The sequence below is a fragment of the Corvus moneduloides genome, chromosome Z (assembly GCF_009650955.1).
Source record: "Corvus moneduloides isolate bCorMon1 chromosome Z, bCorMon1.pri, whole genome shotgun sequence".
In the NCBI taxonomy this organism is placed as follows: Eukaryota; Metazoa; Chordata; class Aves; order Passeriformes; family Corvidae; genus Corvus; species Corvus moneduloides.
In genome coordinates, this window is record NC_045511.1 from 24,755,862 (window position 1) to 24,827,950 (window position 72,089).

Consider the following 72,089-nt stretch of genomic DNA (forward strand, 5'->3'; position numbering starts at 1 on the left):
CAGTAATACCAACAAAACAAAATTGAAGCTGGAGACATAGAGGAAATGAACCTGTAACAATGACAAGCGGTATTGTATGCTCAGGCAGCAAGAGACAGCTGTGACCAAATCTGAAATATGAGTGTGGGGAGCAGCATCTAAAAAATGTTTTAGAATAAGCAGAGCTGAGCTAAAAAGAATCGGCTGGTTTTGAGCTGCAAAATGAGATCATTATAAAATGACTGAAAAATAAATTGCAAGTTTTACGTCTCATTCCAAATTTTTTCCATTCAGGAAGTATATAAGTAACATTCCCATGCCTTTTGCTTTCCACTGACATTTAAGAAATAGAAGTCTCAACTCCTGCCAAATGATCTGTAACCCCAAGCCCTTGACCTGGGCAACTGATAAAGGCATGTTACAGATGCAGGGAGTGCAAAGACTGGAAATATCAAAAGCCAGACCTCAAGTAATGTAAGCTGGCTATGGTCCAGCTTACACCAGCTGCTGATCAGCTCCATAAATGTCTTACAGCAGTAACAGCTGGAGGAATGATGGTTTGCATTCACTAAACACCAGTGAGGGCTACCTAACTAGGCATGCTTTGCTTGTGTTTGTGGCCAGGAGATTGATTACATCGAGGATTTTTAAAATCCCTCTTTCTTTAGCTGTTCTTCAAAGAAACTATTACATGCCACAGTCAAAGTAGCAGCCAGAATTACAAATTCATTAAAATCCACTTCATTGTCCTTATTGGAATCCTGGTCATTCATAATTTTATCAACCAGGAGGGGGTCCTTTTGGCCCTAGAGAGAAAGAAAAGTGACTTAGCTGTACAGATCTTGAATGTGCAATTCTGACACACCTGGCAACACTGCTATGTTATGAGACTGGTGTTACTAAATAAAAGGCTGCATCAAATATGCACCTGAACAGTAATTATATCTCTAGTCACTACAGCATCAGAAACTAAAGGCAGTGCAACCCTTAGAAGGAATACAGGTACTAAATAGGCACTGAAATAAATCAAACAGATTTTAGGAGATGCTGAGCACAGATCCCTTTTGACAAGATGGATCTGTGAAGTGCATTTCTCTGTATCATTCCTCAACAAAAAATACTTAGATTTCCAACAGGCTACTCATAAATGATCATATTATATATCCATTCATCACATTCAAAGATCTCTGGTTGGCAAACAACACATCCTATTCAGTGGCTGCAAGAGTATTGAATCTCATAATAATAAATCAATAGCCAAGATTAAAAGAAAATCCAATTCAAGGAAATGGATACAATGTAAAAAAAAATCCGGTGGTCATAGGGTCCACAATAATTTTTACGACTAAGAGGATGCATAAAAACATTATTATTAATGCTTATGATTCCATAAAAGCATCCATTCTGTGCAATGCAGAACATAACAAACATGCAAAGAGATATTCAGATGAGCAGCTTATCATTGAAAGGATTTTCTTAGCACCTCTCTGCAGGGCACACAAGCAGCAGTACTGTGTGGCCCGTGTGCACAAGCTACTTTCCTGTCTCATGAGAACTGGTTGCTGCATTTAATTCTTTGATGGGCTTATCTATGCCCTACTATGAAAAACACACAAACAAAAAACTAACTGGACTGTATTTGGTATTGATTTTGCTACTGCTTCTAGGCTGGCCTAGCCCTCCTGCTCAAAAGCACCATGGAGTATACAGAGCTCCAGTACCCATCTCAGCTGCCAGTAGTACATGGGAGGGCACTGGGGCTCAACCACCCTCTGAAAACACATTTCTGAAATGGGACATTTGACATCACGTTCTTCTGTACAGCTCCACGAAGAACTGTCAGCTGAGAGACTGTGACAGGACGGGCCTTGCACAAGGAGATGCTATTCCTATCCAAGCACTTGGATAGCTGCTTAACCCACCCATGAAACAGTCACTCAGGAGTTTCAGAAGCTGCATCTTACTGAAAGGAAGTCAGTGAGCTCACTGGTGAGAAACTCCTTGAGTTCTCCTTTACTGAGCTTATATCTGTCTCCTTCTTGCCAGAGTAGTGATGGCAAATCTTGATCAAGGTGTCCATTGCATCCTCCAGTTGTGTGGTCATAGTAGTGCTGTGGGGCAAAGATACCGTCACTGACATTGCACAGGAGTCAAACCAAAAGCCAGTCTCTGGGAAGGAAAGGAGGGCCAGATGGAGACAGAAATTGTTACCAGTACTGAAAAGTTGGGCTTTCAGCTGATCCATCTTGTTGGCTGTGTGTGAGCAAGGATGCACTATATAAAAAACCCATTGTCCTGAACTCACACGCAATTGCTTCAAAAAGGTAAATGGAAAGGAAGGATTTTTATTTAAGAAAATGATCTACTGTGTATCCATTTTATAAAGCTACTTCAAAAGGAAATCTTTTATACCCATAGCAGAAAATACAGGAAAAATGAAGCCATACCTTCTTACCTGCTAATTTAAAAATTTTCCCAAGAAAATGAGTTTGACAAATTCCATCTGCAAAAGAGAATGTGCTTTTATACAGAAAGATCCACACCGGTTTAAAGATGATCAGAGGAGGATCACCAGTAATAAGGACAAGTATCATCTTTCAATTTATTTGGTCTTGTTTGCTTGGGCTGAGCCTTTTTCCTATAAATTGTCTGCAGTAAATGGATGTGAGCTGGACACCCCCAAGGTTTGCCTCACTTGAGCGTACAATAAGAAGGTACACAGGGAAGCAACACCAAGAAAACGGATGGAAATACAATTATATGCAAAGTAGTGGACCCAAAAAGTAACTTAAAGGAGAAATCAGGTGTAAGTGAAAAATTATGATGAATAAGCTGTGGAGAAAGATTAAAAAGCCAGAAGGCACTTGAGGGTAGGACTGGAGTCCTTAGCAATATCATCATGCAAAGGTTAAGACTTACCTGTTTTACAGGCTAGCGGAGGTGCACACAAGAAAATACCCAGATCTCAGAAGGTGATGGTCACCCTCCTTTCAAACCCCTGCACAGGCTCTTGTTTATCAGGTTGAGAGGGTGGATTACACACATAGAGACAGACGTATAACCGTCACAGGGATGACAGGTCTTCTGTTTCCCTCTGCATTTGCCTATTCTGTTCAATAAAAGCCTCTTGCTGTAACTGGGTCACTAAAATATTCACCAGGCAGAGTAAAGGGCTGCATTTGGAACACGTGGGATACTTTTTATCATTTGACCTTTTACAAATATGCCCATTCAGGGTCTTGAAGGTCAAAATTAGAAAATGCTAGCAATCACCAAATCGATATGAAACAACTTTCCACCTTTTTCAAAAGAACACTTTCTAATCTGTCTTTCAGCATTTCTAGAATCTAAGTGCCTCAGTGCTGGCAGCCAGAGTTCAAAGGTACCTGGGTACCTGGGGGTAGGCATGTAGGTGAGTTTGCCACATGTCCCTTGGGACATCTACTTGAATTGTCAGGTATCTCCATACACCTAAAACACTGTCTCTTGCCAAATGAAATTCTTACTGTAGTACTTGTGTCCTCACGAGGAAATCAGGGAACAATTTTCAGTGGAAGGTGTGCCTGGAATTACAGTGTACACTGAACAACAGACTTGGCTTCATTTTTATAGCCCTGCACAACAACTGTAGCCCAGCATCTCTCTCTGAATAAATGACCTTGCCCCAGAAAGGCAATAAATGACCTCTGCCCCAACCCCAGCAACTCACTGATGCTGGAAGTGATTGCTGAGGGATGCAGGAAACAGCAGCTTCATTGTGGTAGGGCCTACTTACCACCCAAAATAACAAATGACAGACACATGAAATGAAAAACTGCTTGTGAGTTTGCTTGAGGGTTTGCTTTCCCTCAAGAAAGCTGCACACACATGTCCAGTGAGCACAACTGTGCAGATGAACAGGGGACAGAGCTGCAGCTTCTTGTTTCATTCCAGCCAGAGGGAAAGAGAATGAGGTGGGCATTGTTTTTAGCTCTGAAATTCTCCAAGCACTCCTAATTTTGAGTACCAACATATATCTCGGCCCACACCCCTCCCTGCCTCCTGTGCCTTCAGACAAGTTTCTTCTGCCTGTGCTGTTGTGACAAGTCTGCACAACCTGAGGGGTCTTGTGTGGGCCTCTGGGACAAAAAGGAGGGAAGGAGGGGGTGGAACACTAAAAATACTGGATCCCAGTGGTAAGAGAAGTGACCATGTGTAAAGTGTCATTTCCAAAATAGGCAGGCTGTTCTGGCTAGAGGTCCCTAGGGGCATACATAGTGCTGTGTGCAGGACATCACCTCCAATAGCCATCCCTGTGGCCAGGAGTCCTCACCAGGGAAGGGGCAAGCCAGTGCTCAGGGACTTTTTATAAAAAGTTAAGGTGGAAACCAGAGGAACAAGAGGAGCATAATCTCACCTGGAGTCAGAGGAGAGCTGGGGAGGAGAGCTGCCCTCTGTACCTCTTCTGTGTTTCGGAAAGCTCATGGGTGCCTGATTTTGTACAGGAGTTGTCCCTGTGCTCCTGTAAGCACTGGGATCTAGCTGGATCATATAGAGCATATGAGAGAAGAACATGAGTGAAATCAGGCATAGCACGTCTCTCCCACTCAGTTCTGGGAATCCTCTGTGTCTGCAGAGGAGAAGAGAAAGCATGGAGCCCCTTACGTAGCTACAGCCACAGGGTTCTGTCTTGCCTGTGATTCACTAATAATTGTAACTATTGCTCAGAAATATTATCCAGATAAACATCAAAATACTTGGTTGTTTTTCGTTGTTGGGTTTATGTGGGTTTTTGCCATTTATTCAACAGCAGCTTCACCCACAACCAGAAAAAACCCACAGCTGAGTCGTAACGTAAGCATGAAATCCTTCTGTTTGTCTATATATTATTACACTGATCCTCTGGCTAATGAATATTGCAAAATAATTATCTAAGCAGAGTCTACAGGAGGTACAACTTCCAGGAAGCAGGTGTAAACTTTCAGAGCTGCCATCCTCAGGACAGAATAAAGCAGGGTTTCCTCTATTATCTCCAGAACATCAGCTCAATAACTTATACAGCGATATAATATGTGCAGACTCTCTCTATAGCTACTTTCAGGCCAGCTAATTGTGTAAGAAACCTTCTTTTCTACACTAGTGTGTGACGTACACAGGGAGCAGCTGCACTGAGCTTGTTTGCCAAGGGGTCCATGCAATTTGCTGTGTCCAGTTCTTTCCCCCCTGGCTAGCGAAATCCTGCCAGTGGCTCCAGTGACAGCAGCTGTCTCATAACTTCTGTGAAGGCAGGTGCCAGGAGTGTCTACTCAAAATTAATGATTATCAATCAACTGTTACATGCTTCCTCATCCAACACTCCAGCACAATCTGATTTAGTATAGTATCTAGTTGGCACTGAAGGTAACTAAAATCAGCACAGAATGCAAAGCAGTTCAGTATCAGGCCAAGACCCGACTCTGTGTTAGCAACCACCATTCTCCCATTGATCCTCACCCTGCACTCTGGTTTCCAGTAGGTTAAGCACAGGAGCAGCACCAGACGTGGTTGACAGAGGATGCAGGACTGCAGCATGCCTATAGACATGGTGAAGGATGGTGCCTTCCTCGTTCGTTACCAAACTTTGTCCATCACAGCCTGCCAAATCACAGCAGTGTTGGTGGGAAAGAACCTCTGGAAATGCCTAGTCCCACTGCGTGCTCAAAGCTGCATAATCTCCAGCATCAGACTAGACAGACACAGTTTTGTTTAGGTAAATACTAACTACCTCCAAGGACAGAGATTTCACAAGTTCTTGGGTAATCTGCTCAAGTGTTGCACTACCTCTCTGGGGAAGGTGGCTGCCCTAATATTCAATCTGAGCATCCCAAGATACAGTTGAGAGCATTGGCCCTTTTTGCACCACCTACCACTACCACAAATACTTTGACTTTACAAATTTCCTTCAAATAGTCTTGACTCCTCACTCAAACTCAAAACTAAACCTGAAAGCACTATAACCCTTGACTCATCCAATCCATTTCCATGTTTTACTGTCCCCTTCATGTTATGTCCTTGACCCTTATACACTGTCCCAACTACACCTTTCCGATGAGTATTTCAACATTAAAATGTGCACTGTGGAAGCAATGGCTGTCAGAAGGGGAAGGGCAGAGTTTTCACGGGGCCCGGCACAAAATCTCTCTAAGGCTGAATTCTGTCATCTTTTCTCAAGCAAGTTATAGGCTAGCTAGGCTTATGCAATGACTCAGTCACCGTGACTTCCAGAAGATGGTCAGAGGGCTGGAGCACCTCTCTCAGAAGATGATCAGAGGGCTGGAGCACCTCTCCTGTGAGGACAAGCTGAGAGACTTGGGGTTGCTCAGCCTGGAGAAGAGAAACTCCAAGGTGATTTAATTGTGGCCTTCCACAGCTGATAAGAAGGCTGGAGATGGACTTGTACAAGAGAATGTAGTGACAGGACAGTAATGGCTGCAAACTGACAGAGGGTTGGTTTATAGTCAATATAAGGAAGGAATTCTTTTCTGAGAGGGTGATGAGGCACTGGCACAGGTTGCCCAGAGAAGGTGTGAATGCCCCATCCCTGGCAGTGTTCAAGGCCAGGTTGGATGGAGCTCTGGGCAACATGGTCCAGTGAAAGGTGTTCCTGGCCATAGCAGATGAGTTGGAACTAGGTGATCTTTAAGACCCCTTCCAAATCAAACTGGTCTGTGATTCTGTGATTTCACTGGAGGTTGTTGAGAGAAGTGGAGGTTGTTCCTTGCCCTGTAAATCTGAGAAAGGACCCAACAAGCAGCACTGTTTCCTTTTATTTTAGTTAGGGTAGTGTAAACATGCAGCCAGCTGGGAGGCTCTATGGCACTGCTCCTCCCCTCCTACTTGGACATGGGGCAGTCAGACCATAGGCAGAAAACCTTATCACCGGTCTCGGCTCCTCAAACAAATGAGCAGAGGTCTTGAACTCAGACTTGTTTGAAAGCAGTCAGTCTTTGACGTAGGTCAGCAGTCTTCTTCCACAGCTAGGAAGGAGCTTCGACTTATTCACCAGGATTTTTCCTTGATCTCTTCTTGAGACAACATGACACAAGCTGCCTTTAAGCCAGAGCATTTTATAAAGTGCCATTCTAAGCCACAGTAAAATACTACTCAGCTTAAGTGTGAGAATCTTGTACTTTGGGCATCTGGCTTTCAACATTTGCCAGAATGCATGTGGGGAACATTTTCTCAAAAGTAATTATTGTGCTGGGAAAGCAAGTCAGCCTCCCACCCACATCCTGTCATTATTTATTTTTCCCAAACTCTTACAGCTCTTGGTATGCACATATTTTGAATCAGTGTTGTAACCCCAAAGTGGGAAAAGGTGAGATGGGAAGCAACACTGCAAGGCTCATAAGGACATTTATACTACACTATAAAAATCCTATATTGGATTAGAGCCTGGATTATACTGGAGAGTGTATTAAATAGATCAAGGAATTTATGAGACTTACATTTGAATCAGAAGTTCTTGTTAAATTGTAATGAGCATTTTCTCATTTTAGGATTGTTAGCATTTTCATAGGTGGTTTGTTTCCATATCTGGGTGGCTGATTGATATATTTATTTACATCAGGAATGTCTTCCTCCCCTACAGGCTCCAGATCACACCTTCAAAACTGTTTTAACTGCTGTGATCCCAGGGGCAGCAGAATAGCAAAGAACAGTTAAATAAATGTCTTGCTAGGTGCTTTTAGCAGCAATTTTTTGTGGTTTACTCTCTAGGTATCTTTTTTAGTGGGTTACACTTCAAGGGCTGCTCAACTGAAGTGTGTACTTATATTCTCTGTTGAGTCCTGTTTTGAACAAGTCACACACCTCTTTTCCAAATACATAAATGACTTTTTCACTGAAGTGTCCAGATCATTGAACCCTGCTTGTTCAGATAGTGGTCATTTCTCTTGTGATATACACTTAGGACACAAATTGGAGCATTGTCTGTAATTGAGGTACTGACTTCAGTTACCACCTATTGCTTTCTTCTCCTCCTCATAGAAAATTGCTCACCATTTCCTACCTCTGTGAGTAACCATTCACTACTAGCCTGTGAAGGCAACATCAAGTTGTATATGAATGTACTGTTATCTGTAAAATAGTGTAGAAAACTTTCATTAACTCTAAACTGGAGTTTAGGAGTATTTCTGACTACAGTTCTTTCTTCCTCTTATAGCTCTGAAGTAGACGCATCTATCCATCTGTGTATCAGCCCAGAAATGTATGACTTGAATGTTGTCTATCTATGCCCAGGAAGGAGGCCAATACTGTGTAATATATCCCAGAGTAGATGGAGAGTCTGAGCCAGCTGTGGCCCAGGTAGTGGCAGAGGGTCCCGTTATAGAGCAGCCTGGTAACAAGAGACCAGGCACCCAGCCCCAGCTGGCAGTGGCAGCTCACATTACTGCTGGTACTTGGCAATACATCACCATCTGAAGAAAGCCAGGACACTCATTCCCCTTGCATCAGATCCACTGATCAGTAGGGAAAACCCACCCCTTGGGCATACGCTGGTTCTGACTGGCTCATGTTTTTTCTAATTCCAACTCATATCAACATGCAGCAGCCGTCATCCTAATTCTCTCTGATGACCAGTTCCTTCCACAAGGTTTTTGCAGCTAGGTTCAGCTTACGTTTCATAATTACTGGACCTCTCTTTGCAGGGGGTGGTCGTGTGTCCCAGGATGGTGAGCAAGTCACCTACCAAGTTGTAGTGGTTAGAAAATTGTACACAGATTTTCCATGACCCTAGGTGGGTTGTTGAGTTATTCCTGCCTCAGTTCCTCTTTCCTGGTTTCCAACTACTCATACAGCAGCTGTTACTTTGGGAATGGGACTCCAGGGCCTTGTGTGACTCTGCTGCCAAGGAGCATCTCTGAGCAGTGAGGGCCCCTGGCATTAGTGCCTGTGCTTGGCTATGCCATGGTGTGTGGGGTGCCCACCACAGCTCCAGATGCAGAGCTCACCACATTGTTTCCATCTTCTCTACCCTTCCTGTGAGATCATTTGCAGATGACCCACCTCCAGGTGGGCTCCTTTGCAGATGACTGGCAAATAAACTCACACCTTCTTCATCACCAGTGCCAAAATAAATATTAAAAGATGCAACAAAATTAAAAAAAACATTACAGATGAACTTGATTCAGTATTTCTGGGCACTACTGATGTTAAATCAATATAGAAAAATGAAGCAAATATAGTGTTCTCTTAGTCTGCGCGTACGTAAGAAAGGAGGAATAGTCTTTTGGTCTGGGGCTGCCCCTTAGTGTCCTGCTGAAGAACTGCTGTCTCCAGATCTCAAGCTAGCAACAACTGCCAAAGCTGCGGGAACCAAGGGAGATAAATTCCCACCTGTCTGCTCCAAGGCACACGTGGATGTTTCACTACTGCATTACTACATTAAGCTCTGTGCAGTGGCCAGCATTGTTAACAGCACACCAAACAAGAACCATTATCATTAAAAATTACAGAGGAAAGAAATAACCATTGCACACAGCCTTGTTAGCTAGAGGTAAAAACTGCAGAGAATTTAAGTACTTAATACAGGTCAGAGTTAAAATAATGGGGTTTAGGCACATGATTTGCTGAAGTCAGGCTTTATATTCCACTAATGGCCCTTAACAACTCATCCCAAACTTATCACTCACAGAGGGGAAAAAGAAAGTTCAGAAGCACTTAAGGTCAATGCTGCTGTTTGGAGAGTAAATGTAAGAAAAGACTAGAGTAATGTAATGTTCTCCAGAACTGTTACGGGAGCATTGTGCGAATAACCATGAATTCTTGTCCAAGTGCAATGGGATCAAGAAACCTCAAGAGGGCATCGAGAGCCAGTAGATGGTGAAGGTATAGCAGGAAGGCTTAAAAAAAGGGTAAGGCCATAGCAGGAAGCCTAAGTATTTTGCATGAGTTTTTACTATAGTGGAGCTTCGAGAGGTTCCCAGAGGACGGAAAAAGAGATATGTTGAAGGCTCTGTCTCAGTCTGAAGTGAAGGTAGAAGATGTTGTAGGACAGATCCTCAAAACAATATGTAACAAGCCAGGATGGGATGGAATCCATCTGTGAGCTCTAGGGCAACTTGAAGTGGATGAAAAATCAGAGCCTCTGGCTCAGGACCACAGCAAAGAAAACTGGCTGGTACAATGCTAAGTGCTATCTAGAGAGCTGATGAACATTAGGTCTGCTGCCATGTTGGATAAAGAGATAGAGACCCACCTGAAAACCAGAAGGATGGGAGCATGACTAAACACAGTACACTGGGGAAAAGTAAAGAAGAGTCATAATGCTAATCTGCTGGCACTCCCTGAAGGAGTACATGATGAGTGACCTCCCTGGTTACTGCCTACCTTGTTCCCAGAAGGCAATCCTCACTCTTAAGGAAATTAGGCTGCCATGGGATACAATGAAAAGAAAATGTCTAACTGAAAGAAAGGTAATAAAGAATAAATTATTGGGTTTTACAAGTGAACAGAACATTCAGTGGGGTCTCACAGGCATATGTTTGAGCCAGTGCTACTCATCATAGTCATTGGTGATTTTGGAAAGGAAAGGGGAATAGATGGGTACTTTTTTTGTTGTTGATGCAAGTTATACAGAGACAGAAGTTAAAGTTCCGCAGTGAAGGATGCAGAAGGACCTCATGAAATTAAGAGATACTGTGTCAGATAAATTCAACATAGAATAAACACAAAGTGTCATGGGCACATTATAAGCTCTGAGTTTTCTATGAGAATTCATGAGAGAGATCTTGGAGCTACTGCAAGTGAAATTGGTGGTCCAGTAGGAATCTGAGAACAAATAGGACTAGGAAAGAAATGGAAAACAACAAACCAGGGTTGTTTTTATGCCACTAAGTTAAAGGGAAGCCCATTTATTCAACCCTTCCTTCCCTCTGTAGGAAGACCTGGTGGTCTTCCTGCCTTCATCTTACACTCAGCACAGCAGAATTAAAAGAGCAGCAAAGAAACAACTTCTTTGTTAGAAACAGCTAAATACTCAAGACATTTCAGCCTGCAGAAGTATGTAACCAGGAATGTTGAAGAATTATGTATACTCAACAGTGGCACAGAGAAGGTAAGAAGTAATTATTCTTGGTGCTTACAGTACTCCCTGTATGTTCTTACAGCTATTAAAACTGCAGTTGCTCTGAGGGATCTGCTTTAGAAAAGTGAATTTCTGATGGTACTAGGAAAGAAACTGGGCCGACCCTACAGGAGCAATGCACGTCTCAGCGGGAACCAGCTTCAGCGTTAGAGGCTGATGTGAATTAAGAGTCAGAGACAGATGTTGTTAAGGTCCAATTGATGTAATTGTCTTTAAAAGAAAAGGAAATTTGTTGGTTGTTCCTGGTTTAATGAACACCATAAATGGCCAGAAATACAGTGCATGCATGTGCAAATCAAGAACAGCTGAGATGGTGGAAGTAACAGAGAAAGTCAACAGGCATCATTTCCTCTTTGCTCCTTAGAATGTAGGGCTGCATGTTTTCTCTCCATTTGGAGGAAAAATTGATAATGCACTGTTCTGTGTAGATATACTCAAGTGTATCAGCAAGATGCACCACCCGTTCTGTTGTGCCTCCATCCCTCCCTTTGCAGGGCAGTAGCAGGAGCTCCGGCTCACAAAGCCCTGGCAGGTACCTCATGCAAGCCGTACCTCATGCAAGCCGTACCTGGCCAGTCAGGGAGTTCCTTCATGTCAAACAATGTGATGGCCCCTGGGCTTCCTGTTGGTCTCCTGGCTCACACCCTGGTCACACACTGCAAATCTCATACCACAGTCCTGTGTCAGCTGGCATGTCTGGTGCTGAGAGGTTGGTAGAAGCCCAGCATGGTGACAGAGAATGCACTTGCAGTTGTGTGTCCCTGCAAATAGCACAAACACATTCTCCAGCCTTTGCCAGCACTTGCTGGGTACTGCTGTTCTGATCCCTGTGTTTCACTTCTCCTTGCTGCTTTTATCCTTGCTTCTGCATCTCCCATGAATAACACTTGAAGCCTTTCAGCCCCTGCATTTGTAACGGTTCTCCCCCGGGTCTAGCAGCCCTCATCACATCTCACTCTGCAGCATGAGTTTCCCTTACAAGGCTGTGTATCGTTTCCCATCATCCTGCTACAGGAAACCTGCTTTTTGTGGGTGATCAGTTAGCACATTTTCAAATCTACTACATTAAATACACAAAATTAGTGTAAACGGAACTGGTTTCAGCAAACACCTTCAGTGCATAAAACCAAAGACACAGATGTTGGAAGAGACGAAACAAACACAGGTGATTGCAGAACTATTACTCAACCAATACACATCATGGTTAAAATATGTCATCAAAATTTGGAAATAAACTGAAATAAAATCACCAAAGTGAGTTAAAATGGGTGAGTAAAAGTTTTGAAGGATAGAAAGCCTAAAAGCAATTACACTGAAATGTACACTATGTCCCACTATAAATAGCCATCATGTCTGCTGTAGAAAACAGAACAATCATCCACAAATCCACTGCTCTGTTGCCATCTGAAAGGATGTTTTATTGGTCTTGCTCCACTTCCCAAGTACCTCTATAACAAAGCCTTGAAAAACCTTGAGTTACATTCACAGCCTCCTCCTCATCTCCTTCCTGCCATGCTGAAAAGTATTGCACCTTTTATCAATGTGTCTTCTCTTTACTTCAAAGAGTGACGTAACAGTGTTTAAATTCTTTCTTAACCACAGGACATCGTACAGGTTGCATTCAAACTCTGTGATTGCAGTAAGCTCTCCACATCTGTTATCCCTGAGAGTTTAATAACATTATATTGTACCTTCTAAGAGGCATACATCACTGTGAAAAGAAATTCCTTCATAACCAGAATCATATGAATTTCTGTTAGTTTTTCAGATATTTGAAAATACCAAAGTCCCTGATCTGTGAAAAGGAGAATGTCTGTGACTGATATAATGTGCAACATTTTTAATTTTTGCTTTTACTTCCCTTGCAAGTATTTTTTTTTGCCTTTTTTGCAGTGATTTTAGAGTGATGTTAGATTTTACCTGTATGGAAAGTCTTTTCCAAACTAACTCTTTTGCCATAGTTTAAAGGTTGTTTTGAAGTTCATTGTCACTCTGTTATTTCCAGTGAAAGCAAGACAATGCTCTGACACATACGCAGAGACTGGTGTTAAATGAGGTTTTAGATATACTTTTGATGATACAAAGCACTACCATCCCTGAATTAAAAAGCTTGATGATATCACCATCCCTACTTGTTCTCTTTTTCTAGAATAGTCTGGTTTCTTGGGGTAATTGGCAGATATAAGAGGCTGGTGAGTTTGCAGGAGCAAGTTCATGCTACTATCTTCTTTCCATTGTGTTGAGTTGGATATTTAAATACGTTCATTTTGGAACGAAAGTGAAAGTATCCTTATTTTCAGAAAGAAAGAAGCAATCTCAAATACTTGAGGCTGTTAAGACTCCTTGGAGTCATACTCTGGCAGAAGTGAGGCAGAAACTAGTAGTATATCAGTACTGACTTCTGCCTTAACTGTACAGCCCTCTAATTATGGTACCTTTATTAATTACACACATTATATCTTCCAGTGGTCATTGAAGAAAGAGTAACAGTCTTTTATTCTACGGGTTATCTATGTAAAATTATGCCACTCACAGAATTTTCCAACAACCAAAATTACAGATGTTGCTGATCTGTGGAAAGTTCCTAAATGACATAAAGAAGTATGTAGATTTTTTTTTTTCAGGTAACTGAGTCCAGGCATTCCCCACTCTTCATGCATCAGGTCATGGTCAAGAGAAGTCTGAAGTAAAATGAAAGACAGATGCTCTCATTTCATCTAATGATGCAATCCCACTAATGGGACAGGTCCAACACTCTCAGTTGTTCCTGACTCACCTGACATCATGGGTTGCAGCTCAAGAAAAGCATCCCAGCCTAAGTTCTGCCTATGGTATCAGAGAGAAGAGGACTTGCAGCATCTTGCAAGAGTATTGCAATTCCTCACTGAGGAAGATGAAAGGCTGGTAAAAACCAGTACATATAAGGCTCTGCTTTTGCTCAAAGATTGACTCCTTACTAAAGAAGTACATTTTTTTCTGGAGTTCACTTTTGTGAAGCAGCCTCAGCCACCACCCTCAGCAGCACACAGTTATTTGTAACTACAGTGGCCATGGTAAATATGCATTAAGTTACAGGTAGAAGTTGCAGGTGAAACAACATTTCCACAATAGAAAGCTTCACATGGGCTCAGATGCTCTGGAAATAAAGACAAAAATCAGCTATCACTGACAAATTTCTGCATGTCATAAAATTCCAGAAATCTAGGGATTACAAGACCTAGACAGCACAACCTCTTCTTGCTCAGATATGCTTATGCTTTGAAGATTTGCTTTCAGCAGTGGTTTAAATCCAAGAAAAAACCAAAGGAGACTGAAAGGTATTGTGAGAATATTCTGCTTCAAAAGTTACACTCCAGGAGCCCCATATCTCCCCAGAAATCTTCTCCCCTCATCCCAAACCTAGCAAGGATATTAAATATCACCTGTTAAGTCCTTCTTCTTCTCTTACAACAGATATGTATGTGTGTTTTGAAATGGGGAATTACAAAATAAAGTGCAACACAAAGAAACAGGATTCTTTCACGCTTGAGTGTTTGTTAAAGAGAATGTGCAGTAGCAGTTAGAAGCAGAAGAGGGAGCCTTTAATCGCAGAATCAGCTCTTTTTGCAGATATTCAGAATGATTCAGATGATGCTGTATGTAAAATTCTTTCCCCAGCTGATGATCAGAGCTCTCATCTAGTTCTTGAATACCACCGACCTCCCTGGGCTTGGGTTGACAGCTTGGTTGGCTTGTGACATGTACCTCTCCCCCTTCGCTGAGAAGCCATGGTCCTGCACCATGCCGTGTGCCTTGTCCGGGCACCGTTTCCCAACCCTGCAAGTCTCCTGAAGCTAGGAGGCTGATATGCAATGGTGTGGGCGTGATTTCAAGGTGGGCCCTCTACTCCATGGAAACACCGAGAACCAAGGAGCTTGCATCTCTGACTTCAAGTGCAGCAGCTTCAGCTCCTCATGGTGAAGTGGGTGCTCTGGGAGGAAGGAAGAAGGCTGCTAGGCATGATGAACTGCCTTCTGCATGTGTCTGCATACTCATGTAGGATGCTTAGATAGTGAAACAGAGTTGTGTGTCTTGAGTCCACTCTCAATTACAAACTGTGAGGAGCTCTCACTTTGAAGAAGAAATGAATGTCCCAGCAAAAAGGTACCATGAGCTCATGCTGAGAGAAACTGTGCATCAGCTGGCATAGGATGTGTGCCACATGCACACTAGAGTGACACCGTTACCTGAACAAGAACGCAGATGGTCTCCAAGCCACAATGCCCTGCAGAGCCCGGCTCTTCCCCATCACATCTGACAGGTTTGGTTCAGTGTCTTTGGGTGCTACAACCAGCAGTGACTCTAGGGTTGGTGTTCATACTATTGTTTAAACTTAAACCACACACAAAAGATAAAAGGCTCTTGAAACAACAGGGCTGCTGACATCTCTCCTTTCTAAAGACCTGCTATCTTGATTTGAGGTGTAAGCAGTGGAAGCCACGACCTTAGCAGCAAAGTCAGGCACTGCCATTTCCCCATGCCTGGAAGAGTTATCTCCACTCTGTGCTACCCCGTATCCTAGAGACAGAACCTTCTCTATCCACCTGCCCACGCCCTGCTATAGCAGAGTTACCAAAGTGAAGGTAGCTGGGGTGGACTCTCTCTCTCCCCTCTCTCTTGCCATCTCTTCCTCAGCACCTTCTTGGTTCCTGCTGCAGAATTTGATTACACAGAGTTCACTGTGGGCTGACTTTTGCTGATGCTGGAGCAAACTCTATATCCTTCAGGAGCAAACCTGGACTAAGCCACCTGCATTCTTCAGAGACATCAGACCATACAGACCCTGGACAAGCAGTGCACTAGCCATCACCTTTAGAGAGTTCCTTTGTCATCTCCATTGCTGACCCTACTAACGAAAATGCCATGCTTGCTGGGAGTGTAGCAAGGGTCCTCAGTCTTGTCTGCTCACCTAGGGTCTGGTAGCCACTCAGACATTTACTGAGTATCATCTTACTGGCTATTGTTGTAGTATTCATGACTCTGCCTATTTAACCAGTCATAGTGACACAGGGAGCTTCCAGGCAACCAGCCTAATACACACAACACAGTCTTCATAAATTATAACAGAGCAGCTCCATAACTTCCTTTCAGTATTTCATTTCACCATCAAATCACTCTTCACAGCAATAGCACACTTTACCTCAGCTCCCAAATATCACCACAATACAAGCCACCCCCAGCATTTCCAGCTGTGCTCCTGAAATTAATGGAGACATATTAGTGACTTCAAACAAAAGCAGGCGACTTCATTTGAATGGGATACGGCACCCCTTGCCTCCAACATGTCCTTAGCACTTAGAATTAGTTGGGGTTGTCCTAGATACTGTTACACTCTGAACCATGTTGTTCAGTTCATCCACTCACAGAAAGCCAGACAGGTTTGCCAGACTGGGATTTGAAGATGAAATGTCAAGGGGTCATGTTGCGTCAATCTGAAAGTATGTGCTAGTCCTGAGTCACTGCCACCTAAATCCAGGGAACACCACAGTGTGGTGTTCCTCCCGAGCTGACACAGTCAACTGATGGACTGCTTCTTGTGTTTTCTTTATATCCCCCTGGCTTTTGTAAATGCATGACACAGGACACTATTCAGGACATTAAGGAAACTCCTTCTACCCATCATACCTTATCTTTTAATTCATGTTCTTCAAGTTAATTATTTCATTCACTTCCTCTTATTCAATGGGTTAGCCTCTCCAAAGAAGCAGTGTATCCTTTGTTTTACCAACTTAAATTACTCCTCTTTCCCAAGTGCTTAGATTTACAGACACAGGCTCCAGGCAAACGAGCTCTACCTCTCCACTTGCTGCAGTCCACAGGATTATGTGATGGAGCAGTCCCTATTGCAGTCATTCAGCTGGGGAAGCATGGACGCAGCTGCTAAATCATAACGCCATGAGTACATACCATCCTGAACTCAGATTCTCTGGAGAAAGCATGAATACTGATGGTGTTTTGCACTGCTACACTGTTACACATTACTTCCTCCCAGCAGCTGAGAGCTGGTAAGTGCTATAAACTGGGGGAGGGAGGGAAAAGGGTATTATCAATAAACAGCACTTCAGTCTCAAATATACTGAACTCTCAGTTCCCAGCAGTTTGCTTCCTGAAGGTGAGGCACAAAGCTGGAGTGCAGTTGCTGAATGAAATGTAGGTGATAACTGCAATGGAGATATCCACTCATGCCACTCATGCTTGTTCTCAGATAGAGCACTTGCCACTTGATGCATGCTTGGCAATTAAAATCACGCCAGCCTTAAGAATTACTATACATTGACTTTTAGAACTGCCATAAAATACAGACATCCTTCCTGCCCATTTTTTCCACAGAGCTCTCTGCACTAACTGTCAAGTCATGGGAGCTGTAATACCTGGAGGTGACCTACTGATAGAGCTGAGAGTTGTTACCAGGGCATTTCTCTCAAGTTCCATATGTAGACTGGTCAAATTTAGGCTTTTCTTCTCCTCCCACATTTCGTTGCCTTGCTTCATTATACAAGTGCTCATTAATGCTCTTTACTGCACATTATTAACATTTTTGAAACAAAGGATTGAGGCTTATTCCATGTGTGCTAACTGCAGACCACGTTGTTGACAAGCAGACCTCCAAATGCAGACCTAATCTTAGCAGCAGGACTCTGCTTTACAACACGCATAATAATCCCATGGACACCATGTGTAGCAAGTACTACAAGCAAAGGTGCAGTCTCAGGTTACAGTTACATTAGGGCTCTAGCGATCAGAGATTGCACTGGTTCTCTCCTGTGGACACTCTTAAGCTCTGGTTTTAGCATTACGTGAGTACTACATAGTAGGTGAGCACCACACTGACACAAGTTGCATGTAGCATTCAACAGCTATATGACAGGAAAGCAGGGTACCCAGAGAGATGGGAGTGGACACACAAGCTATCTCTTCATTTGGAATGCTGCACCTATATTGAGGCATAAACACTGGAGCTTGGCTCTGACAGTATTTAGTCACAGATAACACCAGGTAGACCTTGGTACCACTGCGCTGACTAACTCTGTCAGTCCCAGGTAGTTTATAAACTCCAGTGCAGCTATGAACCTACCTATCTCCATGTTCATGCAAATAGGCATTTCTCTCTTTTCCTGGCCTCCAAAGAGCTGGCCAGACCACCGGGGAGCTGGTTGCGGACACCCTTCAATGACTGAAAAGTCTAAGTCACAAAAGCTAGCACTGGATTGGTGAGTCTTTATGGATTCATGGGAGTTGTCACATCTGTGCAGTATCTCTGCCCAGCATTCCATGCATCCCTTACAATCACTAGTCTTTTTTCATTATCTGAAGCATCTCCACCTCCTTTGTCCTGGATGACAGAGAGCTGACTATGTAGTCAGCCTGTTGTACTGGTCCTGCTAGCAAACAGTGCCTGGAGAATGTTTACCTGCAAACCTAAAGAAGGTTATCACTCCTGAGACAAAACATGCAGGTAATACATACTCTCCTGGCTGTTGTTGAATCAAAATGACTATGACTACTGTGTTTATGCTGTATTTAAGAGTGATGCTATTTATTAACCCTGTTCCAAGAGCCTATGTCAGATCAAATGCATCTGTAACAAAACTTGGGTCCCAAATGGCAGTTATTGTAGGTAGGCATTATGATGCTTCATTCCCAGGGCAGCTACACATCAACAAAATGTGCCAAATACCTTCAGTCATCATACCACAGTCAGATAAAATGTTAAACTTGATGGGCCCATGCGGGGGCTCTGGGGTTCAGTCTGGACCGGGCGTAGACGAGAGATCTCTGAAGTCAGATCTTGGAACATGCGGTTTATTGCAAAGGGCGTGGGTACAGGGGCACTGCTTAGAGCTGCCAGACTCAGCTCGGAGCAGGCCCAGGAGAGCAAGAGAGTAAGCGGGTAAGTAGAGAGAGAGAGAGAACGAGAGAGGAATGAGAATGAAGAAGTAGTAGTGAGAGAGAGTGTAGTAAGAGTGTCTGAAGTCCTGGTTACAATACAATGAATCATCTTCTGTACTGAATATTCTAATTGTCACTAACCAATCTAATACAAGATACAAATCCTATAGCATTTACATACAGCCTATAAGAGTTCTTATATTACCATAGAGTGTTACATCTTAACTTCTAAAAACTACTCTTTGGACCCCTTCTGCTGAGCTAGTAGGGTCTGCTCTGACCCTTGGACCTGCCTGCAAGCAGAGGGTATTGTTCAATCAAGAGGGGATTACCTTCAGTCGGCCATACCATTGTTTTCCAGTTGTTCAGTAACTAAGACTTGGTAATTCAAAGGTGGCTTTCATTTCGATGTCGCTTATAGTTTTCATATTCCCAAAATCTTTTGTCAGGCAATCATATTTATAAGGCTTTCCTGTTTCATCTTCCCCAACATCTCCCCCGTTCTGATGAACAACTAAGATATTAGACACAGTCCTACTCGTTATTTTTTGCACACACTGAAGTATACAAGGTACTGCTACTAAAACTATAATTATTACTACTAGAATAATCAAGCCTATTTTACAGAGTTCCCTTAGCCAAGGTGCAAAGCTCCAACCATCAAACTGTCTAGCCAAGACGGGTCATCTGTTGTAATTTGGTTAGCTAGGTCCCTTAGGTTTTGTAACTGTTTGTGAATGGAAACAGAATGATCGGATAAGTTCATACAGCATAATCCTTCAAAATCTTCACAGCCATGCCCATGTGCTAATAAAAGATAATCAATGTAAGTTTGGTGTCTATGGCTGGGAGTTGGAGAAATGTGATGATTATCATATGGCCAATATTTATTAAAAGTAACATTACCAAAACCTTCTGGGAAAGGCACTCAATAAGTGGAGAAAGGTTTGTCAGGGCTTTTGTTGGATAAACAGATGGTGTCGGAGCCTGCGGACTTGGCTAAAAGCAACTCAGACATTTGTCTTTGGTTGATTTACAGGTAAAGCTTCACTACAAAAACTAAAACACAAGAATAAAAGCAACATGCATCTACACAAATAATACTAAAACTCCATTCTTTTCTTGAGCCGTTTCTGGCAGACAATCTTCTCTCAGTGGTTCTGCCTAGTTCACGTTTGGGTGACGGCTTCTCAGCTTCCACTCGCGGGGTCACTGGCTGGAGTGGAACCGACAGCGGGCTTTGATGTGTGGTACAGCTTCACGTTCTTTGCTGGAATCCACTTGGTTCCTTCACCTGTGGAGAGACATGCAAATCCCTTTCCCCACATTATAAGATCATATGGTCTTTCTATTTTTCCTGATTCTAGATTCTTAATTAAAACTGGGGGGTGCTCTTTCAGTTTTGCTTTTTTGTTGTTTAAGAAATGTCTGAAAATGAGGGGATCAGGCTCTTCTGCAGAGCTGTTCAAGAAATTATAAACGTACAAGGCTTTATTCAACCTTCTTTGAGGTGTAGCCTGGGCTTTTCCCCCTTTCTGTTGACTTAAAATGCGTTTTAAAGTTTGATGTGTTCCTTTTAGAGTACTTTTTAGCAGTTGTTTAAGATATGGTGAGCAAATGCCACTGTATCTTACAGCCCTTCTTAGCTCTTTAATTTCGAGAGTGTGGATGGGAGCCGACGTTGTAGGACTGTCAGGCTGTTGGCTAGCTATCACAGGCTTAGCTAATAGACTAAGACTTTCATCTTTATAGATTTGGAGTCTTATTTCATGCCAATCTGTTAATTGAGAATAATCTGAGCACTTTGGAGGATTTTTTGATTCAGAAGGTAGCGCTGACAAACTCTTGGAACTCGTTTTCTCTTTCTGGGTTGCAAGATCCCCATCGCTCGCTGGCGGGACTCTGGGGCTCATTGCAAACAAATCTGGCTGCTTTTCAGGGTTTACTTGTGTTAGATTTAAAGCATCAGCTCCGGCAGAGGGGCTCTCCGTCTCCCCTGCCACTGGAGCTGCATCATTGCTCCCTGTTCCCTCCCTGCTCATGGCTTGTGAGGCGAGGCTGCGCTGCGCGGAGGGATACGGCGGGGCGGCGGAGGGATACGGCTGCGCGATGTCGGGGGACCCCGGCGGGGGCGGCTGCGGCGCGGGGATGGGGCCCGGCGGGGGCGGTGATGGCACGGCAGAGCTCGGGAGTGGCACGGCAGAGCTCGGGAGTGGCGCAGCCGATCTCGGTGGTAGCAGGCGAGGAGGCGGTGGGGCCGCGGGGGACTGGCTCCGTGACTCCAGCACGGCCGATTGAGGCGGCGGTGGGCGAGGAGGCGGTGGGGCCGCGGGGGACCCGCTCCGTGACTCCGGCACGGCCGATTGAGGCGGCGGCGGGTGAGGGGGCGGGGCGGAGCTGCGCGGCGGTGGGGGGGGGCGCGGCGAATAGTTCCATTAACGCTGCACAAGCCGGGATCAGTTCTGTGGTACTCTTGTCCCAGCATGATATGGCATTAAATAATTTGATTCCCACTGAGTCCCAAAAGTCTCTGGTGTAGACTGCTGAACGGTCAGCATTTGGGAAATTAATCAGAGTCCATTCTAAGAGGTTTTTTAGCTCCTGTTTAGGTAATTGTCTTGAACCAGAGCTTAGTAAATGCTCAAGTTGCTTATAGAGATCTCTGTCATGGGCAGAGTGAGTTTGTCCCATTATTAGACCAGTATGATACTCACTTAGATGATGTCGCAGGAGCAGTGTCCTTAGTCAGAGGTCCGTCGTGGGGGGCTGGCCAGGCACTTCACTTGGCACTCAGGACGCTGCTTTTGGGTCCTTTCTCAGAGCTCCGGTTTTAGGCGTCGCTTGGCAACGGCTTTCCGTGCTCAGGACCTCACGGGTGGGTCCACACTGAGCTCCAGTGCGGGCAGTGCTGAGCACTACTCACCTGTGCTCGGGGCGCACGGCAGGGTCCCTCCTTAGAGCTCCGGTCGGCACTGCTTAGCAGCGTGTCCGTGCTCGAGGGGTGCCACGGCAAACTTCCTCAAAGAGCTCCAGGGAGCCGCTGCGCAGCAGTGGCCGCCTGTGCTCGAGGACTGCCAGGCAATTCCCTGCAAGAGCTCCAGGTAATCCCCGTGCTCGAGGGCTGCCTCGGCAGAATTATAGAGCTCCGGCTTTTACGATGCGCAGCAACGGTATGCCGTGCTCATGACACGTTCTAGGTGGCTATAACTGGTCTTTTAGTTACTGTCCATGGAGAAGTCTCCCACAGATGGAAAAAGCTGAACCGAGCCTTCAATCACGTTGGGCGCCAGACTGCAGGTGCTGGGTGTGGTTCGGCAATCACGTTGGGTGCCAGACTGGTGGGAGCTTTGGGGTGGGTCGGACAGTCAGGACGGACGGAGACGAGAGATCTCTGAAGTCAGATCTTGGAACATGCGGTTTATTGCAAAGGGCGTGGGTACAGGGGCACTGCTTAGAGCTGCCAGACTCAGCTCGGAGCAGGCCCAGGAGAGCAAGAGAGTAAGCGGGTAAGTAGAGAGAGAGAGAGAACGAGAGAGGAATGAGAATGAAGAAGTAGTAGTGAGAGAGAGTGTAGTAAGAGTGTCTGAAGTCCTGGTTACAATACAATAAATCATCTTCTGTACTGAATATTCTAATTGTCACTAACCAATCTAATACAAGATACAAATCCTATAGCATTTACATACAGCCTATAAGAGTTCTTATATTACCATAGAGTGTTACATCTTAACTTCTAAAAACTACTCTTTGGACCCCTTCTGCTGAGCTAGTAGGGTCTGCTCTGACCCTTGGACCTGCCTGCAAGCAGAGGGTATTGTTCAATCAAGAGGGGATTATCTTCAGTGGCCATACCATTGTTTTCCAGTTGTTCAGTAACTAAGACTTGGTAATTCAAAGGTGGCTTTCATTTCGATGTCGCTTATAGTTTTCATATTCCCAAAATCTTTTGTCAGGCAATCATATTTATAAGGCTTTCCTGTTTCATCTTCCCCAACAGGCCCAGCTGGTATTCACTGAGGAGTTATGAAAAAACTAAGACAAAATAGGTGAATTATTAACAGAAGTGTGTCATCTCTTGCCAAAATTATACCTGAATACTGGGAGCTAATGCTGTAATCAATAAAAGGTTCTGACATGTCGAGGGAAACATCGTTCCATAAGCTCAATATGTGTACTGAGCAGTTAGTGAAGAGTCTAAGAAGGGACACTGTGGAACTTCTTGACCTTTCTGATAAAAGTCACCAGTGTTTTTGTAATGAGAATTTTGGACTCAAAAACTTTGTGGAGTTCTTGGAAGAGGCCAAACACAAATGGAGATAAAGGTGATCCAGTCTGCATGGATTTCCAAAAGCTTTTTGGCAAAATTTCTGATCAAAGACTTTCAAATAAACTAGGCAGCTGTGGAATAAGAGGGAGGGTTGTTTAAGAATAACTGATTACAAGGAAAGAAACACATGGTAGCAGAGTAACAGTCTGTCTTCACTAAGCCAGTAACTCACCAGTGTGGTGCCAGACCCGTACTGTTCTGCACATTTATAAATGGTCTGAAGAAGATAGAACACTGAGGAACAAAAGTTCGCTGGTAACATTCTAACTTGGCATACAGAACTATGGCTTGTAAAATGACCGTAACCAATCAGGAGAGAGCTGTAGTTACAGGCAGCTTGCACGAAAACATTGGCTCAGTGCTAAGGAGCAGGAGAAAAAAATAAAGCAAACACTGAATATTAGGGGCTATTGGGGAAGCAACACAGAGCAAAACAGAAGTCATCACTGTACCATCCACAGCTCCAATACTATGTATTGTTTGGAGACTGTGCATGGAAATGGGAAGGTCTCAGAGAAAGGAAACAAGCTATTGCTGAGAGTGGCTGACCTGGAAGGAATTGGCTACACCACCTCAATATGTAAAGTACCTAAAAGGGAATATGATACTGGCCTACAAAACTTCAAGTGGATGGACAAGACAGTTAGGGACTCATTCATATTTTCTTCTCCTTTAGGAACGAGGGGCCACCCAATGAAGACTGTGGGTCATGATTCAAGGTGAATAAAGTGAGGTTGACAACATGACACTCAAATTAGGCCAGCCAAATTAGACTTAAGGAAATTCTCATGCTGAAAGTAGCAGGATGTTGAGACAGTAAGATGGGGGATGTGATACTTGGCTGTGCTGGTTTTACTCCTACCTGGGTATCTGCCTCTAACTCCTTTCTGTTGCTGTTACACATGTTCTTAGTCACAGATAGTCCTTCTTGGCAGCAGCTTTCCTCACAGCTGGCAAGGAGCTTAGCTCCCCCAGCCTTTGTCTCTTTTGTTTTCTGACCTTCAGAGCACGTTTCAACTATGCTCCATAGTGCAGCACTCAAGTGGTGCTGGCCACATCTTCAGTGCATCTGGTATGACAGCCAGGTGCCTTGTGCAGCAGTCCTGCTGTTTTCTTGACATGTCTCTTGATGCCCTGCTGTCTTGTTGACCTCCAGAGGCACAGGTGAGATTACTCTGGCAGTGCTGGATCAACCCTGAGCCTGAGTGAGCAGAGCCATTCCTATGGTCATGGGTGGAGGCTTGCTCCCTGCTGCTTGGGAGGTTAGGCAGAAACTTTGCAGCTACTGTGCTCCAACTTGCTTTGCAGTTGCACAGCAGATGCCTGTTGGTGGTGAGACAATCTGAGCCTCTCCCTTGTGCTGAACCAAGAGCTCATCCAGCAAAACAAGCAAATGCTGTTCCAAGTCAAAAGTAAACTTTCCCCCATCCTCCTGGTTTAACTTTAACCCAGAACTGATCCAATCCACCCCAAGGTCACACTTGCTTGTGACAGTATGAGGAAACAGCGTGATCACGCAACTGGGTTAGGGGAAAGACTAATCTACTTCTCAGCTGCAGCATAAGCTTGAGCTGCTTGTGAAAGCTTGACATCTTGCACATAAAATACACTGATTTTCAACTGCTCGATGCTTTCCTGAATGTTGCACTGATTATTTTTTTCACATCTAAACTTTTAATCAGCAATAGGTAGGGAGAGTTTTTTGTTTCCCTTAGTGCTTGAATTGCAGAGCTGGCACTGACCAGGAATATATTTATTATAAACTGAAGACAATCAGCTTTACACCAGCCGACCCAGCCCCCTCCTCTCCACCTCCCAAAAAAAGGGTTTAAGTAACCGGCTCCACACTACGAGGCTACATATTCTTACCCCATTACTACATGGCTGCACAGGCAAGCAATTGTCAGTTCAAGGAACTGATTCAAATTGACTGAACAACTAGCCTAGTCTGCCTGCTCTGTGAATTGGAGCAAACTAATTCATGCTAAATTCAGGATAAGGATTTGCAATGCAGCTTCACAGGCAGAAACCTTCATTTAAATGACTGTGGGCTCCTTGAATGTTATTCTCCAAAATCTGTCACACATCGTACAGCCTAATTTTAAAAGAAATCATTCTATTTATTAAAATTTCTTTCTCAAAAACCTTTCCACATACTGCGGTACCATCTAATTCTTACTCATGTCATTGGCAGACCTCCACTGTTGCTGCAGGTAAGAAAGATCCTTCACTGCAGCCTGCTTTGCCTGCAGATGAAAGCTAGAGGGGAGAAATGGTCAAGAGGATCAGCATTTTCCTTCACATGAGCTGCAACAGAGTTGTCTGATTGTTTGACAGGAATGACAGGAAAGAAACAACAAAGAGAGTATAGATATACAAACTGCGCTTGGTGCACTTCTTATTAAATAATGACCCCCAAAAGACCAGCTATATTAAGCATGTCATGTTTTAGACATTTAACAGTCATCTGTGAATCATGAGCAATATCTTTGTGGTATTATACAGACACACAGGCAATTTATCATCTTTACCACACACAACCCGTAACCCTTGGACTCCTGAAAGAGCGCAGGTAGGTCTGTTAAGTACATGGACTGGATGCCCTCTCTTCATATTACTCACTACTGTGTATGGACCAAGAAGCATACTGGGCTGCTTAGCAAGATAAAGGACACACAAACTAAGGGAGGAGTTCAGACAGCCTTTTGTGAAGATAGTGTAACTCTCCTCATCCCAAATAGTTCCAGTGAACCATGGCATCTTATGTACAGCTGTTTTCCAGTAAGGATGCTAACACCTTCAGTTCAGTAATAAATATGCAATTATTTCCCTGCATTTTTCAGGAAACAGGAAGAGAGAACTTTATGTCCAAGAAACATTTGTATTCCATGCCATCTACAGCTGTAAACTCTGCTCCTTAATGAGACATATGTTAATAAACATTGCTAATTTAGCTTGGTCCTCTGAAATACTATCACAAAACATCCTACTTTCATTGCTCTCTAAAGAAACATGCCATTAGGCAAATTTTACTTTATCCATTTAGACATTACAGCTACAGTTGTCACGCTTATAATTAACTGTTAGGAATAATATCTTTTGTACATGAAGCCAGGCAAGCTGAACTAGTCAAGTTGAATTACTTTTGAAGTGCATGTAAAAGAATAAAAGAAAGCACCCAACTCAAATGTGTTATTAAAAAAAAAATCTTATTTAGATGTCTTAAAAAATACAAGGCATATTATATAAAATCAAATAGCTATCCATCGAAACTTTGTTGTATATCCCCATATAAGATCATGTACTGGCAAGTGTTAGGTAACAGTGGATAATCTCAACTAACATTTTATCCCAGTGCTAGCTGATACAAGATCAGCTTGTCAACTCAAATAGGATAACATTATATGCTTTTGTCATGTTAGTATTTACAGCACAGTAACTTGGAAAACAATACATAAGTCATACTATACCAAAGATAGTAAGCAGTCTAATCCAAGACGGTGAAATGGATTCTCTTCTTCTCTCTATAGCTTCAAATGATGTTCAGTGTAAGCAGGTACACAGAGCAAGGTCCTACACACAATCTGTTCAGATGCTTAATACATTACAGTTACAGTTAAATAGAACAGATTTATCTGTTAATTAAATATACTAACAACACCAGACAATATTCCAGAGACAATATTCCAGAGAGTTGCTTTTTAGCAACTTTTACATTCAACAAGAATGTCTTCAGCTACAACTCACTTTTAGGTCAGCAACATTTTTGCACAGCATCTGAAATGTCTTTATTTTCCCCCCAGTCTAGTAGGAATATTTATCTGCTTATGATTTCTACACAAAATAAGCAGCTGTCAGTTCCAAATTCCAGGCTTTAATGTAATTAAAATGCAGAGATGTTTCTTCAGACTCTCTTGTACAAAGTAAGTCTATTGTCACTCACATCCTTTCATCAATAATAATAAAAGTTCACTTTTCTCAGTAGGTTGATTTAGTGGTCCTACTTGAGTTTGAAGAATAAGAATTTGATTTCTTGGGGTATCTGCTTGATGAGAGAGACACTTGCATCCTCCGTGTAGTTCGCACACTTCGGCAAAGAAGAGCATATTTCAGGTTGTCTCTGAAGTCTTTTGAAATATAATAATAGATGAATGGATCAATACAACTATTCAAAGTGGAAAGACAGAGCGCTGTTACGTACCACACATACAGATGACTCTGGCTGTAGGCTTTGAGGAGCAAATAGTGCACAATAATCAGCACATTGCTAGGTGTAAAACAGATGAGATACATGGACAGGACAACAACAATGAGTTTGATTGCTCTTTTTCTTTTCTTCCCAGTGCTTACATCTACGATGGAAGCACTCAGGGTCTTAATCATTAGTATGTATGCGACAGCAGTGATGATAGCTGGGATTAAAAAGAGTCCAATTGCAAGTGAGAGGAAATAATTGAACATATCATGAGCCAAAACATTTTCAGGCAACACATCATGGCAGGTTGTGATGTTAAGATTTGAAATATATGTTGTCTGATTAACAAGATACAATGGAATGGTGCCCAACAAAATCAGTATCCAGATAGCAATGGAGATGCCCAAAGCAATTTCTGATTTCTTTTTGGAATGCACTATGGGGTTCACTACAACCCAATACCGTTGTACACTGAGACATGTCATAAAGAGGATGGAACAGTACATATTTCCATAGAAAAATCCAACAAGTACTTTGCAGAGACCTTCACCAAATAGCCAGTTATTACCATTTAGATGGTATGAAATCTTCAGTGGGAACCAGACAACAAAAAGAAGATCTGCCAATGCCAAGTTAACCATATAAATCACGGCTGGATGTTTCTTCTTTGTTCGGAAAAAAAAGACCCAGAGGGCCATGGCATTACTTGGCAAACCAATTATAAACACAAAGATATAAACAATGGGAAGGAAAACCGTAGTCAGCTTTCCTGTGAGGACTTCTGCTGCAAATTCATCCACCTTGTATAACTCTTCAGAATTATTTGTATTTGGAACTTTCTGGCCAATGAAACTTCTTCCTCCTTGTTTGCGGGATCTATTATTCTCTAAAATTAAAAAAACAAAAAAACAAAAAAAAGTTGTTGTTGTTGAAGTACAGACTTTTTGCCCTTTTAAAAAATAAATTAGATACATCAATTTACTCTGAACATTTGCGAACAGCCTTATCAACAGAAAAATTAAAACTGATGTCCAAACACTTGACAATTTATCTTTTATTTGTTTTAAATCTATTATCCAAAAGACAATCTTTATCACTATTCAAGGATTCTACCAGCAACCAAAACACTTTTCCATGTCATCAGTGATAATAAAAATGCCTTGTTAAAATGGGCTGACAGACTCTCCTACCACCTGAACAGTTACAGTAGAAACTGCTTCAAGTACCCCAGGGCACCATTAGCTTTTCACACAGCAGTGCCAGATTACCTGAGTGCTGGGACTTACAGAACTTTACAGCAGGCTAATGTAACTGCAGTAGAAGCTTTGCCAGTTTAGATGGCTCAGAATCAGGTATGCAGTATAAAGAGCAGATATTACCTTCACACTAGCTAAAACTGAAAGTCAGAATGCCATGTCCAAGGCCATGCAGAAGTGATCCCTAGGGCATGACACATTACAGTGTATCTGAACAGAAACTTGAACATACTAGCTCTGTGCACAAAGATGCAATAGGGTCCATTGTCTGGAATCTCCTTCAGGAGAGACGCTCTCTGTGGTTTCTATGCAAAGTGTTGGTTGGTAGAGCTGACAGCTAAGGCTGCCTCATACACAATCAGCTGCCACAACAAGCTTTGCTCTGCCTCTTCAAATGCTATGGGAGCTTACAAACCAAATGGGAGAGCCAGGCACTCCTGACTGCTGAGTCCTGTAGGACAGACTTCAGCCCAGTTCGGAACCCCTGCATGCACAACACAGTCCTCCTCTGCTGACAGGCTAAACTGCACAGGCAGACAATGTCCTTGAATGTACACCATTCCAAAAAGTCAGTCACCTACAGACTTCCAAGTCCATACAGCTGAACTGTACGGACATGTAAGTTGACTGGTTTTGGGAGAATTATTTCTAAACTCAGTTTCTATCAATATTTGTGGATTTGTTTAGCCACTCCCCCCCCCCCCAGCTGGAATATAAAAAAGAATCTTTTTGAGTACCTGAACAGTGAATAGCCATGAACAGTGTTGAAGCATGACCTGTTTGTTAATAAATAATTGATACAGTTCCAGAATGAAAAAATGCATACACCTTACATTTTAAAGAATTCTTACGCAAGAAATATGTAAATACACAAGTATGAGTGTTTTCCCAGTATAGATTCCCCAAAGTAGCCCACTTCAGATAGCTGTTCCTTTCAAATTATAACTGCAAAAGTCTGATGTACAACATTAGACTCCTGTCTAGACTCTGCAACCTTCTGAAGAGGTATACAGAAATACATATATATTAATGCTTTTTAGAGTTTTGAATTAAGTTATCCTAGATCCACTTCAGCACTTAAAAATCCCCAGGCCCAGGCCCCCTTCACTGGAAAACTGAGGTGTAAGAAAACTTTTTGCTGGTACAACAATATGGACAAATCTTTGGAGTAGACTGCAAACAGTAGACTGAAGACAGAAGCTTAAATTATCCTAACAAAACAACCATTCTAAAGAAAATTAATTCAAATGCCAAATAGTCATTTTGGTCTATATGCGGTGTAATTACAACAAGGCAGAATTATACAAATTCTCCTTTCAGATATTCAAGCCCCATGATTACATCAGCAATACTGTTAAAGACTGCAAAGTTTAATTATAATGCAGCAATCCTGGTTCCCTAACCTGAGCTGTGAATAGGAGAAGCCATAAAACCAGCCTGAAGGACATAGCTTATAGATACCAGATAATAAAGCGATAATTAGGTAAGCAATGCTGATTTTCTCAGGCTACAGCTTAGCTGAGAGAGTTTCTGGAGATGCTTGGAAGCAGACCCTATATTCTAAGTTGGTAGGAGTCCTAAGGATACAGTAAGAAAATGCACCGTACAGTGCTATGTTAAGCACCTGTCCATCAGAAAGTAGTTGATATTATCAAATTCCAGTCATACTATTTTTATTCCATTCCAAAGACTTAAAATATAGAGAACTATAAGAGCAAATACTACCACTTTGTTCTTACTAATGTTTTGTGATCACATATAAAACAATGCTTTGTAATTGAAGTTCAGAGGGTAGGCAGAAAAAACAAAAACCTCACCAAAAAGTCCTAAACTGTTAGTGTGTGACATTACAGCAAGAGGTACACTAAAGTGAATGGACAGTACCTGAATCACAGACAAGACTTCGTATTGCAAGAGTGGCAGAACAGAGACAAAGGTTTGTTGTATTCTACTTTGTAACACACAGTGATTGCAGAGTCCAAGTCTTGTTTTTATGTAACTTTAATTCGAGCCTCAAAAGTTCTGACTACAGATACTGGGCAGCTTTTTTCAGTCCAACTAGCACCCTATAAATATAGGGAGACAGTGTCCTGTTTCCCTGCAGTTAACGCTCCCTCACCGAGTAACCAATTCTTTGTTAGGTATGTGCATTTTCTACATCCTTTTCTTACTCTTCCACCACTTCCCGTTTTCCATAACAATCGAGGTCTTTTCCAAGACGAGTTTCACTCTGCTTGACTCACATACAGAGAATGCGGTTGACTTGCTAATCTGCCCACGGGAAAAGCGTATTCTCCGCCCACAAAGGACTGTTTCAATACCTTTGCCATTTGTCCAGAAGATATAACCCACTACATAACAAACACAGGATTATGCCTACCCTGCAGGCACAAAAGCGACAGCACCACGGAGTATCCAAAAATTAACTAGTTTACTCACGGTAGTAATACCCCCACAAGGCTAAATTTAAGATTATCCTGGTTTTTGGATCTGCAACCCAGATTCGACACAACGCCATAATGGCATCAGCCTGCTGAAATCTGTCACAATAAACCTCTGGCTTAGTGAATCTCCTGTGGTTGGGATGGGATCACATTTTCAGCTCAGTTCAGCTCCCTACTCCAGGATATCAAGCACCCCGCTAAAACTTTTGTGCACATTACTTTTCCCTCTCTCCCTCGTCCCCGAGAATTCCAAATTCCTCACTTCGTCCAGGTCAGACAGTTAGGCTATTAAGTGGCAGTATAATTTCAGGAACTCTGCTCTGAATAACACAATTTGCAGGTACCTATATCTATCCCTTGAGAAAATATGACGTATACTTGGCTTCAAAACGTATATTCTATGCTTGGCTTCAATATTTACACAATCTTTATGCATATGATTTTATTAGGTAAATAAGCCCAGGATAAAATATAGAAGGACACAGCGCAAAGGTACGCAGATATGGCAGTGGGGTTTATTATAAAATGCGGCCAAAAATTAACATCATGCAGTGAAATATTAATATGAATGACTGCTTAGATTCTTTTTCCTCAAACAGCAGTTTAGTTCAACAAGCAATAATATAGAATAACAATTTTAAAAGAATCCTAGCTTTTTAGAGCACAGAAAAAAAACCAAGAACATGGTCTTTAAAGTTTTTTCATGTTTGTCATAAGGGGGCGGGGAGGGGACTACAAGAAGGTTGGAGAAGGGCTTTTTACAAGGCCACTAAGTGACAGGACTAGAGAGAATGGTTTTGAATGAAAAGAGAGCAGATTTAGATTAGAGAGTAGGAAGAAACTCTTCATGTGAGAGTGGTAAGGCACTGGAAAAGGTTGCCCAGAGAAGCTGTGGATGCCCCATCCCTGGCAGTGCTCAAGGCCAGGCTAGACGGGTCTCTGAGCAACCTGGTCTAGTGGAAGTTGTCCCTGCCCGTGGCAGAGGGTGTTGGAACTAGATGGGCTTCACGGTCCCTTCCAAGCCACACCATTCCACGGTCCTCTACAAGGCGGGTGAAGCCAAAAAGCCCCGCGCGCCTCACAAGCCCTGAGGGAGCTGCTCGCCCCGCCCGGCTGCTCGCCCGTGGAGCGCTTTCCCTCCCCGCCGGGGATCCCTGCCAGCGGATCCCGGCAGCCACTCTGCCACCCGCACGAGTTATCCGACCCGTTCGAATCCGCGGAACCCCGCCCCGTCCGCTCCGGGCTCCCCGCACCGCAGCCAGGCCAGACACCTGCCCCGCCGAGGGCCCCGTCGTGCCCCTGCCCGCGGCTGAGGAGCGGACGAGCCCGCCGGGGGTGCCGCGCTGGCCGCCCCGCTGACCCCAGCCGAGCTGCCCGCTCAGGCCGCTCCGCTCACCTCCAGCGGCGGCAGCTCCCAGCAGCGCACAGAACAGCAGCAGCAGGCACAACCCACGACGCACAGCCATCCTCTCACCGCGCTCCAGCCGCCACCACTCCGCCCGCACTCTCGACCAGTTTCACCTGATACCTGAGCGGGGCGGGGCGGAGGGCGCGGCCGGGCCCAGCACCAGCCCCGTGGCGGGCGGGCCCAGGCCGCGCCCCTCTCTCACGGAACAGGGCGGTGGCGGTGTCCCCGGAATGGCTGGGGTTGGGCGGCACGGGGTCTGTTCTGCTCGGCGCAAAATGGCAGGTCCGCCGCAGACCCCGCGGGCTGCTGGTCGGCCTCAGGCCGCGCCTGGCGACCGCTCGGCCGGTGAGGGGCGGAGCGGCTCCCGGGGGTCCCGGCTCTTACCCCGCTCACGCTGCGCCCACGGCCGCCCGTCCCCGAGCTGTTAACGGCCCCTGGCTGCCCAGTACAGCCGAGCTGCGCGGCTGGAGCGGCCACCGCTGCAGTAGCCACGGTCCGTCCCGAGCTGCTGCTGCAGCTCAGCAAAATTGTTCTGGATCACACCGGCAGGGCCCAGGAGCGTTTAGTGGGGGTCTGTTACATCAGCTGCCTTGTAACATACTGCGTTGTGCGTTCCAGGTTTCTAACTCTTCTGTGTCAGAATCGTGGAATCTTAGAACAGGTCAGGTCGGGAGAGGCCACAGAAAGTCATCTGGTCCAATCTGCCTGCCCAAGCAGGGTCCTCTGGAGTGCATTAGTCAGGATTTTTGTCCTGTCTCGTGCTTTTGAATACCTCTGGAGAAGAAGATTCCACACCTTCTCTGGTCAATCTGTTCAGTGCTCTGTCACCCTCACAGAAGAGAAGTTCTTGCTCATGTTCAGGTGGAACTTCCTGTGCATCAGTTTCTCCCTGTTACCCTATTGCTTGGTGCGACTGAGAGGAGCCTGGTCCCTCTTCTTGACATCCTCCCTTCAGATACTTAAAGACATTGATGGGGTCCAGTCTGTCAAGGTCCTGAAGGGCTGCACAGCACTCCAGGTATTGGCCACACTTCCCAGCTTTATGTTGTCAGCAAACTCTCTGAGGAGGCATCTGGCCCTTCATCCAAGTCATGGATGAGCAAGTCAAACAGCACTGGGCCCAGATAGGTCATATATGGGTTACATTTCTCATATGATAGATGGGCAGGAAAATGTGTAATTGCTGCTTAACCCAGACACATTTATGGTACTGTACTGGCATGACCAAGTAAGAAAGGGTCAGTAAGGGATGTTTTCACTTGGCAGCCTCACTTAAGCTTAGACTACACCAACTTCCCTTTGGTTTTGCAAGTAGGGATTTCAAGAAAAAAATTAAGCAGAACACAGTGTTATAAGTGTTTTCTATTTATGCACACAAATACAAATGTAGAAGGATTTCAGTATCATCAAATCAAGCACACTGCTTACCAGATTCCAAAATAAAAACCACGTTTTCAACCTTGGTTCACACCTCCAGACAGTAATGCTCTCTCTGCCTTAGTCTGCAAAAAGCTCAGTGTTCAAATAGTGATAGAATTGCTTTTTTTCTTTTCCTTTTTTTGAATGAGCATGATATGAATATACTGTTTTACATTTTTCTGAAAGATAAAAATTGCCTTTTTCTTTTTTTTTTTTTTGAGGGCTTTCTGTGATGGTCATGAAATACAGATAGGAGTAGATGTCTGGGAGTACAGAGAGATGATAAATGCACTAGGAAGTTTTGGGCATCTGAGTTGACATCAAGGGCCTCCTGTTTTTGCGTCTTTTTTATAGTTACTGCATACTTAAAGCACAGTTCCTGTTTGTCATCCACACAAGTCAGTTTACAGATTTGTCATCTAAGTCGCAGCCTTCTTGCTAAACACTAGGAAAGTCATAGCCCATCCCTCCAGACTCCCTCCCTCTCTGTCTCACTTTCAGTGCTGTTTTATTTACTTTACCATTATAAACTGCTTCATAAGTATTTAATATCCTGCTTTTAATCACTTTGTCCAGTGATCTGTAGTCTTTTCATTTGGCTTTTTTATTTAACCTCCCTTTGCTAGTCTCCAGAGTTTTTCCTCTCAGATCTCTATTATTAAGGAGTTGTCAGTCTTTCTCTCATCCAATTCTGCTGTAGCCGGTGCTCTCCTGCCAGTGCCCAGTCATAGTTTTCCTTGTTGGTTCTCTCTTGATTTATTCCATCCAGTCCATCTTTTTGTCCCCTTTACATTCAAAGCAGACAACTCCTTCTTTCTTTTGCCTGGATCCAGCAACAGTGGAAGGGGTTGAGAACACATGGGAAAAGTATTCATTACTGTTGCTAAGCAAAATCGGCTCCAGGCTGTCCCATGACAGACCAGAGCTGCAACTGGAGAATCTGTGCTGCTGTGTGTAGAGGCACGTGTCACTGCAAGTGCCTCTTCTGGAAATGCAGCTCTGGACTTTGCTCCCGGTGAGTGTAAAGAAACTATGCCAACATAGATTTGTAATTTGTCTAGTTTCTCATAGAAGTGTCAGAAACATGTAAGTGATGTGAAGATAATCTCCCTTAAAAATCTTACATTAATATAAAATCATTAGATTTCCAATTAAAAATGGAGCTTGTAAGAGGGAATGCCAGGTGATTTTAACATCAGAGAACTCTATCAACCTATCTTATAAGAGAGACCTTATTGCTCCCTTATGTAGAGGGGGCTTTTGAGAAATGTGGGGAGAAACATTTTACCTGTAGTGATAGGACAAGGGCTAATGTTTTTAGATAAAAAGAAGGTAGATTTGGATAAGAGATAAGGAAAGAGATTCTTTACTGTGAAAGTGGTGGGATGGCAGAATAGGTTTCCAAGAGACGGATGTGGATGGGACATTTCTGGAAGAGTTCAAGGCCAGGTTGAATGGGGCTTTGAGCAACCTGGTCTTATAAAAGGTGTCCCTGCCCATGGAATGGAATTGTACTAGATGATTATTAAAGGTCTCTTCCAACACAAATTACTCTATGATTGTATAGCAAACCAATGGTCTTTGGCACTTGAAAGCAGTTCCTGGTGCTTCATCTGTGCCAGACAGGCTTTTGTTCTGATTTTGTTCTATTTAATTTATTGCGATATTGGAGTTCCTAGTTTACACTTTCAGAAGGGATAGTATTTGTTAGGAAGATTCCCCACTTCTAATCTATAAATTAGTTCTTCCTTATGACTTAAGATATGTTTAATAGAAGCTAGAAATGGTCTTACCCCTGTTCAAATCACTAGGACTTCTCAGAAGTGCAGCATCAAAACTTGCTGATTTTAGATGCTTTTATTGAAGACATCTGATTTGTCAAACTTATTTGCAGTTTGAGCTTGTCATTTGTCAAACAGTTTGGAAAGAAAATTAGCAATTTTTACATGAACACAAAGCAACTGTGTTCTTGTTCACACTTGTTTTTCATTGGATAATAATTGAGATAAATACAACTGCCACAGGAAGAGTAAGTACGTGACTGTAGAGGCTTATGAAACCTTGATTCTCAATTACAAATTGATAATTTCTTGGGTTTTCTGCTATACATTTTTTTTTCCATTACAAATATGTATATATATGTCAGTGTACATATATATGTAATACATACATATGCATATATATAAAATATATATATATATACACTCCTATGTTATCTTATAATGGGTAGGGAAGAATTGTCTTTAATACAGTAGCTTGAAGGGAGCTTTGACCTTGCACATCATGGCTTATCAAAGCATACCCAAAACTGACGACAGGTAAGTAAACAACAGCTCATAATTCCCTGTTTTATCAATGTTTGTTTGGAGCGTGTTGTCATGAGAGTCTCGTGCACCTTGGGACAAAGGCCATCACTGGAAGTGTACCCTCCCTTGCACTTTGAGTAGCTGATGAGTGTGGTTTTAATGCAGTTTAGCGCAGGGGCTCCAAAGGGGACCTTCTGGCATATACTCCTTGGGTCTTGAGTCATTTTAAGAGCATGGTGGTGTCATGTAATCATGAAGATGTGTGACTGTCAAAGATACTTGTTACCCCTTTACTAATTAAGAAATGAATGTGGATTCATTGCAAGGCACTTGTCAGTACTTGTGAAGTTTGTGCTAGAATAAATGGGTGGGAACATTTTTATTATGTAGAGTTTGTTTTGTGTACTTTTTTTCTCCATGGGAGCTTCTGAATTCAGATGGCAAATATGTTTCTAGTATGCAGCTTATTTTAATTATATGGCATGTCTGTTGGGAGAGAAGGCAAGGGATGGTTGGTTGTGCCATATGTCTGACACAAATATATGGTTTTTTTTTTTAAAGGAGAAAGAAGAACTTGGTTTTGGAAAGGAGAAGAAATAAAAATACCCTAACTTTAAAAATGAATATGTCTTGCAGGGATGGCACAACACTTAAAATATGCTTCAAAGAATGCTGCTAGTGCAAGTATTCTGGGAAGGAGGGTGAAGTTTGGGTCAAATGAAACAATGTGAAGAATTTAATTTGAAAACTAATTTAATTTTTGATTCAGAAGAGCTGATGCATTGTCTCTCAGTGCTTTTGCCTGCCCTCAGGCTAGCCACCTTTCTTCTTGGAAACTAGGGGAGTAGCAGGGTACTAAGTTACAGCAAGGCTCTGCTTTAGTAGTGCAAGATCAGGACTGGATATAATAAGCATTTTCGATGACTCATTTCAATGTGATGAAGCCCTTTATAGTTCCTCCTTCTGTATCTTGTTTTTAAAATCCTCTGTGCCATCTTAAGTGGTCTCTCTTGCTTATTTTCCTGAGCCTTCAAACAGGTCTCTCTATTCCCTGCTCAGTCGGTTGGCCTTGCTGGCAGACTTGTCAGGTACTACATAAGGGTTGTCACTAAGGTCCTTGCTCTATGTGTGTCCAGCAAGGAGGTGAGGAAACAAGAGAGACTATGGGCAGCAGCTGGGTTTTTTTCTGTTTCTCTGGTAGCAAGGATCCACTTCATTTCACTCTGTATTTAGGAAATCTGTTCCATTCCCTCCCTTACCCATCTATCCCAAGATTCTTGCAGATTTTTAAAATTCTGGCCATGGAAAATACATTTTTTATAAGCCTATTGTGCTGATGTGTTATTAAGTTGTTACTCCGTGAGGTGCCAGTGTGAGTGGCACAGTAATTTATGGCGTTTTGGGGTCACTGTGCTGGCAAAACATATAGGTATTATTGGTTGTTTTAGGTGGTCTCTTAATGGTTATTGGGTATCATCCTAATTTTCCTGACCTTCTGCCAGCAGTGTCCTGTGTTTGTTTCTGTGTTTGGCTTTTAACTGTTTGTGTATTTTCACTTTTCTGAAAAGCAAGATCCAGGGGTGGGGCTGGAGACATGATAAAGAAATGTGGTTAAAGGTCTAGGTTAAAATGTTACGTATTCCCAATGCCTGAGTAGTAGAAACACAGATGGCCCAAACCAGGCTTCATGCTGGCATAGAAATACAGGAGTGACTCCTGTTCACCATGACCTTGCAGTGATAGAGGACTTGTGAATTTAACAAAACAGTTTGGTCTAAGTAGAACATTAAGCAGTGCTTCTGTACTTGTGTTGCCAGTTGTTTAACCTGTGGTACATCTGTCTTCAAGTGTGCCTGCAGCTACATGAAAAAAGCATGTTAATGTATTAAAATCAAGAAATTGAAAGTTAGGAGATGCTCCAGTTTGGGCTTTTGTTCAATCTTAATTCAGCATTCCTGTGTGTATGCATTTTGAAATGGATTTAGTTATGACGTCATATTCAGTCTTTCTATGGTGCTCTCGATGGAGTGTGCTCATGAAAACACAGATGATCTTGTACTTGCACCTCTACTTACGTGTATAGATATATTTGAAATACCACTATTTAGCTAGTACTGACTTCTTATTCTGCTGCTGCTGAAAACTGGGGAAGAACTCTGTCTGCATGGATAGAATGCAGAGAAAGGGATGCGCAGATTGCTCACAACTCATCAGCACAGCCACTAGTTTAGACTGAGTTTGTAGAATTGTCTTGAAGGGATTTGAAATTTGTTTTCAGTATGGGTTTATTACAATACATGTGTAGTTTGTACCTCTACACTGGAAGGAATATAGCGCGGAGTGTATAAAATAACAATTCCTCTTCTGGTAATCTGAATCATTACATAGTGAATCACAAGCATACTGTGTGCCCACAGTGTTGTCTTGCATCAACGAAGGTTATTGTCTGTAACATACTTCTATGTAATTTGTTTACTGCTCCATTGAGCACCAATGTATTATTTGTTGGATATTCTTTACTCCATCCAAATCTTCCCGAAAGAAAACTGACGAAGTCCAGAGAATACATAAACAACTGGAACAACCTGAAGAATGTTTGTATTCTAAAGACTTTTTTAGTCTAAAGAAGATTGTGGAGAGGCCTGATGACATACTTAAAGTATGTTCAAGGCTGTGGCATGTTTTCCATGTTCACTGAATAGGTTGAAGTGCTGGCAAAGCTAGATATTGAGAAAAATGTTTTAACAATCAGCACCAGTTTTATTGAGCACTTATTTTCCAGAGAATCTGTAGGACCTCCATCACTGTCACTTTTAAAGTTTAGACAAACAGGAATGATGTAGGTATGTCTAGTTCATCCTGGCAGGGGAATCAAGTGATGCCTTGAGCACAGAAGTAATACCTCCAGCGCAGCTGTTAGTGATTCTACAATGTTTCTAGCAGAATAAAATCCCAGTCCTTTATTGCACTGATCTCAGTGGTCTTACTTTTGTTTGGAATCTGAATACAGTAAGATTTGATATAGTGTTCTACTTTGTGAGTCACCTTCAGTGGTTTCACAGTGGTGTACCTCTGTTCAGAAAAAAAAAAAGCTACTAAAGTGCTATCTAGACCCTGTCTAATCTGATTCTGCCTAGGAAGACTTCAGATCCTTAGGTCATGCTCAACATTACTGAGCAATCATGAGTCAGGCAACAAGAAGGAAACTTGCTGAGATCATCGTGTTTTTACCTTTTGGGAGAGAAGTTTGTTCAAGTCCCCTGCATTCTTACTTCCCCACCACACAGACAACAGTTTTCCAAATCAAATGAAAGTCCAGGACCTCAGCAGTAGAAGCATGAGGTGGGGCACCAAGGAAGACCACTACCAACTAGATTTCAGAGTAGCAGTAGACCTCTGAGAAACCCCATAGGATTTGTACCCATTTTGAAGAGCTAGACCACAGGTGTGGAAAAATGCCAATCACGAACCACAAAATTTGGTGAACGCTGGGAATAATTGCTTTTTGAGTCTGAGATAAAGAGCACAAAGAGAGTGACATTGAACCACACACTTGGTCACCTTCAAAGAGCAGTACCTCACGCATATACTTCCACCAGCCCTTTAATGTTTCTCAGTTTGCTAGAAGTATACATACTTTTGAGTACTGTTCTGCTACCCCACTTACTACTCCTCATATCACAGTTCTCAGAACTCAGGATTTTTGACTCCTTCTAGCTCAGCTGCAGGGGATGCCTATGGAAAAGGAATTCACAAATCAAGGGGAACAGCAGTGATTTATGACTGATGACTTTGTGATATGTTTTTTTTTTCCTTCTTAAGATCCTTTTATCTTCTTGCCAGAGCACACAAGATCTGTGCAACATTTAAGTAAATTCACAGCAAATCTGCAGAGGAGAAAGTGTGAAGGAAAGAATATGTGGAGTAGGGATGGGCTGAGGAGGAGTTGTGTGAAAAGAAGAAGTCTTCCTCAGAAGAGTCTCATGAAATCTACACCAAGTTAAAACTGTAAACTTGCTTTAATCTAAGCCATAGTCAATAAAAGGCGGGTGGTGCTTTACTGCTGAAGTGAACAGCCAATAGAATGTGAGCTGTGATTTCGCCAGTGCATTCTGCACATGTTGGTTTTGATTAACTCAGTTGTGTTGATGTTATGTAATTATCACAGTGTAGATAAGTCCTGGGACAGCTGTAGCGATTGATGAACTCTGAGAATTGTTGATGGTTCCTTGAACTTTGCATGTGCCCAAGCAGTAATGCCATTCTCAGTTGTGAATGAATGCCAAGAATCAGCATCCTTTTAATGGCAACAATGAAATCCTGTGCACACCAATTAAGCACTTGCTAATACTGGGATCTGTCTAATCAGAGAATCTTTAGATTCCAAATGATATTTGCAAAGAACAAAATAGAAATTAATTCTGAGAGCTTCATAGAAGGTCTCTGTGCCAAGATTTTAGTTTAGTTGAACAGATAAACATGTGACATTCATTCATGGCAGGGCTGACTAAAGTAAAAATTATATGAACAATATGAACATTGTAAAGTAAAGGAGGGCTTAAGGACAAAATTCCTAAATCTGAAAACTCTCCTATTCTAAATAGTTTTTGTCTTTGTAGTTGCTTCACCAACTTTCTATTTTTAGGACCTATCTCTTACTCATCCTTGAAAATTGATATTTGTAATAAATAGTTAAAAGTCATAACTTTTAGGAAAATAGGATTTATTGAATCACAATATCATGTTCTAAAATGGAATGAGTCTAAGGTTTGTACTGTATCTGTTTATCTCCCCATTTTTATTCTGCAGCCTTTGGAAGTTTATGATATCTGCTAGTCTGAATTGCTCTGTAAGCTGCAAGTACGAAATACAGCATTTTGGCCACATTTCTATCTAATTGTGAAAATTTTAACAGAATCATGCATTTATTAACTTCTGACCATGAATTCCATTTTGAGCATTTGCCCTGACTATTTTAGCTGGTATGTCAGCATATCCATGTTATGTACATATATTAATTTATCAGTGATCTAAGTAAGATGCGAACAATTGTAATTTTTCTAGTCATCATGATAGTGAAATATTGCAACTACCATCTGGTAGAAGGATGGGGGGAAAGAAAAATATTTGAAAGGCCGTAGGTTTTTTTTTCACAATGTGCATCAACTTGCAGTATCCCATACCACCCCTGTGGGCTGGCCCATAGGCTGGGACAACTACATAAGAATCATGGCATACTTATCCAAAAAGAGGCAGAATTTTAACAGCATCAGTTCTCCAGTCCAGTTGATGACATGCCTCTGTTGATGTAAAAGAGGGAGTGTTTGAGATATGTGCTTAAAAAGTCCAAAGGTGCTGCATGGGTCAGGCAGTTCATGTGGCAACAGTCCTGGTTTATGACATTTAAAGGATGCATGACATTAGAGTTCAAAAGGCAAGTAGAATAAATTATTGTTTTGGCATTGTCTCGTTTGGCAGAGACTAATATCTTGACTATTGTTGTTTTATGCCTATAGATTAACATCAAGGAAGTTAAGCAATAGGAATACCAATGGCTCTTGCATGCTATGTTGAACAGGATTAAAGTTAACTTCTACAGCTGGGCATAACATACAAAATGGTCACATTAACAATTTTGGCTTTGATAAAGAGTCCAGCAGTATTTATGGCACATTATAGAAAGTATGGAATAACATTTGCTTAAGACCTGACTAGGCACCTGGAAACACTTCACTCTATTCACAACCTGTTCTATACAACTAGGGGCTGGGGTCAATCACTCAAACACTATGAACCAAGTTCAGATATAAAAATCATGGCACAAAGGACATCCAGTAGGTAGGAGACTTGTGAAGTTTCTTGACAAAGGATTCTGGGCATATAAGAGGTTTCCATAAATTCCCAGGAAGAGGGTGCAACTCTTGAAAGAGGGCTCCACTGTGAATTACTAAGGAGACAAACCGTAACTAACTTGTGAATTTCCCTGAACAGAATGTAGTATTTGAGTGAGAGTGTAATTGGGGAAATACTATTTATATTTGTCCTCCTCTTTTTCTTTTTTGTGCATGTGCTTATGGTGACTGTTGTGGCTAGTATCCAGGCCAGTGGGTCTTTGAATAGTGTGGTCATTTCTCATAGTTCTCAGGCTCTTCTGAGGTATAGGTTGAACTTTAATATGACCATGTATCATTATGGATGTCATTTAGGTTCCACTCTGATGTCCTCCATTGCTTCTCTGTGTTTCCTTCTGTGTAGCCCCAAAACCACAATTTGCTGATGGAGAGAACTCCTGGAGCCACTCTGTGCAGTCTAGGGAGAGCAACTGTGTCATGAATTGGCAGGATCTGCAAGCTGGGCAAGCACCCACAACAATGAACTGCAGTAAAGCTCGCCATTTGAGAGATATTCTGGCACTTCATAACTTTGCAGAGTTCCCTGCAAAGTTATCTGTGGAAGGATAGGGCAGGTCTGCATGCATGCTGCCTTGTGATATACCTTCCTTGGAAACAGATACTGTTAGTTGTAGCTTCAGGATGGGCAAATTAGAAAGGCTGAAGGAGAAAAGAAATGTTTGAACCCTTGTACCTCCCAGTTCTCTAATGTGGAAGAGATGTGTCTGTTTGGTTCGAGCATATATGGTCTTTTCATAGTTTTGGTGTCATCCCTCTCTCTAACTCCAGTACATGCTATTGCACAATAATTCAAGTGGTTTGAAGATCACTTTTTTGGGAATTCTTGCCATCATTGTCATTAAGGTTAAAGGGGGCTGCTTTTGTCCTACTTAAAGGATTGTTTATTAAAAAATGCAGAGATTGTAACTATTTCTGTAATTATTTTTTCAGTGGGATTGTGGTCTGTCTAGAAGCAAAGCCCAATGTCCACAAAGAAAGTGGACATTGGGCTCTGCTTTTTCCATTAGTTCAATGGAAAAAGTGTATCAGTTGACCAGGACACCTGAAAATTATTTGGAAACTCCCAGTACTAAGAAGAATGTGAGGAGGAGATCCACACAGCTGTACTGAGTCACAGGCTTTCCACACAGGCATCCTGTCTGTTCTCACAGTGTTTATTCAGTGTGGCAGGATACACCCTTGTCCCCTCCCAGTGTCTCAACCCACCTCCCACTGTCTGCACAATCAGGGGAAAACCACAAGCACTTTATCATATTCAATACTGTTAATTGGCCCAAAATTGAAGACTGCTACAGTATTTTAAAAAGCTAGTGTTATGACCAAAAATAATTTTATTATGGATGGTTTAACTTCATTTTAAGTTTAATGAACAACGTAGTTATTATTATAATTCGTATTTAGAAAAATATTTTTCTTCTATTCAGCTGAAATTTTTCAAACTTTTAAACTCCAGATACATAACATGTGTATGTCCTACATGTAATATGTTCTAGACACTGATTATGAAAATGCTTAGTCAATGCACATTTAGAAGCAAAGTGAATAGAGCTGTTAGGATTTGCTATTTGCTGCATGTGCTGAGCAGCCACTTTCACCACTGAAGAGGTGAAAATGAAACACTGTTAGAGGATGGGAAGGACTGAAGACTTCCAGCTGCCTTGCTGCAGGACCACGTAGGAATGTCACTGCTACCTCCGGATGCCACATTGTCCCTGGTTCTGCCCAGACTTCCTTTGGGGTGGCAGGGAGAAGTGAATCCACACAACACTGTATACCAGCAACCCTACCCTGATCACCTGAGCACAGCACAGCAGTGATCCCACTACAAGTGTGGGGCTATTGCTGCAAGGCACAGAATCAGGAAACCTTTTCCTTTTCCCCTCTTTCTGGCTAAAACTGTTAAATGTCTTTGGGGGATGCGCGGGGAGGAAGCAGGACTTGGATTGCTAATCCAAGGAGAAAGCAGTTAATTCCTTCAGGAGGGGTGAAACAGTTGTGTTTATTCCAGTTGTGCTGGATTGCACTGGTCCCAGGCAATTTTCACTACTTTGGTTGCTAGGTGACTATTTGAAATGAGATGCTTCAACCCAAGATGCAGGCATAAGAGCATTCATTGAGAGCCTGTCCTTCACCAGCTTTTTTTGAGGGATAATCTTGGTTTTTTGATGGCCTCATTGTTTCCAGTTCTCAGGTAGTGGTGTACTTGGCAGAAGCTAGGGTCTGTTATAGAGGCTTCACATCCCTGCTTCTGCCAAGGTTCTATTTCAGTATCGACGGCAAGCCTGGGCTTGGCTTCTGCAGGCACAGTTCCTTCTGGGACCTTCTTTCTCACAGAATCACAGAATGGCTCAGGCTGGAAGGGACCCCTGTGGCTCATGTGGTCCAACCTCCCTGCTCATGCAGGGTCATCCCAGAGCACATGACACAGGTTTGTGTCCGGATGGTTCTTGAATATCTCCAGTGAAATTCTCCACAACCTCTCTGGTCAATCTGTTCCAGTGCCTGCTTACCTGCACAGTAAAAAAATTCTTCCTCATATTCAGGTGGAACTTCCTCTGCATGTTTCTGCCCTTTGCTTCTTGTCCTATTGCCTGGCACTATTTCTGCTGTGCTTAAGGCAACTAAGCTCACAGTTCTGGCTCTTGATAAGTGAGGAGCTGGTTTCCCCTTTTTCTTCCTCTCTCCCAACCAAGTATTGCAGCAGCAGGGTGAGGTGAGAGATCTCCTGCTGGTTTCCCCCACTGCTGGGGGAAGATCCCTGATGAACTCACACCCACCAGCTTCCTTTGCTAAATCCAAGTAAACCTTTCTTACACTATATTCAATAATTTTACACTGAAACAATATGATCTTACCTCTGTATAGTCTTCTAACAGTCAATAAATATCTTTTTGCAGAACAGTGTAAAGGGCTAAAGTGCAGGAGCAGCAGTAGTTGAAGTTTAACTCCCTACAAGTTCTGCGTGGTTGTTAACACTACTCAGTATATTAGCTATCATCACTGGGTTTGATGGCAAATTAGCTAGGAGTATGGGTGTGGGAATTAAGAAAGTCTAAATGTTTCACAAATGTTTGCTCAGTGAAAGGTATATTCCTAGGGCTGCAAAAGTTAATTCTCAGTATCTAATTCAACATATCACTTGATGCTGCCAGCTTCAACACTAGCCTTATTGCTATGCATTTTCTGCAAAACGAAGCACAATGCTTTTCTACCTACCCACCAGTCTGTGGTTCCAGGGATTTGAAACAAAGAAAATGTTGGCTTTTATTCTGCCCAGTGTGTTTAGGCTTGTTTCAGCTTTAGCAGAAAAGCTGGTTGATCTGGTTTTTCTAGGATGGAGTCATAACTGTATTACCTTTCCTGACCTGATGAAAGATAGGGGTTTTTTTATAGCATGCATGTTGTGGTGTACACATGAAAATAATTGAAATATGGTTAATTTACATCTACTTATAGAGAAAAATACATTTTAAATATGTAATTAATATGTAATTAAATATTCAGTGCAGGTCATAGGAGAATACAATGAAGTATTGTATGAAGATCTGAAGGATTTATGAAAAGCAATTAGGTGGTTCAGGTAAAAACCAGTTCCAAAGAGATAAAACTCTTGGTATTTGGCTTCCAACTCCCTGCAGAGAAAGTAGCCTTGTTCCTGCCAGCCTCCCACGCTGGGCAGAGCAGCAGGAGGCTGTCCCAGCGAGCTTGGACCTCTGCATGAACTGCAGGCAAGGCTGTCCCTGCTGGAACAAGCTAGCTTCCTTTGGCCTTATTGGGAGTTACAGATACCCTCTTGTGGAAGATTTGTATGAGTGGAGGTGGGGGAGAGCGTCTGGCTGTTTCTGCTCTGTAAAAGCCTGACGCTAAAGTAAACAGCCTGACTGCAAAGACAAAAAAATGCCCCAAAACAGCAGTATGCTTTCAGTGTCCTTATTGCAGGCACTGAGTTAGGGCCTTCCATGCCTAAGGGCTCAGGGGGAAGCTGCCGAACGTAAAGGTGCAGCCTGCTCCATGCTTAAGAGACATCAGGTCTCTAATCCAGAAGATCCCAGTTCTGCTTTACCATTGGATGTGGCAAAACAAATTTCTTCCTTGCTCTCAACCTTCTTCTGCCCAAAAGATAATCTACAGAGAAACAGAAGGAAGAGGAACACTGCCCTTTTTTACCCATTATGTTGAGGACTGAGATGTGTAAATGGGATTTCAGCCCAGGTATCTCTTCATCCTAAAACAGCACTCCTACCACCAGATTAAAAAGTACTGTAATGTTTGGACATTTTGCATTCTATTTGTTAAGAGTGATGCGGCAGGATGTGACCTAACACCACAAAATTTTCAAAAATGTGAAATAAAAATATGGTCATTCCCTACATTGCTTTCCACATTTCCCTACATTGCTTTCCACATTCTCAATGTCTACAACAATGAAGCAAACAATTTAAACATGCAGCAGAACTTTACAAAATTATCAGGTTCATCCCCCACAGCAATGAGTTCCCCAATTTCATCACTGACTTTGTAACATAATGGCAAACATGACATCCCCAGACAGGACCAGTCTTTCTTAGAGTGCTTGTTCATGGAGCTGTAAAATAATTATTGCCATTCATTTTAACTAATATATATTTTCCCTTTTTTTAGGCCTCTCTCTTTAGTGCCCAAAACACTACCACTCACCGGGCAACTGGAAAAAAACACAGACCTGTTGAAAACTAGACAGTGGTAACAGCATGTCTGTAGTTGAGTTAAAAAGAAGCTGTTGACAGTTGCCACCCGGGTTGATACTATTTTGCAAATAATAAATACAGTTTTTCATCTACTGTCTGTACCTTTAGCCATTAGAATATATGCAAGTTGTGTTTTTAAAGGATTTTTACTTTTGGGAAAGTCAGAACTTTTTTTTTTTATTTTACACAAAAGCTAGACTTCATGTAACTAATTTTAGCATTAAATCTTTAAGAAAATACAGTAATTATAATCCTCATAATAAAGCCTCTTGGATGGTAATTATCAGCTCTCCAGGGCAAGGATTGCATAGTGGCTTACTCAGTAGGTGCACTGTTTGTGCTTGATTTTTCTAGGTGCTATCAAAATATACATTCAATTCTGTTACTTTTAAGAAAAACCTATCCTGAAGTGATGAAATGAGGAAGTAGCCTGGAGTGATGCCAGTGTGTGTTGATGTCAACACTGAGCTGTTGGCACAGAAGCTCACTGTCCATGGAGAGCAACAACGATATACATTGATGCCTATGCCTTTTTCTTTTGTGTTTTCTGTCTCCCACCCATGTGTAAGTGTTCCTGTTACAGCAAAATGAGTCCGACAATACTATGCCATATTTGCCCTTCCACAGGATACAGGACCCCTTCCCCACTGGACAGTGCTAAAAGAAAGGACTTGGTGTCTCAGTTCACCTAGTGAACCTGTACCCAAGGACACTATCTGCATCCTCTGATGATTTTCATCAGTCAAATAGAACATTATATGAGCTGGAAGATGGGCTGCTGGGAAAGAAGACCAGCTTCAGTGACCTCAGGGGAAAAAAGAGAACTTAAAAACTTTGGAACTTTGGATGAGGGGCAGGCAGCTCAAGAGGACCATAAAGATTCCATGAAGATGTGCAAAGAGAAAACTCTAAGTGCCAAAGTACAACCAGAACTTAATTTGTCTACTGCCATAAAATACAATAGAAAATGTTTGTATAAATACATTGACACCAAAAGGTGGTCTAAGGACAATTTCCATCCTTTATTGGATATGGGGCCAAACAGCGACAAAGGAGGAGAAAATGGCTGAGGTACTTAAATGCCTTCTGTGTTTCAGAATGAAGCAAAATGAAAGAGCAGAATGAAGCTCCCATAATCCAAGGGGAAATAGTCAATAACTTGCCTTACCATTTATACACAAGTCTATGGGGCCAGATGGGATCTATCCAAGGGTACTGAGGGAGCTGCTGGAAATGCTCAATCAAGCCACTTTGCATCATGTATTAGCAGTCCTGGCTAACTGGGGAGGTCCCAGTTGGCTGGAGGCTGGCACAGGAAGGGCTGGAAGGAGGATCCACAGAACTGACTATGGTCAATCAGACGTTGGCGTCAGGGAAGGTCATGGAGCAGATCATCTGAGTGTCATCACCCAGCCAGCATGGTTTTGTGAAAGGTAGGTCCTGCTTGACCAACCTGATCTCCTTTTATGACAAGGTGACACACTTAGTGAACGAAGGAAAGGCTGTGTGTATTTTCTGCATGTATTTTTAAAAAGCCTTTGGCCATTTCCCACAGCATTCTCCCAGAGAAACCAGCTGCTCAGGGCTTGTATGAGTGCACTGTTTTCTGGGTAAAAAACTAGCTGGATAGTAAAGACCAGAGAGTGGCAGTGAATGGAGTTACATCCAGCTGGTGGCCGGTCACCAGTGCTGTTGGCCGGGCTCAGCACTGGAGAGCAGCTCCTGTTTAGTATCTTCATCAATGATCTGGATGAGGGGATTGAGTGCACCCTCAGTTAGTTCAGCAATGACACCAAGCTGGGTGGGAGTGCTGATCTGCTGGAGGGCAGGAAGGCTCTGCAGAGGGATCTGGACAGGCTGGATCATGGGCTGAGGCCGATGGTGTGAGGTTCAACAAGGGCCAGTGCCAGGTCCTGCTCTTGGGTCACAACAACCCCAGGCAGTGCCACAGGCTGGGGCAGAGTGGCTGCAAAGCTGCCCACAGGAAAAGGGCCTGGGGGGGCTGGTGACAGCGACTGAACGTGAGCCAGGGTGTGCCCAGGTGGCCAAGAAGGCCAATGGCATCCTGGCCTGGATCAGCAACAGTGTGGCCAGCAGGACCAGGGTAGGGGTTGTCCCCCTGTACTTGGCACTGGCAAGGCCACACCTCAAATCCTATGTTCAGTTTTGGAACCCTCACAAAAGGAAAGACATTGAGGTGCTGGAGCGAGTCCAGAGAAGAGCAGTGAAGCTGATGAAGGGTCTCGAGCCCAAGTCCTGTGAGGAGCAGCTGAGAGAGCTGGGGGTGTGTAGTCTGGAGGAGAGACCTTATCGCTCTCCAAAGATAGCTGAAAGGAGAGTGTAGCCATGTGGGGATCAGTCTTTTCTTCCAAGTAACAAGTGACAGGACCAGAAGCAATGGCCTCAAGTTGCACCAGGAGAGATTAGATATTTGGAAATGGTTATTCAGCAAAAGGGTTGTCAAGCATTGGGACAAGCTGCCCAGGGAAGTGGTGAAATCACCATCCCTGGATGTGTTCATAAAACATGTGGATGTGGCACTTTGGGACATGGTTTAGTGATGAACTTGGCAATGTTAGGTTAACAGCTGGACACAATGATCTTAAGGGTAATTTTTAATTTAAATGGTTCTATAATAGGCAGTTCTTTTAGTTCTATTTGTAAATTCTCAGATTTAAAAGAACGATAATTTGTAATTTGTGTTACTCTTCAGAATGGTTCATTATCTCACTGTTTTTGTCACAATGAGTGTAAGGTTCCAATAGATGATAATGGGTAGTTTTCATCATGCATGTTTGATAGTCTAAGCTGAGCTCTGACTTGGGGAGAGGCTGTTCAAGATCTGTGCATTTAAATAGGAGGAGAGTATGTCAGTGATGCTAATTGAGTAACCCGAAAAAGCTGCACTTTCATGTATGCTTAAAAGCAGACCTTCAGTAGGTGAAAGGCTCTTCAGTCCTGCCCAAGACTGGGGAATAGAAGGGAAAATCCCTTGAATGCATTAGTGAAAGCTAATTAAAGGGTGAAAATCTCATGCTTATTAGTGATTGCCATATCCTTGATTTAGAGCAAAACTTTTTTTTTTTCTTTTTTTATGAACTGGTAGAGGGTGTTTCTTTACTGTCAACTTTTCCCAGCCCTGCTTATATATGAAGTCATAACACAGTGACAAAAAGCACAGCAAGAATAACATGTGGAAGGAAGTAATCTGCGAAACAGCTTAGTGTTTGGATGGTTATGAAGTCATGCTTCCCACCTGGCACTGAATTTTACAGTAGCTATTATAGAGTGAGTGTTGCTGACACTTTCAGCAATTCATTGTTCTGCATCTCACTGAAATTGCACAGTGTAATAACTTGCCTTTAATTAAAGAAACAGTTATACTTGATAGAACCGGCTGCTACACCCTACACACAAGCCCATGATACCAAAACCAAGACACATGCAAAATGTGTTGGCAGTGACTCCAGCAGAAACCTCAGCAACAAAGCCTAGAAAACTTTTCTGGACAGAACTCTGACTACACAACAAGAGGAGCTATGAGCAGAGAGAGAGCCCTTCTACTCTCTATCTAATATCTTCATTCTTTGTGGGATTAAAATCTGTGGTGGAATGAACAGAACTGCCACAGTAAACATCCAACTACATAATTTGTACCTGTGAAAGAGTTGTTGAGAGAAAGCTCTCAGCTAGGTGTGAGAAGGACAGCATAGTGATTATGTGGATCATTATGATTAGATTTACTGCTGATATAATAATATTGCCAGGGAAGTATAACTAAATAGCCATTTTGTCATCTATTGAAATAGATTATAGTATAATCAGGTCATTGTCCCTCCTGTTGAGTCACAAGCTTCAGTGAGACCCTCTTGCTTTCTAAACTTCTCAGGGAAGTCTAGGTGCAGCTAGGTTGACTTTATCTAAGACTGGTCAACAGTTGATCTCGAAAGGGCTATAATATAAGCAGGTTGGCTAGAAATGTACAGGTTTAGAGTCTTTGGCCTTGAAGAAGTCACAATTACAAAGCAACAAACACCTATGTTGCTACTTTAGGATTGTATGTCTCTATGGTAGTGCTTTTTACTCACCCTCCAAAACTGAGTGTTCCTTGCAGGCATCTCTGCCAGGGAAGGAATCCACCCTGAAGCTGCCTGCAACATCAGGAGACAAATTTGCCCAGCTGACCCAGTCTCCATCAGCACTTTACCCTTATGCAGGCTGCTGTGCAGCAAATCAATCAAAAACATCTCAGCTCCCCCACCTCTGGAATACATTAATTATGCGAGCATCCAGACAGTTCTTCCTGCAATACCTGCCTGGTGTTTTTATCTTAGGACAAACCACATTGACCACTAGAGAGAAAGTGGTGGTGGAGGGAAGGACACGTGACGATCTGACGGTCTTTCTTCACCATCACAGTGAACTGCTTGCAACAATCAATAGGATTTTAGAATAAGCAGTAAATGTTCTATATGGTGAAAGTTACTTATAAAACCAGGGCTGTGATAGCAAACTGTACTGGTCATAATAAAAATTAAGCTGCCCTTACTGTGCTTCAGTCAAAATATGTTACAATTATAGTAGGTTCTTGTCCAATACAACAAGCAAGAATCAAAAACTCCCCAAGCAACCTCTTGGGACAGCAATGCTATTTATTTGTCCCTACCTTTGTCTGAAAACATTTGTTCAATGAGTTTAAGGAGCCACCACCACCTTCAAGGACTCACACATGGTATTTCAGTTTTGTTTATAAAATGAGCTCCAAATGTTTTTCTAATGTAGAATTTGTTCCCATTGAACTATACTGAAAGGTCATCTTTGAAAATTTCTTGCTTTTGTTGCATATAGTCTCATTGCTGCAGACTGTAACTTGTGGTTTGCTAGAGAAGCCCTGGGTTTAGGCTGTGGGGCTGGATGTTGTTATCAGTGTCATTATGAAGAGTGATTGACTCTGGTTTTATGGCTCAGAAAATATCTGCCTCTGTATGTGAGAAAGAAAAACAGGAAATGCCTGCTGAGAATGCCGTTTTTACAGTGACAGCAATGGATTAAAATAAAACTCTGATAAATGACTACTACATACATGTATCATGCAGGGCAGGGGGCTGTCAGGGTGGGTTCCCATCTTGCATACACTCCTGAGTGGCTGTAACTTGTGCATTAGCAGCATTCGATATGGTTGCTCTATAACCTCACATGTCTGCAAGTCCCAGGCCAGCAGAGAGGCTGTTCTAGTTCACTAAACAAAGGGTAATGCCACTTCTAGCTCTATGGTCCCATCCTCCTCACATAGGGCCTTCCTCCTACTCCTCCTCTGTTAAGAGCAGAGTAAGTCTGGGCTGTTTGTATATTGCTCATGGAGGAGGAGGAAATGATGAAAGAAAGCTGGAGGCAGCTAGTTGCTTTTCTTTGGCACCATGACCAGAAGACATTATTCCTCAGTCAACAGAAACTCCTGAATTAGCCTATCCAAGGTTACTCAAAAAGGCAAAACCACAAAAATTTAGGTGGGAGAAGCCTGTTTGCTGATTCATTAAGCTAAGTCTTGTTTCCTTCACCAGAGGCAGCTAAATCTTAGAAGCTGTGCCTGACTTGTGGCACAAGCAAGACTAGGACCCGCCTATTGATGAGGCCAGCAAAATTTCCTTCCCTGCATATGCTGGAGGAATCCCAGGCTTTGCATGGTACAAGCACTCTCAGGCACAACTATTCCCATGCTTGGGGCCAGAGGCTAGGCAAGCTCCTGAGCCCCAGGAAAACAGGAGGCAGACCCTTGCTTGCTGCACATCCTAGAGCTTGTATGCTGCTGCATGTGAGCCCAGACTGCAGCAGAGGGTATCAGATGGAGGTAGGTGGATGTTGCTTCATCCCTGCTGCCTCTGAGCCCAGACTGCAGCAGAGGGTATCAGATGGAGGTAGGTGGATGTTGCTTCATCCCTGCTGCCTCTCCTCCTCCTCCTCCGTTTGGGTGTGCAACTGTGCTTGTGAGAGTTGGCAGGTGGGTGATCGAAGGGCAATGAGGGCCAGGACAGCCAAGCCAGAGAGGCACCTGCTGCTGCCCTAGCTGTCCCCAGGGACCTGGGGGCGGTTTGTCTCCAGCCTGAGCTTGAGGATGTGATGCTGGGCTGGATACATGAAGCACTCAGTGTAGCTGCAAATTGTCTGCTTGCTCTGCTGAGTGGATTTGCCTTTCTTTAATGGTTTTGAAAATCACGGCAATTAAAGAAAATCTAAAATCCCATTTAGATTCCAGTATCACTATCCAGCCACTCCAGGTACCTCGCTCCCTTGAGCACCTGACAAAGCATGCAAAAGTTGAAAAGAAGATACCATCAGTATATTTGCAGAGTTTCCCGTATATTCATAAGAGAACTGTAACCCTCATCATGTGGGCAGCATTTTTACAAGCCTTAGTTTACCCCCAGTGTAAAAAATAGCCCTGAATGGAGAAGTGGCTTTTTCTTGAGTGGCTGTTCTTTGCTCAGTTTGGTTTTTATGTTTTGGTCTGGAAAGGGGGGGTGAGGAAGTTAGAAACTAAAGCGTCTCATTTCATTAGGGTACAAACAGTAGATACTGTGATCAAGCAAAGATAAAATACTTTGCTCAAAATAGCAGTTGCTTAATGACTGATTTTCAAGTTAGAAAATATTTTCACTGCTTTCACAGAAGATGTCAGTGCACTACTAATACCAGTTCATAAAATAGGATAAGAAAATACAGACCTGAAAGGTATCCAGACTGTTTTGAAGAACACAAAACACTGTCTTTTTCCTACTACAATGTATAAGTTGGGTGAACAAAAGATAATATACTTTTAGACAAGCCTGTCTCTTAAGTAGTTTTAACACTTGAAATGTAGTTTTGAAAGAATTGTCAGTAATAACATTCAGTATCTCTGATGTAGATATAAAAGGGTTAGAAACCATTTAATGAAAAAAGTCCATATAGTTTAGCAAATTAAAATATATGTTTCATCTCACAAGGGAAATGCAGTAAGTCCCTCCTTACAAAAAATTTGCTAAAGATAACATGCAAAAAAAAAAAAATTAAAGCAAAGTAAGATATCTATGCTGTATTTCAGAGCTTCTGTAAATGTAATTTTCAGTGATAGGAGTATTATATTATATTATTACACCTCCTAGCTTGTTTTTGAACGACAAAAGCAGAAATCTTCATATTTTTCATTTCCTTGGTCATTAAAGCTGTGATAAGGAACTAGATGTATTATATTCTTTGCTGGGTAGGATTGCATATACTTCTTAGAGTCAGGAAAAGGAGACCAAAAAAAGTTTGAAAATAAACAAAAACAATAAAAAATCGTACAAGCGGCACTAATATACAGGTTTACTCCTTATGTTACCTATAAGAAAAGCATTAAAGAAAAATGTCCTTGGAATTATTCAGAAAGAGGGAGATTTATTAATACTTGAACAGGCAGATAAAACAATGTAGAAGTTTGGCTAATACTGTTTTCTCCCTCATTCTCTCTGTTTTTCCCCATCTGAGACTGAGTTCTCAGTACACATGCTTTAGGCAAGCTGTAAAAGTTTATCCACATTCAGGTTATGCAATTATTCTAGTTATGCTAGCTGACCCAATTTTGGAACTAAAATTTTGTGCATTGTATTGTTCCTACAAAGTATGTCAGAAGTGAATGGTATCAGTTTACAAATCCTAAAGTTTGCTGCAGGCAGGAAGAAATCTTCTTGGTTAGAGCATGGTGTTCGTAACAAAAGGGTCATGGGTTGGATCCCTTTTATGACCAGTCACTTAAGAATTGGATTTGATGATCTTTGTGGATCCCTCCCAACTCAGAATATTCTGTGATTCTGTGATTCTATTTGCAACAATATTGATGAGCAATAAAAGATTGAAGAGGCAGTAAAGGTTGTTTATTTTAAAAGAGAAAAGGTGAGAGGAAAATCACAGGAGTGACCGTATCAGAAAAGAAATATTTGAATCTCTGAGTTAAGTTGTTGAGTAAAAAATAGCTAGGTGACAGTAAACCCTGTGTGATTTGAAAGTAGATCTCCAAGGCCTCTTGCTATGTAAATGATGATGGAAACTCTGTGGGATATTGTCTTGGACAAGAAACATTCAGTGGGTAGGGAGGTTTCAGTAAACAGGACATAGGAGGAGGTGGCAGTGACAAAATGCACCCTTCCAGAGCTGGATGCCTGTTTTCAATTAAGCACCATTCTGTGAGAAAGGAAGTGTTCAGCAGCATCATTTCCCATCAGTGTTACCACTGGCTTGTGTACCTCCATATCACCTTCTAGCAGGTACATAGGGTCTAAGGGCTCTGCACATTCTGGAGTATAAACTGAGTAGATGGGCCTGGCTGAAACAGAGATTTGAAAGGTTTGGTCTCAGGAACCTAGCCTGCTTCCTGTACTGCTGATGGTGAATGCTCTTTCCAGTTTGTAAGCAAAAAAATTGCATTATTGAAATACATATCTGAAGAGAAAAAAAAAAAAAAGAGCATTATAAGGAGCCAATAGTGATAAAATTTTTAGAGGCAATCTGGCTCTGAAAGTCTATTCAATTATTTTTCGTTTCTGTGTTCCCTTCTGAGGGAAGCATCTGTAAAAGAAGCCTGCCATTTCTACAGGAGTCAAAGGGAGGGACATGGCAAGCCAGCAACAGCAGGCTGCAAGCCCCATTGGAGCCTGAACAGGGAGCCCTGTGACTAGGCCCTGTGGCACCACCTTCAGTGCTGCCCTGGGCACAGGCTGCCCCATCCATGAGGATGAGAACATATACATGAGAACTTCCCAAGAATTGCTGCCTCTAGTACATAATAGTGTGGCACAAAAAAATAGTGAAGACACCAAGTTCCTTACACAAAGCCAAAATGATCCAAAGGCAAGAACAGTGACTTTCCCAGGTCTACTAAGGAATGACAGAGAATCTGACTCAATGTCATTCATTTTTATTTTAGTGAGGGAACAGCAAGACAGATTTTTATTGTAGGTTGACATTATCAACTCTGACCTTGATGGAGTTATGTTGTGTGCAATGCATTTAGTGACATGTTTTGAATGTCAGATACTGCTTTTAAAGAGAGAAGCTTGTTGGGAGGCTACAGGCACCACTACTGGTGTAGCTGGTAGCACAAAGATAGGAAAAATTATTTCCCAAAACTTTGCTGAACCTTTTTACAGGTTCTGTTTAAAATAAAGCCACTTACTTTTCCAACGAAATTCCAATACTTTTGCACCTTTCCAAGAACACATAGTGGTTTAGAGGGCTAATCAGAATTTTACAGTTCAGCATGATACTCAGATCTGGTTTCTAGTGGTCTCCTCCCCAACAAGTTAAATTACAACAGCCATATCTAGTTATTTTAATGCTCTCTAGTGTTGACTTGGATTATATATAGCATGGTATTTGTTCTCCCTCACCAGCTGTATTAGCAATGACTAAACCATTTCTACAGCACTTGCAAAATATCATGAAAAAGCATTTATTTGGGTCATTAATTTTAAACATGTTTGAGGGTTACATTCTTTTCTTTTTGCTCAGCATCTTGCAAGATTAAACTGCAGTCAGATCAAAAAAGATAAAATGATCCAAAAAAAAAGGCCTTACCCAGAAATTTATTTAAATATTGCACCCAGCATGTCAGACCCTTCTCATTCTTCCCCCAGCTCTTAAGAGAGCTCCAGTGCAAAGCCATAACTGGTGATCTATTAACTGGCTTGTACTTTCTTTCCATTTCTGAATCCTGTCTGAAGTGGGGAGAGATCCAATGACCTGATGGAGTTTGCTTGGTGCAAAACATTGTTAACAAACTTTGCAGCCATGCTCACATTTCTGGCTAGGGTTCATCTAAATAGGGAAGTAGAGCTTACAGCCAGCAGACCATGTTTTGTCTGCAGTCAGGCTGCAGGAGGCAGGTTGTAAGGCTGATGCACGCTCAGCATTACCTGACGAAATGCTTCATGTGAGAACATACCAATCCCTGCAAAATTCTTGTCATGCTAAATTAAACAAATCTTCCCAATTGAAATAAGTTACACTAGTGACGCCTGGTATATGAGGTATTTTTCCAACACAAACCATGCTGATTTACAAATCTTGCCTCCACCAATATTGCCACAATATGCACCTGGCATCACTGGAACATTAGCAAGATTCCTTATGCATGTTTAGTGCCTGGCACATCCTTGTCTCCAAACATTATATAGCACAAGCTTGTTAGCTTGCTTCGTATAGAAAATTATGCACCTTACCTCCAACATCATGGAAAAAAATGAAGGAAAAACTGAAGAGGAGAAGATATGGGTAAAACAGCATACACATCAATGGTTTCACTTCTCTTGGTCGGATGTTCCCTCCTTCCCCTGAAACAAGCTGTTTATTTTCTTTCCCAGCTAGCAGTGCAAGGTGCAGTAAGCATGAAGGTATGGTTAGGTTTTCCTGTTAGTTTAAATATGTCAATCTAAATTGCAGTACTTTCCTGGTTTAGTTTCTTCAAAAATCTACCACATTCTGCTTTGCTGCATGGCCATGCTCAGCAGTTCATAGAATCATCAATTCACAGAACGGCTTGGATTGGAAGGGACCTTACAAATCGTCCGATTCCAACCTCCTGCTGTGGACGGATATTCCTTCCACTAGACCATGTTGCTCAGAGCCCCATCCAGCCTTGGCTTGAACACTTCCAAGGACTGGGCATCCACAACTTCTCTGGACAACTCATTTCAGTTCCTCACCAACCTCTCTGTAAATTTCTTTCTAAATCTAATTTAAATCTACCCTCCTTCAGTTTAAAGCTATTACCCCATAACCTATCCCTGAAGGTCCTGATAAAAGTCTCCCCATCTTTCTTACCAACCTCCTTCAGGTACTGAAAGGCTGCAATAATGTCACCCTGGAGCCCTCTCCAGGCTGAACAGCCCCAGCTCTCTCAGCCTGTCCTCACAGGAGAGGTGCTCCAGCCCTCTGATCGTCTTCATAGCTTTCCTCTGAACCTGGGCTAAAAAGCAGTCCTTCAGTCTGTAACTATAGGAAGCACAGAGGTAATTCTTTTCAACAAGCGAGGAGCAGATGTCCATAGTTTCAAGATGGATCCGGATTTTGCTAAAAAACAAGACCATCCCTAATGTGATATTAAACAAAGTGAGACTGTAAATCCCTAATGTGATATTAAACAAAGTGAGACTGTAACTTGAGTATGTCCATTTGTGGCATCTTAGGCTTGCCAACTACATATAGATATATTTTCATCACTCATGTATTTAGAAAATGGCAAAACCTTGAGAACAAAAATCTAGGGAAACCCCTGATAATGCAGTACTTAATCATGCTTAAATCCATTAAGGAACAGACACAAACCAACAACAGGTCAAGGTTAGAAAGTCTCTCACTGTCACACTATATGCAGAAATATTAGGTCTTGTATCACTTATGCTGGACTGAAGACAGCTGTACCTCTTGGCAGATTTCTGTGGCAAATGCTATAAACAAATTCCTACTTAATTTGATTTCTATTTTCATGTACAGTCCTATTACCTACATGCTTGTTTCTAAAACTGAATTTCTGTTGGTTTTGCTTTAGTGTTCTTTGTAGCAAAAGACTGCTCCACAGAATGAAGTTAGCTATTGGTTAGCTAAACACCACAGCCATTTCAGTAGATATGGACACAGTATAAAATGTGAAAAATGTTCATGCTAGGAGGGATAAAGGATATTTTCAAGTCCTAAATATACATGATGACTAATCATGTGCAAGAAAGCATGTTTGGAAACTGCATAACAAGATGATGAATAGACCTTCCCCATGTATTTTTTGGAGAATCATTGACTTATTGGGAAATAAAATCTGACAACTTTTTGTGAAACTAATTGTCAAAAATACCACATTCCTAACCAAGATGCCTAGCATACGCTAATGGTAGGAACACCAAAGGATAAGCTAGCTCCAGTTGCTGGAAATTTTCTCCCAAGTCACACATTGCACCAAGCAATAGCTGGTTTTTGATTCCTCACATTCTGAAAACCATACAGACTGTTTTGAAGTCGAATATATAAAAATATAAAATTAACAATTTCAGTGTCCTGAGATACAAAATAATGCTAAGAAAATAGGTTTATAGATAATTCTAGAAATAATGACAAATAAGTGAAAAATAAAAAGCCTGGAAAGATATTTTCACTTTTTTTTCAGGAACTACTGGATGGATGGAGTGGTTCCACATATAAGAATTTATTCAACCTGATAGATACAGTTCAAAATACTAAAATGGGATTTCTACAATAAACTGAACAAAGCAAAGGATTTGTCTGAAAAAAGTTTATTTGAAAAACACTCAACAACTATTAGAAATTATTTTTCCCCTCTACATTAACCTATTTACATATACTATACATATATATATATATACCTATATGCACACGCACAAACAGAATTTTAATTTGAATTGTGCATTACTATAACAGATCCATGAAGCTATGTATCATACAACAACCTGGTTAAAGGTTTTGCATTTCTTGGATATAAGAGTCTTCTTTTTGTCTGCAATTGTGTAAAAATTAAACATGTATCAGACACATTATCTCAATGCATTGCTAGTAATTTCCTGTAGACACTGTTATTCACATTAGTAGTCAACGTAGCCCTTCTACTACTAGTGGTAGACATCAACTGGCCACTGCTGTTACTACTGTTAGGATCAAAAGTCTTTTTACAATTGAAGAGACTGAAAAATTGTCTCTGATACTGAGAAGAAGCATAGTAGTAAATAAAGGGGTCAATGCAGCAGCTAATGCTGCTGATAGAGACACAGAGTAAATAGGCAAAGTAGAGATACTCTAAGCTGTTGTCATATGAAAAATGGATATAATGAATTAAGAGGAGAACATTTGTTGGTCCAAAGCAAATAACGAAAACAGAAAAGACAGCCACGCACAAGAGCAAGGCACGTGTCTTCTTGTTTTGCTTTGCAACAATGGTAGAAGAACTAAGACAGCGAATGATGCACACATAACAAACAGTAGAAATTATGAATGGCACTATGAAAAACACAGAAGAGAAGACAGAGAAGAAGTGAAGGTAATAGCCGTGAAGTTCAGATTCTCTTAGCACATCGTGGCAAGTAGTTATATTTAACTTCGGTATTTCCATTGTTTGCTCTCTTAGGAGAAAAGGTATAACCCCGGTTATCGCTACAAGCCATATGATGAAACAAACCAGTGAGGCACGAGTTAGCGTACGCCACCCCAGGGACTGCATGGGGTACACCACTGCTAAGAAGCGATCAAAGCTTATACTCGTCATAAGCATTATTGAGCAGTACATGTTGCAAAAGAAGGCAGCAGTGATGAAACGGCACATCTGAGGCCCAAAAACCCAGTCATTTCCAGAAAAGTGATAAACAATCTTAAATGGAAGCACACTAACAAACAGAACATCTGCAAGGGCCAAATTCAGCATGTATATTACAGCTGGCTTTTCAATTTTCATCTTTTTCAGAAACACAAGTATCGCTGTAATGTTCAGAGGAAGACTCAGCACAAGCACTACGGTGTAAACTGAAGGAACAAAACGTGTCAGCCACGGACTAGTGAGGTATTTTGCTGTTTGAACTGACATCATTCGCTGCTCAGGTAGGAATGATCCAGTCTGATTGGTGGCTCCTGGTCCAACTTCCAAGTCATTTTCAGTATCACCATCAACAGGTATAAGATCATCCCGCTCACTGGGAGAAAAAAACATGGAAAAACTTCTGATGCCTGGTATGCTGCTGTTATTTGGAAAGCCTGAAAAGTAAGAAAGTATTAAGATTAATAAGCCAATATTTAGATGGTATGGAGAAGTGAAAACATCTTTCAAGAAGGAAAACTAAGATTACTTTAGGTAAACAAAGTAATAAGGTTAATTTCTGATTCAAAGCACAGGTTGCCCACAGATCAGCCATTTTATTTTAGCTCCTCCTGCTACAAATTTGGGTAAGATGTCCTCCTTTGTCTCCTATCTCTTAGCTTGAAAGCTTTTATTAGTAGTGATTCTAGCTATACATAAGGATCCAATCTAATCTATGCTCCCTTTAGGCAACTTTAACACAAACACAACAGGAAATTTGCCACCCTTGAACTGTCTAGGCCAGACCCTTCACACATTTTGTAAGAAATGAGATGCTGGCATAAATACTAGTACTCATACACAAAATTCCCACTAGAAGTACTCATAGCCAAAATCACAAAAAGTAAAAGTGCAATTAGAACATCATGGTTTTGAAATATTTCTGTGTGCTCTGGAGACATCTTACTTAACCCTAAGGCTCCCATCAAGAGAGATGGCAGAAGTCTGCATGCAGTTTTCAAGGTAGATGTGGATCAAACTTTTGCTTGTAACAGAGAGGTAGCCACAGATGTTTGTATGGAGAAATATTTTTAAGACTGTCATTTTCAGTTTTGCCTTAATCTGCTTTGGCATAGGATAATTCAAGTGTGCTGTGGGTAGACAGAAGTGAGAAAGTTACAACAACTCAAATAATTGGTCACCTCTTTGGCTGTGCAATTGGTCCTTTGTTGGATCCTAGACAATTAAAATAAAAATGAGGGTGTCTTAGCTCAGATCTGTGAGCTGAAAGTACATGGGAATTATTCACCTGTGTAAGGTGCTGCTTGCTGGAAGCAATTATTTGTTCTATAGTAACTGAAACCAATTTTTTTAACCAAAGCCTCTGAAGGAAGCAGACGGCAAAGAGAGGAGTGGCTGCAGCTTTAAGCAGCCAGTTACCTCCCTTTGTGCACAGGCAGTGAGAGAAGGGCCCTACCCAGCATGGATTTTTGTGAAATTCAGACTTGAATATGGGAGGAGATTAGAGGACTGGTAAGGCAATTTGGTGATTTTTTTTTAAAGCTGCTGTGCTTTATGTACCATGCTGTGCCACAGCAGCATTCTAGGGGCAGAGAGACAAAACAAGGGAAGTGTTTGAGAGAATAGTTTTCATATGCAAAGTGACTAGACTGCAACCTCTGCCGGTCAGAAAACAAAAGATGCTGGATGAGAATCTCAGCCTGGGAGCTTGTTACACAGACTGTAGTAGGAATGATTTAGTTTGAAGCAGAAATTACAGAAGCACACACAGAGATTCAGTGTTTGCACAGAAGGCACTAAACGCATTTATACAAGGGTCTACTCTGTTTTTTTAAAGAGAACATGAACACCAGGCAGAACTATAGAGCCTTAATCTTTAACACTTCTTTAGAAGTTTAGTCCAAGCAGTTGGATGGCTCAAAGAGTCAGCTCCTAGCTTGGTGGTTAAGTTGCAGCACAAGTCCTCTTGTACAACACCTCTAACTTCAGCCTGTGGCTGACATCAGAGTTAGGAGATTTTCTGTATTTAATGATCATTGCAATAGAAGTGTCACAAATGACACCACTGGTCTTCATCTCTTTTGGGAGGATTATAACTATACTTGAGTGAAAAGAATCCCCGTGATTTCTTATGCCCAGAAGCTTGTCTCCATGGTAAAGACAACAGTAAAAGTGAAGAAAAAATCTGTTAACTGTACTTATTGTATCTCCAACACAAAAGTTTTATGAATTCAAGACTTTGAATGCTAAGAATATGTATTTCTAAACCAGAAAATAATTGAAAGAGAAGACAGTGATGATTTTAGTCCCCCAAAGGTCTACATGTTCTTTTTGCTTTCTCCATCACTGAAGAACAGTGTGGAGAACCAAACAAAGAGGTGACATGGTTTCATGTGAGGAAGGTATGTTTTTGGGAACACAGATATAAACAGACTTGAAGAGAGGGAAGGTAAAGCCTGGCATTAGGTACTTGTGTTGCCAAGATTATCACTGCATGACATGGTAACTGAGGCACCAGCACCTCTCTCATCCCAGTGTCCCTGAACTTTGAAGGACCTGAGCTGTGCTACAGTTTCACGCTTTAGAGAACTAGCAATCCAACTCAGTAAGAGCCACTGACCCTTAATGACTGAGGTCAAGTCACTTAGCGTGGATGCCCTCGGTGATAACCTGACCACTTCTCATTACTAATTCCTAACTGAGAACAGTATAAAAATAGGCTACAAGAAAAATATGCTATGATTGGGTCAGGTGCCTTTTACTAACTACCAGCCTTTGTCTTAGCTATTGCTTACAATTAATTGAACACTGCTGATAATGCTAATTATATCCTGAATTCTTGGAGACATCTTATTTACATCTTTATCAGATGAAAGGATTAGAGTCACTTTTACTCCATTATAAAAATTTTCTAAAAATAGCATCCTATTACAGTAAATTGGAACAAAAAAATTTATAAGTAATTTAAGTTCAGTTAAAATTCTCTGGCATAATACTCTGGTGACAACTAGGTGTTCTTTGTGTAAGCAGAGACTTTCTAAGTTCAGAGTTGAACTCAACCTTCATTCTGTCAACATCACCTCCATGCTTGTGGTGATGCGATATTTTTATCGTATTTTTGTATGTTCTTTATACCCTAATGGTTCGTCCCTACCTTCCCCACTTCTACTCCCAGTTGGTCTGTCCCAGATCCAAGATGCTCCCCCGGTGCTCCCAAAAATGGTTATCCTCTCCCCTTGTTCTGGCACCTTCCCTATCAACCACCCAAACCCCTCCCGGAGTTCTGGACTGTTCTGTGTCTGTCACCCAAGCCCTCCCTAATTACCCTTCTATGGTCCCTGTCAATCCCCTGAGATATACCCCCCTCAGATACCTCCCCTCTTGGAAATCCCCTAAACCTGGATGCTCCATTGGGGCATGTGACCCCTTTCCCTCCACCCCTCAAGACTATTGGTCCACGTAAATGTCTATCCCTGTCCATATCTCTCCCCCAAAGACCCCTATTGGTCCCCTGTCAGGTCATCCCCGTTGTAACACCTCCCTTTATAAGTTGTTGCACAGATCTGATCGGTGCTTGTGCTCTTTGGACTCCCCTCGGGCAATAAACCTGAAACTGTATCCAAAGGCAAGCCTCCCCGCAACTTTCTATCCTCTCCCTCATCAGGGCTGCTGACAGCCGCAGCACCTGGAGCTTCAGCTCCCCTGGGCAGAGCTGAACTCCAGAGGAGCAGCTTTAAAGCCTTGAGCCTTCAGCTGCTCCCTACTCCTGCCGCACACCACAGGTGCTGGCCAGGCTGAAGATAGCGGTCACTGCGACAGCTGGCGCCCAATGTGGGGCCTCCCCGAGGGTCCGAGACCCCATGCAGAGGATTGTTTTCTACATCTGTTTGGTGCGTCAGCACCCCGGTAGGAGCAGACCCACTTTTGTCAGGTGGCGCTCCCGGGGATGGACACGGTAGTCCCTCAGCGCCGGAGGGATCATGTCCAGGGACCCTACTTGTAGTACCCTTGTCCCCTGGAGCTTGTGGTGAGTATCCCTGTTGGCCAAGGGACCCAAGTGGGGCCATAGTGATTGTGTGGAGGGGTGAGAGTGTGTACCCCTGAGTGCTCCTGGACCCTTTTACGTTCTTTTAAGTTTGTGTTTTGCTGTGGGTAGGGGTAGGTGCTGTTGCCGATACTTTTTAGTTGTGAGTGGTTGGCCCCCAAGTTTTTAAGTTTTCAGTCATGGGTGCATGTTTGTCGGCACAGCAGCAGGGAGTTTATTTCCAAGTTGTGGGTCTCCTTGAGGCGGGGGGGAAAAAGTTTGAAAAGGGAAAGTTAAAACCGTTTGTAAGGTGGCTCTTCTTCTATTACTCTAGGGTGTCCCCAGGGTATGTGACCTCGCTCCCATTTTGGAACTTGGTGGGGGCGACGCTCACACAAAAAACTAATGAGGGGGACACCCAGGTACCCAAATTTATCTCTCTTTATATTTTAATTTGAAGCACAATTATGGAGCAGTTCATAATGGAAGGAGAGCCATCTGATTTGTCCCCAGTTCTCCCTAACCCTTCTACCCCTTCCCTTAGTCCCTCTCTGGGTGGTCCCTGAGGAGCAACCCACAAAGCACAGAGTAGGCAAGACTTTAGTCTCCCTGGCTCCTCGCAAACCCCCCAGCCCCCTGGTCTTGGTTGGCAGGGCCTGCCGGCCAGGACTTCTATCCTTAAGCCCTCTACCCCAGTTCCATCTCCAAAGTCTGTTTGGTTCAGTATCCCCAGTACCGATTCCTCCACCCCTGATTCAAGTTATTCCCCTTGTCCCTCCCCGTGTTACCCTCGTTCTTCCCAACCTTCGCACCCATCTCCTTATCCTTCCCCTCGCCCATCCTGGACCCCTTTCCCGTCTCCCTATCCATTCCCTAACCCTTCAGTCTGTTCCCTCCCCAATCTACAAAATGGCCCCCGAAGGACACAAGATGGAGGGGACTGCAGGGTCAGGCCCCACCTTTTGCTTCTTTTTCCCAAAATTCCCTTCTTCCTAACTCCTCCCCTGCCTCCACTTCCCCGGAACTCCCTCTCTGCCCTTCACCACACCCCTTTTCCCAGGACCCTGAGCCCCTCCCTTGTGGGAAGTGCTCCAGGACCAATCTGCCTTTTTCGGGGCGGAAGCTGGTCCTGCCCTGGTTCTTTTCCCCTGTTCCCTCCCCCTTCTCCACTGACCCCACCTCCCTGCTTCTGACTTCCTGTTCCCACGCCCCGACATCTGGTTCCCACACTACTGGGACTGGATGCAGCAGGCCTGGGGCCCAGAACCCAGAACCGGGAGTAGTCTACCATGCCGCACCAGTTTCATTTGGTGGGGTAGGGGGAGGCCTTCGGGAATGGAGGCCCTTCTCCTACTGAAACAAAAAAGAGCTCTGCAAGGCCCAGAAAGAGTTTGGGAGGAAAAGTGAGTATTTTAAAGGGCTTCTTAAGGCCACCTTTTCCTCCAATGACCTAGTCCCTTGGGACATCAAGGACCTGTTTGCATGCCTGCTGACCCCCACTGAATACATGCTGTGGGAGCAGGCATGGAAGTGGTCCTTGCAGGCACTCCTTCTGGACCTTTGGAGAGACCGAAGTATGGCTGTTGATGCCGATGAATTGGCTCTTCCATTAGACCACCTGTGTGGTGAGGAGGACTACAAAGAGCCTAAGGAGCAGGCCCGGGTTTTACCCAAGGCTGCCCTAGAAAAAATCATGGTGGCAGCGGAAAGGCTTTCCTTTCCCTTCCCGCACCTACCCCAGAAGCCCCCAAGAGTTATTTGAATATTAGACAAGCCCCTAACGAATCATTCATTGAGTTTGCGGACAAGATAAGAGCGCAGGCGGAGAGACAAGTGGAGAACCAAGCCATGCACCCAACGATCATCCTCGGAGTAGCCAAAGAGAACACCAACGAAGCATGCAAGACAGTGATCGCCAGGTTGCTAGTCTACCCTGAGCCAACGCTCCCTGCGCTCGTGGAGGCCTGTATGAAGAAGGCCTCCACAATGGACGCCAGACCACCACCTCAGCGGCCTGTTCCACCAACAGCCATGGCGGTCCATCCACAAGCTCCAGCACAAACACCGACATCGCAGAGACTGAGAGGGGACATCGTCTGTTTTTATTGTTGGGGGTGGGGCACATTGCTAAGTTCTGCCCCAAAAGGGCAACAGATGCAGCAAGGGAAAGGGGGGGGAAGAGCACCAATGACATTGGCACCTGGGGCTGCACCAAAAAAAACCTAGGTGCACAGCCTGGTCCTGCCTCGCGTGATGATAGAAATGAGGCAGGAACTGCAGGGAGTGGGGAGAAATTAAAGACAGAAACTCTCACCGGATGTGACCTCAATATCGGATGTGACTCTTGTACAGGGTTTCCCTCCACAGCAAGGGATCCCAGCAAAACCTGGCACCCTCAACCATCGCTGTCTCTGAAGACTGCAACGGACCACCTGTGGCGATCAGATCAATGGACGGTAGTTACAGTGGAACTGCTGGAAGGAAGATTGGTGCCTTCAGGGGAACACTGTAAGTACATGGCCATTGGAGACACAAAGCACACACCTCAAGAGCTAGAAGTGTGCCTGGCCATTCTCATGAATGGCCTGGCACAACTTCTGCTGGTGGCACGATGTATTAACCCACCCTTCTACCTGGCCAAGGAGCAAGTCATTGCCCAGGCTATCCCCATACCATTGGGAGTCCCAGTAGACAGCAAGACACCAGATGTCTACTGGGCAGAAGTGGTGGGAAAAAGTAAACCAATTATATACTGTAATGTCCGGCAAGGCAATGACACTATCTGTTTGGAGGGCCTGCTGGGCACGGGGGCAGATGTCACAATCATTCCCCACGGGGAATGGCCGTCACACTGGGAATTGCAACCTGTAGCAGGAAAAATCCAGGGTATCGGAGGGACAAAATTGGCATAAATATCAAAGAGCATTGTACAAATTTAGAGACTGGACGGGAAATTGGCTACTCTATGCCCGTTCGTGACTGATTACCAGGCACCCCTATGAGGGCGGGACGCCATGTCCCAATGGGGGGTAAGACTCGAGATCCCGAAAACCCCTCGGGATTTTTAATTGTGGCCACTGCGGAGCACCCCACTCAAAAACTAGACTGGACAACTGATTTCCCTGTTTGGGTGGATCAGTGGCCGCTAGAAGGAAAGAAACTGAAGGCGCTCACCGAACTCGTCGAGGAGCAGTTGGCTCTAGGAAACATCGAGCCAACTTTCAGCCCTTGGAATTCTCCAGTTTTTGTCATCAAAAAGCCGGGGAAGGACAAGTGGCGACTCCTCCACAACCTTCGGGAAATCAACAAAGTCATTGTGGACATGGGGCCCCTTCAACCAGGGATGCCTTCCCCAGCAATGGTCCCCCAAAATTGGAATCTTGTTGTTATCGATATCAAAGATTGTTTTTTCAAAATTTCTCTGGACCCTGCCGATGCTCCACGGTTTGCCTTCACGGTTCCTATCACCAACCGAGAAGCCCCAATGAAGCGCTACCACTGGCGAGTTCTTCCCAGGGCATGAAGAACTCCCCTACCATCTGCCGGTGGTACATCGCCTCATTGCTGTCCCCGATTCGTGCCACCATGAGGGAAGCCATCATCCTGCACTATATGGATGATGTGCTAGTGTGAGCTCCCAACAACCATATACTTCAGGACACCCTTGACCAAGTCGTCAATGTTTTGACATCTGCTGGGTTCATGCTCCAGGAAAACAAAGTTCAAAAGATGCCCCCTTAGAAATATTTGGGGTTGGAGATCACTAAAGAGGACCATTGTTCCTCAAAAATTGGCCATTAAAAGTGATCCCCAAACATTGCCAGACCTCCACTCACTGTGTGGCACTTTAGGATGGATCAGGCCCTGGGTAGGGATTACCACCAAAGACCTAGTGCCCCTTTTCAATTTTTTGAAAGGGAAAGAGGAGCTGAGTTCTCCTAGGACCTTGACCTCAGAGGCAAGGGCTTCCTTGGAAAAGGTAGAGGTTAAGATGCATGAGAGGCAGGCGCATCGTTGCAAATTGGAACTGCCCTTCAAATTCATTGTAATGGGAAAGTTGCCCCACCTCAGTGGGCTCATATTCCAGTGGGACCGGGGCGAGAAAGACCCTCTCCTAATCTTCGAGTGAGTGTTTCTGAGCAACACAAGGTCCAAAACCATCACTAAGGGCCAGGAACTGATGGCCCAGTTAATTCGGAAGGCTCGAGTGAGGCTTTGGGAACTGGCTGGGTGTGACTTTTCATGCATCCACTTGCTGGTCTGTTTGGAGCAGGACAAATTGTCCTCCACCAAACTGACTGTCTTGGGGTCACTTTATGATGTGTATCCCATATCGCTGCCTATGCCCAGAAATTAATTTTTGTGCCTTTCTATGCCTCTAAACTGAGCCTGAGAGGGGGAAGGAAAAAACTGAGCAAAACTTTTTCAAAGCAGTTTGCAGCTTGTTCAAGGTCACAGAGATAATTTTGTTTCCCAGCTGTGGCAGGGGAGGGAGGAAGCACCCAGCTTGCTGCGCCCAGAACAGGTTTTTTTTGGCCAGTGGCTCAGCTGCTTTGTTCTCCAGAGAGAGACTGAGAGCTGAATTTTTCTTTCCCTGGAATTTCGGATTTTCTCCCTTTTCTACTGGACTGCTTGATTGCTTTAACATCAGAGCACATGGGGAGGACTTCCCACCGGGCACAGAGGGCCTGGCCCTGGCCCAAGCCCCAGCTCTGAGAAGACCAAAGGGAGGACTCGAACACTTTCCCAGGTTTTTCCTCCACAGTGAAAGGTTTTATTATTTAGCATTATTTTCCTTTCCCGTGTGTTTGCTAAATAAATAGTTTTATCTCCTTCACTTTCCTTCGAAGAAAATTTATTTTTTCCCAAACCTGGTGGGGGAGTGGTGGTTGTGCCTTCTCTCAAAGGATATACTTCTAGATTTGGCCAAACCGGAACACTGACCAAAGAGATGTTTGAGCAGCTACTGGCTGAGAATGGAACTCTTTAGATAGCTTTAGATAGCTACACGGGACAGATTTCAGTCCATGCTCCTACTCATAAATTATTCCAGGAACAGTTTGTTCTGTTCCCGAAAGGCATCAGAAGCAGGCAACCTCTAGAAGCGGTGACAATTTTTACAGATGTGTCCAGAGCATCCAATAGATCAGTGATGACCTGGAAGGATCCTCAAACTCAGCAGTGGGAGGCAGCTATTGATTACCTCTGGGCAGTGAACTGTTACAGCGGGGATACTGCAACACGCCTATATCAAACCAGGAGTCCCGTGGAAAGGAAATATATATGGACCGATTCTTGCTAGATGTTTCAGAGATGTTTATTTCTCCAGCCGCATGGCCGGAGCTCTGCCGAGGAACTGTTCCAGTCACGGGACCAAGGGTCCTTCTGCCCGCGCAGGGAACACAAACCAACCAGTGGGAACGAGGCTGAGCAGGGGCAGGGAAACCCCGTGTCGGTGCCCTCAGGGCCCCTCTCCCAGGGCTCCATGGCAGGGGAGGGACCCCAACACCTCACCCATTTTATTTTAATAAAAGGAGAATGAAAACAACTGGATAAACATAACAAGAACAGTTTCAAAACAAAACAAGCCACCGTCCTGAGTCTTTAAATGTCCAAACAGATTCTGTGGAACATCTTAGGGCTGACAGAAGGGAAACAGGACTCTCCGGGCATGCTTTGTGGGGAAACTGAGGCAGGAGAGGGTTTAACTTCTTCCCTTCCCCTTTTCATCCCCCACTCGGCATTGGAAAGGGATTTTTGGGGAAACAATTGGCAAAGGTATGGTTTTATGAGGGAAACCATGGATGAAAAAACGGATTGGGAATACACTGGGGGTAATAGGACATAGGGTAAAAGGGAAAGGTGGGATTAGGAAAGGGAGACTGTGGGGGGGGGCTTATATGGAGATACTGTCTAACATGACTACGATTTTTTGCATATATACTGCCTTTTACAGAAACACCATCAGGTCCAGTGACCTGTGATGCTTTTAACCCTTTTCTACCTCGTATAATTTTGAATTCCACCACCTCTCCATCTCCCAGGCTTGGGAGCATTTTTCAGGGTTATTCTTTTTAATAGCAGTTCTATGCACGAATATGTCTTGCTGGTTGCCACATCTTGTTATAAAACCATAATTTTGCTTAACATTATACCATTTTACTATCCCTAAGATCTTAGCTACCATGATCTTTTCCTTTTTCCGAGTGGCTGCTGTTTTCTGTCTTGCTGCATCTTTGCTCTCTCTTTTGGTTGCTCCCGTGTTGGAATTGTCGGAGCTGCTGGGGCTGCCGGAGCTGCTTGTGCTTGCACGCTCTTCCCGGGATCGCGTTCGGGGCTGCGTGGGCCGGGCCGGGCCGCGCCGCTCAGTTCTCCGTGCGTCACCTCCTCTGGTCACAGCTGCACTGCCGATGCCGGGCGCTGTACCCACATCTCGGCCGGGCCCCCGAGCGACGACCCCCCCGCGCCCTGCTCCAGCGCGCATCTCGGCTGGGTGCGGCTCCGTTCTACCGCCGCTGCCGCCAGCCGCTGCCCACACGCCGCCCCTCTCGGTCGGGCGTTCCCGGGGCTCGCTCCACCACGCGCTGCGCGGGGCCGGGCGGGCACTGCCGGGTCCCGCCGTGCCTCACTCCGCCACCGACACTGCGGCTCGCGTGGCTCCGCCCGCGCGCGGGAACTGCCTCGCTGCTGCTCGCAGAGCGCTCGGTGCACGTGGCCTGGGCTGCACGGTCCCTGAGGCACACTTCCCTTCGCCAAGACACAGCTGACATTGCTCAACAGTCTCGGTAATTAAATAATATTCACGAAAATATTCTTCCATCGGCATATATTTTGACTCAAAAATTAACTGTGTCCAAATGGTGTTCCAAAAGTCTTTGGTAAGAATTAAATCCCAAGAAACGTAGAAAAAGTTCTTAAACAACCATGCCAGGAAGTGTTTCAGTTCTTTTTTGAGCTTGAATTAAGCTAAAATTTACAAATCGTTGTTCAAGAATCTTTTCAAGTTTAAGATAAATGTCCATATGTGGCTCTGAGAGACAAGAGTCTTTCCACCGTTCCTCCATAGTTTAGATATGGAATAGCAAAACAAAAACAAGAAGAGGAATCCAAAGTTTCTTTACTCACACATCAGTCGCTTAGGGATAGTTCTGCTCGCAATTCTCCACCATTTATTACAGTGGGGATACTGTAACACAATGTATCAAACAAGGAGGCCCGTGGGAAAGAAATATATATGGACCGATTCTTGATAGATGTTTCAGAGATGTTTATTTCTCCAGCCGCGTGGCCGGGGCTCTGCCGAGGAACTGTTCCAGTCACGGGACCCGAGGGTCCTTGCCCGCGCAGGGGAACACAAACCAACCAATGGGGAACGAGGCTGAGCAGGGGCAGGGAAACCCCGTGCCTCCCCTCCAGGGCCCCTCTCCCAGGGCTACATGGCAGGGGGAGGGACCCCAACATCAGACCCTCATACCATTGTCTTGGGGTGATTTTACGATAATACTGTATTCCCCTACCATCTGCTTATTGCCCAGAAATGGGTCCCGCAGCTTTAAGCTGGGTCCAGGCGAGGGGGGAGAGAAGCTGGACAAATTCTTCAGCGCGGTTTGTATTCAAGGACTCACACACTCCCCGGTGTTCTCACCACTGCAGAGCTGAGAGAGCACCTTCCTGTTTTTAGCCAGCCTCTTAGCTGAGCCAAGAAATTTTCCTACAGCGGCATACCAAA

At 43.3% G+C, this 72,089-nt stretch overlaps 3 protein-coding genes across 3 annotated transcripts; all 3 read right to left on the reverse strand.

Moving 5' to 3' along the window:
* Window positions 1–626: 626 nt before the first annotated feature.
* Window positions 627–2,083, reverse strand: S100Z (S100 calcium binding protein Z). Its single transcript, XM_032095165.1, is given in 3 exon segments — window positions 627–785; window positions 1,944–2,020; window positions 2,023–2,083. Coding segments are annotated over 3 exon segments (297 nt in total).
* A 24,449-nt stretch (window positions 2,084–26,532) lies between these two features.
* On the reverse strand, window positions 26,533–32,799 carry F2RL1 (F2R like trypsin receptor 1). Its single transcript, XM_032097166.1, has 2 exons — window positions 32,634–32,799; window positions 26,533–28,423 (listed from the first exon to the last, which is right to left on the reverse strand). The coding sequence occupies exons 1-2, from the start codon at window positions 32,701–32,703 to the stop codon at window positions 27,321–27,323; spliced, it is 1,173 nt and encodes a 390-aa protein (XP_031953057.1). The 5' UTR covers window positions 32,704–32,799; the 3' UTR covers window positions 26,533–27,320.
* A 26,493-nt stretch (window positions 32,800–59,292) lies between these two features.
* F2R (coagulation factor II thrombin receptor) lies at window positions 59,293–67,787 on the reverse strand. The gene is made up of 2 exons (XM_032097165.1): window positions 67,535–67,787; window positions 59,293–60,773 (listed from the first exon to the last, which is right to left on the reverse strand). The coding sequence occupies exon 2, from the start codon at window positions 60,727–60,729 to the stop codon at window positions 59,572–59,574; it is 1,158 nt and encodes a 385-aa protein (XP_031953056.1). The 5' UTR covers window positions 60,730–60,773; window positions 67,535–67,787; the 3' UTR covers window positions 59,293–59,571.
* Between the last annotated feature and the right edge of the window lie 4,302 nt (window positions 67,788–72,089).

Excerpts from the sequence above, each read along its gene's own strand:
- F2RL1 (XM_032097166.1), bottom strand. The coding sequence starts at position 32,703 with ATGGCTGTGCGTCGTGGGTTGTGCCTGCTGCTGCTGTTCTGTGCGCTG. Across the intron at positions 28,424-32,633 it reads GGGAGCTGCCGCCGCTGGAG|AGAATAATAGATCCCGCAAA; the intron begins GTGAGCGGAGCG and ends TTTTAATTTTAG.
- F2R (XM_032097165.1), bottom strand. The coding sequence starts at position 60,729 with ATGTTTTTTTCTCCCAGTGAGCGGGATGATCTTATACCTGTTGATGGT.